Source organism: Cornus florida, unplaced genomic scaffold (genome assembly GCF_030987335.1).
Source record: "Cornus florida cultivar Cherokee Brave unplaced genomic scaffold, ASM3098733v1 CherokeeBrave_3.0.0_Hap2_Chr03, whole genome shotgun sequence".
Lineage (NCBI taxonomy): Eukaryota > Viridiplantae > Streptophyta > Magnoliopsida > Cornales > Cornaceae > Cornus > Cornus florida.
The window spans coordinates 85740347-85812435 of NW_026775573.1; the positions used below are offsets into that span (position 1 = coordinate 85740347).

The window sequence follows — 72089 nt, forward strand, 5'->3', positions numbered from 1 at the left end:
CTACTTCAGTTGAATCGGTTCTAAAATTCTTGAACCGGTTCATATGTGCTAGTATCCAAAAACATAGAACTATTTAGCTTCCCAAGATCTTTTCACGTAATCATATGATCAGACTCCACAAAAAAAATGCAACAATCTCCCACTTGGAGGCTGGAGCACTTGTAAACCCATTCCATCTTCTTCTCATGCATGTCCCATACATGTTGGTGCGCTTCTCTCTGTCTTTAAGCTAAAAGACCGATTGAAGCTACCCATAACTTCAGTTTATCCACAGTCACTGTCTTGGTCAACATATCAGCCGGATTCTTGGTACCAAATATTTTCTCAAGTGTCAACACCCCATCTTATAACAAAGATCTGATGAAGTGATACCGAAGTCCTATATGCATGGTCCTTGAATAAAATGCTGAATTCTTTACTAGATGTATCGCACTCTGATTATCACTGTGCAAAATATTCTTCACCCGTTCGAATCTCAACTCTGTCAACAAACCTTGTAACCAAATCATCTCCTTGCTAACCTCTGTTATTGCCACATACTCTGCCTTTGTAGTAGATAACGTTACAATCCTCTGTATTTACGAAACCCAACTAACTGTAGTTTTACCCATCGTGAACACATACCCGGTAGTACTTCTTTTGTGGTCTACTTTACCAACAAAGTCTGAATCTACATAACCATGTAACTTCACCTCGCCCCTTTTGAATCATAGGCATCTGTCTGTGGTACCTCGTAGATATCTCAATATCTACTTCATTGCTTCCCAGTGTAGCTTGCCCAGATCCTTCGTAAATCTGCTTACTGCTGCCACTGCATATGCAATGTCCGGTCTTATGCACACCATGGCATACATCAAACTTCTAATGGCTGAGGCATATGAAATTTTAGCCATGAAGTTTTTCTCATCCTTTGTCTTCAGACACTGATCTTGAGATAATCAGAAGTGATTAGCTAAGGGAGTATTCACTGCCTTAGCATTATTCATGTTTAACCTCTTTAGAACCCGTTCAACGTACTTAGCCTGAGACAACTGCAAAGTACTTTTCTGTTTGTCTCTGTTAATCCCCAACACAAGAATTTGCATTGCTACACTGTGACACCCCTCAATTCCAAAGCCACGGGTTGATCAAGTTCGAGCCCAAAATTGAGGGATATCAAACAATTAATAATAGACAAGCACAGAATACAAGAGGGAATAAGAATAAATAATAAAGCTGAATAGAAAACTAAATAATAATCCTCCAATAAATAATAATCCATTAAAATAATTTATTAATTAAATCCAACTCCTTTGATACCAGTAATCGTCTAGATTACAATTCGAGAATCCATCGTGTGGACCCTTAATAAAACTCAGTTGAAATAATTGAATTAAATCCAAATCCAAAGACTAAAACATAACGTAGAAATCCTACATAAACTCGGAAGAGTGAATAGACTGTCTCTGCTCAGCACAAACAATCTCTAAGTCTAGAACTGATGAACACCTGAAAAATAATAATGGGTCAAGTCCATGAACAAGTCCTTTCTACGACAACCCAAACAGAGACCGGAGAAAACTACACATCTATAGCTAACTCATGCAATAGCTACATAGTCCTTAAGTATATAAATATACACACTAACGACTCTCATTAAATTAAGACAACCTCAACCGTTTAGTGGGTATCTCATACAAATTGCACACAAAGGTGGTCACGAGTCCTCTTTCTACCAAGGCACACACATCCCTAATCCAACTACGCTTCTCACTCGGCAATATACGTCTCAATCCTAACCACTAATCCTGAGATTTCAAGCTCATATCGTTGCCTATCCATGATAATAAAATAAACTATCCGCTATAGTCTTTCAATGGCATGTCATCCAACTGGTTCCGTAGCCTGACACGAAATTGATAGGACTTAATTTATTAGTTAATCCATCCACATAATCCAAAATAAAACCATATCTTAACAATGACATCCATAGAACCAAATCTTGACATGGTTCTCAAGTAAATCCCAAACATTTATAAATATAACATGTCTCAAGATTATAAAATACAGATATGCAATTGATTATAATCATATCATATCATAACAACATATATCAATAATAATATATTATCAACTCATAGGAATTGCTTATAATTTATTTAAACTTCCTATATCATGTACCTCACATAAACAGAATCTTAAGTATGCTGATAATTTATTTTTATAGTCAAGTAAGTATTCTCCAAATACATCTCATGCTAAACATTTAATCCCAATTGTTAAAAATATTAAAAGATTAAATCCATCTATTCTTTAAATAATTCAAATAGCATACATCGTTGTGTTCAAGCCTATTTAAAATTCAATTAAATTCATCCCTAGTCCCTATTTAATGTTCGGGATCCTTCATAATCAATTAGGGTCAATTTAAACACTTTTATGAAAATTCCCCAAAGGGTACTCGAGCTTTATCCCTATATGCTCGAGCTTTTGGTGTGCTCGAGCATAATCCCAAGTATGCTCGAGCAGCATATTGCTAGAGCAGGACATTGCTCAAGCAGAACATGGCTCAAGCACCGTAACAGTGTACTCGAGCACTACTGCTCGAAACAACCCAAAAAACCTATTTTTAAGCCTCATTCTTCATTGTTAAGGGTTCTAAAACATGCTACTAAGTCCCATTAACACACAAACATGAAAATACATCATTACAACATGTAGAAATCCATTAAAAATCAGATCTAAGTCATGAATTTATCAATTCATTAAACAAGAAACAACCATGAACATAACTCATAAAACCTATGTTCTAGATCAATTTAAACATGGATTCCAATTTTTATAATCCTTTAAACATCCCTAAAGTTATACTAGAGATATATAGATCACAAATTTAAGGGAGAAGTATAGAACATAGAACTTGCCTTAAACTTTCGAATTTTAAGTTAAACTCCTTCTTCCTTATTCTTCTTCTCTAATGTTCCTTCTTCTTCTTCTTCTTCATTCTCTCTCTAGCTTTCCCTCTCTAGATCTACTCTCTAGCTATATATATATATATAGATAAAATATACTACCTAGTCTTCCTACGTAATATATATATATATATATATATATATAAATACACACACACACACACACACACTCCTTATATGTAGATATATAAAATTACTAATCCCCATAGTCACCATCCAACCCATTTAAGATCCCACTCAAATAGTCTAAGACTCATTGAATTGGTCCATGGGCTATAACCCAAATCTTTTAAAATAAAAATAAATTAAAATAAAGCCATTTAACTAACATACTTAAACATATAAAACAATTCAATCACACCAACATATCACATGGAAGCAATTAAAATGTACCTACAATTAGCTAACATAACTTAATTTAATTAATTAAAATAAAACAATTAAATAAAACGATTAATTAATTAAAACACATAAACAATTAGCCAAATAATTAAATAATCAATTTAAAACGCAATAAAATAAATAAATAAATTCTGAGACTATCCTTTTAAAATTAGGGGTATTACATGCACCAAGATCCTTCATCTCGAATTCACTAGACAAATGATTTTTTAATTTGCTGATTTCTTCAAAATCAGAACCTTCCACTAACATGTCATCAACATAAAGTAGAAGGATAAACTTGACTTTAACCTCTTGAAGTAGCAGCAATGGTTAGCATTGCACTTGTTGTAGCCATGTCACTTCATAAAACTATCAAACTTCTTGCAACACTGCCTCGGGGCTTGCTTCAAACCATACAAGCTTTTCTTTAACTTGCACATCAGTTTCTTTTTCCTTTTGACTGAAAAACCCTCCAGTTGTTGCATGTAAATCTCCTTCTCTAGGTCACCATGGAGGAAAACAGTTTTGACATCTAATTGCTCAGGGTGTAACCCCTTTGCTGCAACTATGCTAAGAACTGAGCGAATGGTACTCAGTTTCAAAACCGGGAAAAACATGTTTGTGTAGTCAATGCCTTGCTTTTGCTGAAAGCCTTTGACTACCAATCTTGCCTTGTATCTTTTGGAACCATCGTGTACCTCTTTTACCCTATACACCCATTTGTTGTGAAGAGCTTTCTTCCCCATGGGCAACTTGGCTAGTTCCCATGTTTTGTTAGAGATAAGGGATTTCATCTCATTTTCCATTGCAAGCTCCCACTTGCTAACATCTTCAACCTGACATGCTTCATCATAGAATTCAGGCTCACCACCATTTGTGAGTAACATATAATCTATAAATCGCCGATTCGGTAAATAAGGACGCGTGGACTTTCTGAGTGCAGGCTCAGGAGTTAGAATCTGTGGTGAATTATGCTCTGTGAGTTCTGGTCAAGAACCGTCATCTATCTGCAATCATCATCCAACTCAACAAACTCAGGCTTACTCTATACAGGACTAGTTAACTGTGCTACATCTCTATCCTTGTACATCACCTTCTCATTGAAAACTACATCTCTACTTCTGATGATTTTTTTGTTTTGATTATCCCAGAGTTGACAACCAAACTCATCTCCACCATACCCAACGAAGATGCATTTTAGTGACTTCGGGTCTAACTTTCCCTTAGCATGGTCACTAATATGTGTATATACAATACAACCAAAAACTTTCAACCATGAAAGATTTACCTCTTTGCCACTGTAGACACTAAAATTTTAGTAGGCTTTGGTTTTGACAAATGGACCCATTAAATATGAGCCTAATGCTTAATTAAGTTTTTTAATTGGCCCAAGCTTAGTCCATTTACATTATTTAATTAGCCCAGCCTAGATGGTTACATAAACAGATAATTATTCCTAATAATATATTTGGAATAATTATTTTTAAGGATAATTATCATAATATAATTGGCCCGGCCCAGTTATAATTTTATCCTTATCAGAAGATGACACGTGTCATCATCCTATCAACCCAAGAAGCCTATAAATAGAGGCCTGGAGGAAGAAGGAGGGGACACAAATTTTGAGTCCAGAAATCCAGAGACTCAAAAATCTAGAAGGTCCAGAAATTGAGGAAATCAGAAATCTAGAGGGACAGAAATACAGAGGGCAAACCTGAAGGCAAAAAGCACCAAGCACATCCAAAGTCGTGCCGTTCTTCACCAAATTCAACAAATCCTCTTTGAAGATGAAGAACAACAAGCACATCAAATCATGCCGTTCTCCATTCAAATTCCACAGTGATCAACAACAAGCACAGCTAAAGACGTGTCGTTCTTCATCCAAATTCCATGGTGATTCAAGATTAAGCTCATGCAGCCCTTGGATCCAACCAACCAAACAGGAAATCAAATCATAGGACCTTATTCTTTGGAATATTATTACAGAGGATTGTACTCCATCTTTATAAATTAATAAAAATCTATTTGCTCCTAATTTTGTTTTTATTGTAGACAATAAAATTTGTGTGTACAAATTTCTGGCACGCCTAGTGGGATATCCTCTGCCTCTCTTCTCTTTCTCCTACATCAAATTCATCGTCAGATTCTATAACTTCCAATAAGATTCAGACGAAGAGCAAGAATACCACCAAAGACATCGTGGTCATGACGGACAACATCAATACCATCACAAAAGGTGGTAAGAAGGTTGCAACTTCATCAAGTGGTACAAATACCTCTGCAAGTTCAATGATGTGGAGCATAGCCAAATCATCCGTTCCGGCCAAAAGACAGCGCAATGCGATGAGAGTCAATTCTGCCAAATCTATCAAAGTAACAATTCAAACTCATACCACCTTCACCTCGCTGGGGGCAAAGAGGAAGGTTACTACAACCTTAAAGGCTGTTCCAGTCACAAGTTCAAGTTCCACCTCATTGGGGGCAATGAGTAAGGTTCCTACAACCTCAAAGGTTACTCCAGTCACAAGTTCAAGTTCAAGGCTGGTCCACTCAAGGCCAAAGATTTTTTTTGACTCCATCACTATGCCAGTCATGATAACGAGTACTACCTCGTACTAAGAGCAATTGACGACTATGGCCCATGCAATTGAAAGATTATAACACTTTCTCAAGAAGCAAGATCTGAAAATTGCCTCGCTGACAGAAAAGTTAAAATTGCGTGATGAAAATGCTGAGTCAAGCAAAGGCCGAATTTCTCATTCTAATTCCATGCCAGGGAACACTCCAATTGATGATCAAAATGACGTGTCCGCCAATCCAACAATTGATGCTGCCTCTGTCACCTCACTTTCTGTCTAACAACTTCAAAACATGATAGAGAATTGCATAAGAGAACAATATAGTGGCGTTCCTCAAAGTGATCGCATGTACTCAAAGCCTTACACAGAAAGAATTGACATATTAAAAATGCTGGTTAGGTATCAAGCTCCAAAGCTTCAACAATTTGATGGAAAAGGCAATCCTAAGCAACATGTCGCACACTTTGTAGAAACTTGCGGCAATACTAGTACAAACGGAGATCTCCTTGTCAAGCAATTCGTTTGTTCCCTCAAAGGGAATGCATTTGGTTGGTACACAGACCTCAAAGCTAGAGGTATTGACAGTTGGGAGCAGATAGAACGAGAATTTCTTAATCGTTTCTACAGCATTCGTCGTAGTGTAAGTATGCTGGAGCTTACAAACACAAAATAGATGAAGGGTGAACCCGTGGTTAAATACATCAGCCGTTGGCGAGCTCTAAGTCTTGACTGTAAGGATCCTTTGTCTGAAATTTTTGCAGTTGAAATATGTATACAAGGCATGCACTGAGAGCTTCTTTACATCCTACAAGAGATTAAGCCTCGCACATTTGAAGAGCTTGTTACTCGAGCCCACGACATGGAGCTTAGCATTGAAAATCATGGTGCTAGAGAAGATGTTCCTGATATATCCGACAACCTTCAAAAAGATGAGAGAAGTGAGTCCGAAGAAGAAAACAATATACTTCCTAACTCGGATGACGAAATAGCTTCATCTTTCATTATAAGTATCATCTCGAAAGACTTACATCAATAAACGCCCCATGCTACAACAACGACTTCAACCGAAAATGCAAAATCACAGGGGGCATTAAGTCAAGGAAACCAAGAAATCCTCAAAGTGACGACGAGATAGTTCGCGCCCTCCAGTATAAGCTTGGATTGTCGTTTAATTCATGCAAAGTTGAAGAAAATTATTAAAGTTAAAGTGCTCCTAAATACGAGCCTAAACTGTCGATGACACTCCTTGAAACGAGTTTAAACTGTCTATCTGAAAAAAAAAAAAAGAAGAAGAAGGGATGAAACTCCTTAACACGAGTTTAAACTGTCTATCTGGAAAAAAAAATCAAGAACTCTTTGATACGAGTCTAAACTGTCTCCCAAACAAAAAATGGCATTCCTTGACACGAGTTTAAACTGTCTACTTGAAAAAAAAAATCAAGAACTCCTTGATACGAGTTTAAACTATCTCCTAAAATAATAATAATAATAATAATAATAATAATAACACTCTTTGACATGAGTTTAAACTGTCTACCTGAAGAAAAAAAAATCAAGCACTCCTTGACACGAGCTTAAACTGTCTACCTGGAAAAAAATTAAGAACTCTTTGATATGAGTATAAACTGTCTGGAAGAAGAAAAAAATTGAACTACGTGATGACTTGATCCCTATTTAGGGTACACAGGCATCTTGGAGGCCTATTCCAAGTTCAGTCCACCATAGAAAAAAAAAAAAAAAAAAAAAAAAAAAAAAAACTCCTCAAAGTTGCAAAATGGCAAAGTCACTTGTCATGCGATATCAAAAAGTGCTTGTCGCACCTGTCAACTTGGCAGGCCACTAAAGTACAGTTGCAAGGAAGAAATTTGGCCCGTCGCCAAAGTGTAGCTGTAAAGAAGAATTTTGGTCTGTCGTCATAGTTGTAGCTATAAAAGAAATTTTAATCCAGCAAAGTGTAGCTGCGAAGAAATAAATTGGTTCGTCGCCAGACTGTAGTTGCCTAGAAAATTTCTGCTCATCGCCGTGGTTTTATTGAAAGAGAAATTTTGTTTGCCGCCAAGGCGTCGCTAAAGAATCCGGTTCATCACCAAGGTGTTGTTGCAACAAAATTTTGACTCACCACTGAGGTGTTGTTGAGGAAAAAAATAATTTTGCTCGCCGCCGAGGTATTACTGAAAGAGTTAGAGGAACATGAAAAAAAGGGGTAAAAAAAAAAAAAGAGGAACGAAAAAAAAAAAGAGGGAAAAAAGGAAAGAAAAAAAAAAAAAAAGGAAAAAATTGCGTGGAAAAAAAAGAGAGAAAAAAAAAATTTTGCGTGAAAAAAAAAGAGAAAAAAAAAAAAAAAAAAAAAAAAAAGGAGGAGAAGAAAAAAAAAGAGAGAAGAAAAAAATTACGTGAAAAAAAGAAGAAAAAAATTGCGTGAAAAAAAAAAAAAAAAAAAAAGAAAAAGGAAAAAGAAAAATGGAGAAGAAAAAAAAAAGAGAAAAAGGAGAAAAAAAATTGCGTGACCAAAAAAAAAAAAAGGAAGGAGGAAAAAAAAACAAAGAGAAATATCATACTGATTATTCAAGCAGAGACCGCAATCTAACAAGTCTTCAGAGACTTTAGAATTGATGGCAAAACCTATAACATTGGTGGTATATATAGGCAACAAACTATCTCCTATTTGTACTGGGATTCGTATAATTCAGTTCAAATAGGAAAGTAAAGTTTTAATCCAAAGTTGGATAGAAAAACAAAAGAGGAAATCTTACATTCTAAAGTTGGATAGGAAAGGGAACAAAAAAAGAAGAAGAAGAAGAAGAAGAAGAAGAAAGTTGGATACTTCAAGTCCCATTTGAAAAAGGAAACAAGTCCTGTCAAACTTGGGACTCGAAGTGGGGGCAATTTGTAGACATTAAAATTTTAATGGGCTTTGGTTTTGACAGATAGACCTATAAAATATGAGCCTAATGCTTAATTAAGTTATTTAATTAGCACAAACTTGGTCCACTTAAATTAATTAATTAGCCCAGCCTAGATGGTTAAATAAATAGATAATTATTCCTAATAATATATTTAGAATAATTATTTTTAAGGATAATTATCATAATATAACCGGCCCGGCCCAGTTATAATTTTATCCTTATTAGGAGATGACACGTGTCATCATCCTATAAACCCAAGAAGTCTATAAATAGAGGCCTGGAGGAAGAAGGAGGGGACACAAATTCAGAGTCCAGAAATCCAGAGACTCAAAAATTCAGAAGGTCCAGAAATTGAGGAAATCAGAAATCCAGAGGGACAAAAATCCAGAGGGCGAACTTGAAGGCGAAGAACACCAAGCACATCCTGTAACGACCCTGGATTTTTCAACCCAGTGCCTATTGTGATGACCCGAACCGGATCCAAAAATGCGAAAGCAGAAGAAGAAAAATGGCCTCAAGAGACGTACATCATCCCTAAGGCACCAAGATGACTCTCCATGAAGTCATGGAACTCAAAGAAAACAAGTGCGGAAGCAACGGTTCACAAACGGACATGAATGAACCAAAGCGAAAAATGGTCATTTCTTAAATGATATTGTGACGACCCTGGTTTTTAGGCCAGCGTGTCCTGTGATGAACCGTAAGGATGATCCGATAACAGATCCGAATGCAAAAGCGAAAACAGAAAATAAGACTCTAAGAAGTCAAAGTGACCTTCCATGAGGTCGTGGAACTCAACAAGAACTGATGCGGAAGCAAAAGATCGAAAATATGACAAATAAGCCCCCAGGAGCAAAATAGTCATTTCTGAAAACTATAGATTCGGGTGTCACCGAGCACACTGCTAGAAGGACAACGAAAAACTAATCAAGATGACTCAAGAATCGCATGATTTGGAGTCCGAACGAAGGAGAAACGGCATAACGAAGAAAAACGAACACTTAAAGCAAAAAGGGTAAACAGGTAATTATCCATGAAGAACTGAGTGCAACCGAATACATCGTTGGAAAGACAGCGAAAAATTAGTCAAGTTCAAAAAAAAATTCACTTGAATCGGAGTCCAGACGAAGGAGAAAAGCCCAAAAGAAGAATTGACGTCGCGGCGGCCCGACGAGGGGCCATGGCGCACACGGCGCCCATGCGCGAGCCCACCGGTGTGCATGCCGGCGCCCAAAGACATGGCTGGTGGCAGCCCTTGGCTGCTCCTACATTTTTTTTGATCTGCCCAGAACAGAGGCTTGAAACGGAGGTCAAGACGAGTTTTTCTGGAAAAATACAAAGAAGAAACCCCCCCTAAATTCGAGTTTTCTACCCAACATTGAGGACGGAATCGAAAAAAACTCACTGTGAAATCCCCAAAATGCCCCTAGATCAGAACTGAACAAGAGGGTCATAAAGCTGCTAAATGAAAACTGGAAGCTGAAACTTCACGAGGGATTTCCGGTACCAAGACGACATTTTCTGGAAAAACACGAAGAAGAATCCCCCCCCTAAAATCATGCTGGGTGCATAGGAGTTTGTGCGTATATTCTATGGCACTTGGAGGTATGTAGATCATTCCCTTGTCGACATGGGAGGATTACGTTGTTATTTGATACAACCTACGTATCGTATGATTATTGTGTTTCTTAAAATATAGGAACCCTGTCTACCACTTGGTATATTGGAGTTAAGTGGAGCCCTTATAGTGAGGTTACGCCTACTTGGGAATAGAAGGATGTTTTTCGCTCACAGTTTTCAAGCATAATGGAAGAATAATGGAAGGAAGTAAGGGCGAATTCCGAGGACAGAATTCCTTTTGTTAAGGGGGAAGAATGTAATACCCCTAATTTTAAAAGGATAGTCTCGGTATTTATTTATTTATTTTTATTGTATTTTTTTAATTGTTTAATTGATTATTTGACTAATTGTTTATATGTTTAATTGAATTAAGTGTTACTTGATTAATTGGCTACTTATTTATGTGTTATTTGTATTTTGTCTAGGTGTTATTTGTATTATTTGTTTAATTAGATTGTGTGTTTAAATGATGTATTTGATTAATTGTAAATTAAATGATTAAATGTTTTATTTTATTTTATTTTATGGTTATGGTTAGTGGTAATGGGTTAACTAATTGGGTCCCATGGACTACTTGGATAGGAGGTTGGATGGGTATGGATAATTACCCAAGGATAGTTCTATATGTATATATATAGATATATATGTATATACATATATGTAAAAAGGAAAGTAATTTATTAATATTATACTAACTTTAGTATTAATAAATAATCTGATGTATATATTTTATATATTTATATAATAAGGATACGCAACATGTTTTAAGTTACCTTTTTAATATTATGGTAACTTTAGTATAAATAAATAATCTGAGGTATATATTTTATTTATTTAATGAGGATATAAATAGATTATATACGTAACATGTTTTAAGTTACCTTTTAATATTATGGTAACTTTAGTCTATGTCCAAGTGAGACTCAGGGAGCATCCTAAGCTACCTTAGAGTCTAAGCAACAAGAATCATGATATACATACGTGTATGAAACGAATCATGGTTAGGATAGTCCAAAGAACACGACAAGAAGAATGCTTGAGCATAGATTAACATGAATTGCATTTTCAATACAATTGAACTAGGTCTAGAGTAATCCATACAACATGACAAAAGCATATTTGAATACAAGTTAACAAGAATCACATTATCCATGCAATTAAATAACAAAAGAGCATGTTATACAATGCAACAAGGTTTAAGTTCTCAAAGCCATCAACTTAGAATCTAAAGCATAAAATAACAGTAGTGGTTCATGCCACCTAACGTCTATGTTACAAATGAATCAATAAGATCAATCCTAAGCTTTATTAGAACGTTAAAACACGATTTTCAATATCGATGCAATTTAACCAACATTGGAACTTCCAATACAACGCATAAAGCATAATTTCGCAAAGTTAACATCCTATAACATAAAATGGAACGACAAATAAGAAACAACAAGTTATAACATCATCTAGTTATCAACTTGAAAATGAAATGCGAAATCAAACAAAGTGGATACTCGGACGTCACGCCGGATCAGACCGACAACATAGTTACTTTAGGGTTACTAGCCCATGGGTAACCTCCCTATGTGCGCACTAGACCATATATAGGGACTATCCCCCGTACTAGAACCACGTCCTAGCCATAGTCAAACAACGACGTCCCCAAGTTTCCAAAATCAACAAGTTGTGCAATAATGCATATATCAACAGGAATATGCAAGATAATCAACTATCTACTAAGCACAACCAAATTTGGAAACCTATACAATACATGCTCTAAATCCACAACTAATATGATATAATGAATGTCGAATCTTCAGTGTGCGATTCGTTACACGCTATGCATGAAAGATGTTAAACACGAAGTGTGCAAATCATTATACAAGGCAACAATATATTCAATAAGGAAAACATATTATCACGAATACAAACATAGCAACTATGTTATCCAATGTTCAAAACATAACCAAATGAATATACAACAAGTCTAAGTCCATGATTTGAATATAGAAACCACTTCTAAAACACAACTAGATGATGGAGCAAATTGAAAGAATTTAAATAGATAAACATAATTAAATTCTCTAGATTCTGATTCAATTCCAAATAACCTCAATTTAATACATGTTAAAGGACATGGTATGGTCATCACCTATATCCATTCTAAAACTCAATTAGGTTGTTGGAACAACAAAGTAGAACTTTAATTAAATCACGCTAATTTAATTACCAAGGTTCTAAAACAACTTCTAATAGTCCCAAATTAATATATGCTAGTAAACAAATCATGGCCAATACAAATATCAAGTTAAAACCTTAATTAAGCTAATGGGACCACAAAATAGATTTTAATTAATTCTTTTAATTAAAATCTCTAGATTTTTAAACTTAACCAAATGCTCTCAATTTAACATATCTTAGAGAATATGCCAAGGACTAATGTAATATCACATTACAAGTTTATTTCATTCAATTTAAGACCATGTGACTTAACCTTTCACTAAAGTTAAATATAAATTAAAAGTTACAATTCTCATGCAATTAATCCCAATTTAATATATGTGAACAACTATACCTAAGCTTAATTTTCTAGCATGCCATAATACAATCCCAAGTTGTATATCACCATGAGGATTAAATCTTAAACATGGAATTTAATTAAATAAAAGGTTTCAAAACCTAACCGAATATTCTAAATCAAATATATGTGAAACTATATGGCATGTAAATCAAGAATTTAAACCTAGAACATCTCCTACCTCAATTTGAGATGAAAATCCCAAAGGTCCACCAAAATAAAAGTACTCCGAATTCGACGATACCGAGAGGTTTTGTCGGGGACAACACCGTGAACATAACCCCCATCAAAGCCCCATCAAAATCATAACTTGACCTCAAAACCAAACTCAAGAAATGGTCAAAACTGAATTCTAATAAGGGGGAAAGGTAGAGCACGGCGAGGGGAACAACAAACGTTAAGGCCGAAGACTTTCCATCAAGGAAAAGTGAACCAAAAGAGGAGAGAGAAGATGGCAGCACCCCTTGGGCTGCCATAGGAGCCCCAGGTCGTACATGAAGAGGGGAGAAGATCAAAATTGAAATATCTCACCCCTCTTTTATAGAAATCTCAAAAGGTGCCCCGAACGGGCCCAGCCGGGTCCGAAAAAGTAAAATTTGAGCAGACGCGCTCAAATGGCAAAACTTTGTGAACGAAAAATATTCAAAATGATAAAATATGCACAGCAAAAGAAATGGTGTCAAAAACCGAGTCCGAGCAGAAAGTTATGGCTAAAACAAGTTTGGCGAAAACCGGGCCAAAAACCCTGAAACTGGAAAACATCGACCAGGAGGAAATTCCAAGAGTACACAACTCGACGAAATGTGAAAATGAATCCCGTACGAGAATCTAGGCTCAAAACAAGACATTTTCCAATAACTTTCATTAATTGCACAATGGCCCCTCCAAAAAGTGAAAACTGCACTTATGGCCCAGAATGAAAATATCTTCCAAAAATATTTTCTTAAAAACCCCTGAAATAAAATATCTTCAAAAGATATTTACGAAAAACAACCCAAGAAAAGAAAATAATTTCAAAGAACTTTGCATCCATGCGCCCTATGGACACCAAGAGCAACCAGAATACTTTCTTGCAAAAGTAAAGATACGTATTTCATGAAAACCACTCAAGATGAAGTCAAAAACCAACTCCGAGCATGAGAAGTGAGGTTGTGCCAACAATGTGACAAATGGGGAAAAAACAGAATAGGGAAAAAGACGAAATAGGGAAAAGGACGAAAGACGCATAGTGTCCGAAAAGTGAAAATGCAGAAATGACTCGGTCCTCAAAGGAACTTGTCAATCCACGGAAAAGAGTCTCAGGAACCAATTCCAAGCACTTGAGATGATACTAAGCGACACGAAATAGAGGTCAGAAAAGAAAATTAAACTATTCATTCGTAAAATTTCAGGAAAAAGGAAAGGAAGGCAAATGACCGAGTCGTTACAGATATGGACGCTATCAAGCACTCCATTGGAAAGACAATGAAAAATTAATGAACTTAGACTCAAAAATCACCTGATTCGGAGTCCGGACAGAACAGATACGAATTAAAACAAAGTGGCCTTCGCCGTTTAAAGGTTACCACGAACCTATTTCACTAAAACTGGAATAACTCTCACTATAGGTGGAGTTCTGATAAGTGGTTGGTACGAATGGAAAGCTAACTTCGAGCTCTTGAACTTAGAATCAAGAATAACCAGATTTGGATTAAAACAAAATAAGATATGACCTTCTGAATTCAGAACAAGAACACTATCCAAGGAAAGCTGGAAGGAGAAAGCTCCAGGGAGGATCGGTCGACCGACGGCAAGGTACAACCGACCGAAGGACAATCATCAGCTGACCGAACCCCAAGGATCAGCCGGCCGAAACACCCCTTTGGCTACTGGAATGGGTCTCGAGCATTGTCAGCCGATCGATGATGCTCCATTAGCCGACCGACGCCTCTGCTGCTGCTATGGAAAGCTGCTACAATGATGAAATTGGTGTTTGGGCCATTTCTAAGGTTCTACATGCATTCTACATGATCCGTACAAGTTTTAAAACACTTTCTAGGCCCGTTCAAACCTCTAAAACAAGCCAAAAAAAGGAGGAACTCAAATGACATCCCACGAAGGAATTTTTCATAAAAATGGCCCAAAAATAGGTCAAAAGTTGAAACTTAAGAGTTTTGTGAAATGTGAACATGCAAGCGAATGTAAAAAGACATTTAAGACACGTCCCAATGGTCCATGGCTTCAAAATGACGAAAATACAAAATATGACCTCTCAACGACCAAAAATGCCTAAAAATGCTATAAATAAAACCACAATGCAATATCTAGAATGAAATGGGGTTTGGCCCTTGGCCACACCTCATGCATGATCATAGAATCCCTATGGAAAAGAAAGAATGGAATTCCTACACTCGATGCAAAAGTTATGAAGTAAAGACTTAGCATTTTTCAACATTTTCATAATAACTTTGAAAGTAAAAGTGCATAAAATACAAGTTACATGTTATTGGCCTCCGACCTTATCTTATACATATTGAATACAATAACAAGGAGTGTACTTATGTACACTTTACATATTTAGAATCAAAGAATACAAGTTCTATACAAAAAGCTATAAAAGTGGCATTTTCATGCTAACACTTGCATGAAATGGAAACTGAAAAGGTAGAAGACATTCCAACGAACAGCAAGCATCACGAACCAAGTCTTCGTACCTGATCAAATCCCCCAGTAACATCGGGGTGAGTAAACAAGTTTACTCATAGAAACTGAGCATGCATTGACTCGATTTCTTTCAGAGATTTTTAGGACTAACATGATATAGTTCAAACGGGATCATGCTACCTAACGTCTATGTCAAAGTGAGACTCAGGGATCATCCTAAGCTACCATGGAGTATAAGCAACAAGAATCATGATACATACAAGGTTGGGAAAATCTAAGGAATATGACAAGTTTATAGTTATAATGAATCACATTATCCATGCAATCTAACCACATAAAAACATGTTATACAAGGCAACGAAATACAAATTCTTAAAGCTATCAGCTTGAAATCTAAAGCACGAAAACAACAGAAGTGGGTCATGCCACCTAACGTTTATGTTCTAATTGAATCTATAGGATCATTCCTAAACTACATTAGAACATCAAAACACAAATCACAATTTCAATGCAATCTAACCAACATTAGAACTTCTAATACAACGCGTAAAGCATGGTTTCTCAAAGTAAACATCCTGAAACTTAAAATGAGAAACAAATCAGAAACAACAAGTCATAACATCATCTAGTTATCAACTTGAAATGAAAAGCAAAATCAAACAAAGTGGATATTTGGACGTCACACCGGATCAGACCGACAACTTAGTTACTTTAACAAGTTGTGCAACAACGTATATATCAGCATGTATATACAAGATATTAACTATCTACCATGCACAACCAAATTCGGAAACACATACAATACATGCACTAAGTCTACAACTACTATGGCATGACAAATGTAGAATCTTCAGTGTGTGATTCGTTACACGCTATAACAATATATTTCAATATTGAAAACAGCTACTCATGAATTTAATGCAAATCCAAAATCATGATTTAAACATACAACCAACGTCAAATACATGATTAAACCTTTAATACAAAAGAAACAAAAATTAATTATGCAAACTAATTGATTTCCCTAAGTTTTAATTCTCAACCAAATGATCCATAATTTACACATGTTATACAATATAACTTGATCATTACACATCTTAATTCAAAAACTAATTTAAGCCATTGGAATCATAAAAATGGAATTTAATTAAACCTAAATAATCAATTCCCCAAATTCCAAAACAACGTCAAATGGTCCCAATTTAACATATGCTAGTATACAAGTCCTAGTCATCAAAAATATTAAGTTAAAAACTTAATTAGGCCAATGGAGCCATTAAATAGATTTTAATTAATTCTTTTAACTAAAATCTCTAGATTTTTAAACTCATCCGAATGCTTTCCAATTTACATATGTTAGGAAACATGCTAAGGCCTATTGTAATATCACATTACAAGTTGATTTCATGTAAGTTACATCTATGTAAATTTAACTTTCACCAAAGATAAATATTAAATAAAAGTTGTAATTCTCATTCAAATGATTCCAATTTAATATATGTTATCAACTATACCAAGGCCTAAATTACTAGCATGCCACACTTTAATTCCAAGTTGTATATCATCATGAGGATTAAATCTCAAACAAAGAAATTAATTAAATGAAAGGTTTCAAAACCAAATCAAATATTCTAGATTAAATCTATGTGAGATTACATGGCAAGCACATCAAGAATATCAAGTCGGAAATCTGATGAGATAAATCGTGCACTTGGAGCAATTTAATTAACCTAATTAATTAAATATTACTAGATTTCAAAACTTCTTCGATTACTCTCAAATTAATCTATGTTGAAGAGTATGCTAGGGCCTAATATAATATGCTATCATATATTGATTTAAAGCTAGAATAGGCCACGTGATTTAATATTTTATTCAAGATAAATATTAAATAAAATCTTCACTTCTTGTCCAAATAATCTAGATTTAATATATGTCAATCTACATATCAAGGGGTAATATTCTATCATGCCACATGATTAAACAAAGCTATGGATAACCGGGAAAATTAAATCCTTCACAAGAAAAATAAATAATAAAATCTCTAGATTTTGAATCAAAGCATGTAATCAAATTGTATAAGTATCACAAGTATGTAATATAGCAAGAATTTTAATTATAACACTCCCTACCTCAATTTGAGATGAAAACCTCAAATCCCCACTGAAAAAAAAGTGTTCCGAATTCGCCAAAACCGAAGGGTTTTGTCGGGGACAACACGATCTACATGAATCTGAAAGAAGCCCCATGAAAATCAAAACTTGACTTCAACCCCAAACTCAAGAAATAGTAAGAAATGAATTCTAATAAGGGAGAATGATAGAACACGTCGAGGGGAACAATAAATGTAAAGGCCGAATGATTTCTACCAAGGAAATCAAGTGGAGGAGAAGGAGAAATGGTGGCAGCCAAGAAGCTCCCATGGCAGCCGGCTAAGAGCTGGAGAAGATGAGTGAAAAAGTGATTTTTCACTTCAGGGCATCCTATTTATAGTAAGTCTCAAAAAGTGCCCCGAAAGGGCCCCGCCGGGTCCGGAAAAGTGGATTTTGAGTAAACGCGCTCAAATGGAAAAACTCCATGAATGAAAAAGATTCAAAATGAAAAAATATGAGCAATGGAAGAAATGGTGTCAAAAACAGAGCCCCAAACAGAAAGTTATGCCTCGAACAAGTTTAGCGGCAACCGGGTCCAGAAACTCTGAAACTGGAGAAAAATGACCAGAAAGAAATTCCAAGAGTCCATGACTTGATTAAATGTGAAAATGAATCCCGTAAGAGGATCCAGGCTCCAGACGAGACATTTTGCAATAACTTTCGTTAATTGCACAATGGCCCCTACAAAAAGGGTTAACTGCGAAACTGCCCCAGAACGAAAATATCTTCAAAAAGATATTTTTTTAGATACCCCTGAAATAAAATATCTTCAAAAGATATTTACGAAAAATACCCCAAGAAAAGAAAAAGATTCTGAAGATTTGTGCATCCATGCCCCTACGGACACGGGGAGCAACCAGAGTACTTTCTTGCAAAAGTGAAGATACGTATTTCGAGGAAACCACTGAAGATGAAGACACGTGAATTCAAAAACTAACTCTGAGCATGAAAAGTGAGGTTTTTCCAAACAAATGACAAACGGGGAAAAGACATAATAGGAAAAAAGACGAAACAGGGAAAAGGACGAAAGGCGCATAGTGTCGAAAAACGAAAAATGCGAAAATGACTCGGTCCTCAAAGGAAGTTGTCAATCCATGGAAAAGAGTCTCAAAAACCAATTCTGAGCACTCGAGATGACACTAAGCGATAAGAAACAGAGCTCAGAAAAGAAAATTAAACGGAAAAAATTTATCCGTAAAATTTCAAGAAAAAGGAAAGGAAGGCAAATGACCGGGTCGTTATAACCTACCCTTCTTAAAGGAATTTCATCCCCGAAATTCAGAACATACCGGAAGAAAACAAAACAGGGACCAAACACGAGGTCAAACCAAAGGACAACTTATAAAGAACTGAAAAACAAGTACAGAAGTCTCAAGATCAACTGAAGGAATGCGAATCCACGAATCGAGACAACACCTCATACGAATCGGCACGTTAACTCAACATCAACTACCGAGAGAATCCCAAGACAACGAAACGTTGAAACATGATAGAAGAAGAGAGTGACAAGGCAGTACAAACAGTAACCAAAACTCGCCCACACTTACTCGTCAGCAAGGTAGCATGACAGTATAAGGCACTAGTTCATAACATACCACAAACCAGGTCAACTCTGAGAAACCTATTGATACGGATGACATCAATGTCAGAAATGATCATTACCAAAAGTACTGCGGGAACCAGGCATCTGCGAGAGTTGGGGTAGCTAATCCCAAAACTCTGACAACAATGACACTGGCACAATTACGCTTAAGGCCTTAGATCTAGAAGCCATGAAGGAAAAGGAAATGAAACGGTGCCTCCCTGGCCCACGTCTCACTCCACCAGACAAGGAAATGAAATGAATCGCAGTCCTCTATACTCACATGAGCCTTACTCGCATCAATTGATAGAACAGACAAGAAGGTTCCCGAAACACCCAACTAAGAAAACAGACAAGCAGGTTCCCGACATAGGTCCTTACAAAATGAATTTCTCCTATCCAAAGAGGAAACTCGTGAAACAAGAATGCATCCAAGGGATACGACAGATCTTAAGAGACACTGTCAAAACCAAAAATAAAAGGAGACAGCTATAGTGTAACATAGCAACGGACTATCTACCCACACAAGTAGTAAGGTCACATATAGCATGTCAGTGCATACAGGAGAAGGACGTAACGCATGATGAGATACTGCATATAATCATGTTAAGATGGGCAAGTGTATGCAATTTACTCAGACTGATGAGCATATACTATATGCTAAGATAACAAATAGGTACCATGTAAGGCAATGAGCATATATCATATGTTAAGACAGTCATAGTAAGCTTCTAAACAAGTTGCCACATAAGCAAACAGACATGTTATCAACTTGAAACATGTTATTAGGAAGCATGTATACACATAAAGCATGCTTAATAGATAAACACCTGAATAGGTAAACATGTTATCAAATAAGATATGGTACAAAACAGGACATGTTATCAAATAAGACATGTTATCAAATAAGGCATGTTATCAAGAAGCATTTAAACACGTAGAGCATGGAAACACAAGCATGATATGCACCCAAAACCCGTTGTCCAAGGTATTCGAACCCGGACGCTCTGATACCACCTGTAACGACCCTGGATTTTTTAACCCAGTGCCTACTATGATGACCCGAACCGGATCCAGAAATGCGGAAGTAGAAGAAGAAAAATGGCCTTAAGAGATGTACATCATCCCTAAGGCACCAAGATGACTCTCCATGAAGTCATGGAACTCAAAGAAAACAAGTGCGGAAGCAACGGTTCACAAACGGACACGAATGAACCAAAGGGCAAAATGGTCATTTCCAAAATGATATGGATGCTATCGAGTACACCATTGGAAATAAAATAAAAAATTAATAAACTTAGACTCAAAAATCACCTGATTCGGAGTTCGGACGGAAAAGATACGAATTAAAACAAAGTGGCCTTCGCCGTTTAAAGGTTACCACGAACCTATTTCACTAAAACTAGAATAACTCTCACTATAGATTGAGTTCTGATGAGTGGTTGGTATGAATGGAAATTTAACTTCAAGCTCTTGAACTTAGAATCAAGAATAACCAGATTTGGATTAAAAACGAACAAGATATGACCTTCTGAAATCAAAACAAGAAAACTGTCCAAGGAAAACTGGAAGGAGAAAGCTCCAGGGAGGATCGGTTGACCGACGGCAAGGATTAGCCGACCGAAGGACAATCATCAGCTGACTAAACCCCAAGGATCAGCCGGCCGAAACACCCCTTTGGCTACTGGAATGGGTCTCAAGCATTGTCTACCGACCGATGATGCTCCATCAATCGACCGACACCTCTGCTGTTGCTATGGAAAGCTGCTGCACTGATGGAATTGGTGCTTGGGCCATTTCTAAGGTTCTACATGCATTCTACATGATCCATACAAGTTTCAAAACACTTTCTAGGCCCTTTCAAACCTCTAAAACAAGCCGAAACAAGGAGGAACTCAAATGACATCCCACGGAGGAATTTTTCACAAAAATTCATAAAAAAATGGCCCAAAAATAGGTCAAAAGTTGAAACTTAAGGGTTTTGTGAAATGTGGACATGCAAGTGAATGTAAAAAGACATTTAAGACACGTCCCAATGGTCCACGGCTTCAAAATGACGAAATTACAAAATATGACCTCTCAACGGCCAAAAATGCCTAAAAATGCTATAAATAAAACCATAATGCAATATCTAGAATGAAATGGTGTTTGGCCCTTGGCCACACCTCATGTATGATCATAGAATCCCTATGGAAAAGAAAGAATGGAATTCCTACACCCGATGCAAAAGTTATAAAGTAAAGACTTAACATTTTTCAACATTTTTATAATGACTTTGAAAGTAAAAGTGCATAGAATACAAGTTACATGTTATTGGCCTCCGGCCTCATCTTATACATGTTGAATACATTAAAAAGGAGTGTACTTATGTACACTTTACATATTTAGAATCAAAGAATACAAGTTCTATACAAAAGGCTATAAAAGTGGCATTTTCATGCTAACACTTGCATGAAATGGAAACTGAAAAGGTAGAAGACATTCCAACGAACAGCAAGCATCACGAACCAAGTCTTCGTACCTGATCAAATCCCCCAGTAATAACTTCAGGGTGAGTAAACAAGTTTACTCGTAGAGAATGAGCATGCATCAACTCGATTTTTTTCAGAGATTTTTAGGACTAACATAATATAGTTCAAACGGGATCATGCTACCTAACGTCTATGTTAAAGTGAGACTCAGGGATCCTCCTAAGCTACCATGGAGTATAAGCTACACGAATTATGATACATCTACGTATATGAAGCGAATCAAGGTTGGGAAAATCTAAGGAATACGACAAGTTTATAGTTATCATGAATCACATTATCCATGCAATCTCCCCATATAAAAGCATGTTATACAAGGCAACGAAATACAAATTCTTAAAGCTATCAGCTTGAAATCTAAAGCACGAAAACAACAGAAGTGGGTTATGCCACCTAACATCTATGTTCCAATTGAATCTATAGGATCATTCCTAAACTACATTAGAACATCATAACATAAATCACAATTTCAATGCAATCTAACCAACATTAGAACTTCTAATACAACGCGTAAAGCATGGTTTCTCAAAGTAAACATCCTGAAACTTAAAACGAGAAACAAATAAGAAATAACAAGTCATAACATCATCTAGTTATCAACTTGAAATGAAAAGCGAAATCAAACAAAGTGGATACTTGGACGTCACGCTAGATCAGACCGACAACGTAGTTACTTTAGGGTTAGTAGCCCATGGGTAACCTCCCTATGTGCGCAGTAGACTATATAGAGGGACAATCCCCCGTACTAGAACCGAGTCCTAGCCGTAGCAAAACAATGACATCCCCAAGTTTCCAAAATCAACAAGTTGTGCAACAATAAATATATCATCATGTATATACAAGATATCAACTATCTACCATGCACAAGCAAATTTGGCAACACATACAATACATGCACTAAGTCTGCAACTACTATGACATGACAAATGTCAAATCTTCTGTGTGCGATTCGTTACACGTTATAACAATATATTTCAATATTGAAAATAGATACTCATGAATTTAATTCAAATCCAAAATCATGATTTAAACATACAACCAACGTCAAATACATGATTAACCCTTTAATACAAAAGAAACGAAAATTAATTAAGTAAACTAATTAATTTCCCTAAGTTTCAATTCTCAACCAAATGATCCATAATTAACACATGTTATACACTATAACTTGATCATTACACATCTCAATTCAAAAACTAATTTAAGCCATTGGAATCATAAAAATGGAATTTAATTAAACCAAAATAATCAATTCCCTAAATTGCAAAACAACGTCAAATGGTCCCAATTTAACACATGCTAGTATACAAGTCCAAGTCATTACAAATATTAAGTTAAAAACTTAATTTGGCCAATGGAGCCATTAAATAGATTTTAATTAATTCTTTTAATTAAAATCTCTAGATTTTTAAACTCATCCGAATGCTTTCCAATTTACATATGTTAGGAAACATGCTAAGGCCTATTGTAATATCACATTACAAGTTGATTTCATGTAAGTTACATCTATGTAAATTTAACTTTCACCAAAGTTAAATATTAAATAAAAGTTGCAATTCTCATTCAAATGATTCCTATTTAATATATGTTAACAAGTATACCAAGGCCTAAATTACTAGTATGCCACACTTTAATTGCAAGTTGTATATCATCATGAGGATTAAATCTCAAACAAATAAATTAATTAAATGAAAGGTTTCAAAACCTAGTCAAATATTCTAGATTAAATATATGTGAGACTACATGGCATGCACATCAAGAATATCAAGTCGGAAATCCGATGAGATGAATTGTGTACTTGGAGCAATTAATTAATCTAATTAAGATTTCAAAACTTTTTCGATTACTCTCAAATTAATCTATGTTGAAGAGCATGTTAGGGCCTAATATAATATGCTATCACATGTTGATTTAAAGCTAGAATAGGCCACGTGATTTACTATTTTATTCAAGATAAATATTAAATAAAATCTTCACTTCTTGTCCAAATAATCTAGATTTAATATATGTCAATCTACATATCAAGGGGTAATATTCTATCATGCTATATGATTAAACAATGCTATGGATAACCGGGAAAATTAAATCATTCACAAGAAAAATAAATAATAAAATCTCTAGATTTTGAATCCAAGCATGTAATCAAGTTGTATAAGCATCATAAGCATGTAATATAGCAAGAATTTTAATTATAACACCCCCTACCTCAATTTGAGATGAAAACCTCAAATCCCCACTGAAAAAAAAGTGTTCCGAATTCGCCGAAACCGAAGGGTTTTGTCGGGGACAACACGATCTACATGAATCCGAAGGAAGCCCCATGAAAATCACAACTTGACTTCAACCCCAAACTCAAGAAATGGTCAGAAATGAATTCTAATAAGGGGGAATGATAGAACACGTCGAGGGGAACAATAAATGTAAAGGCCGAAGGATTTCTACCAAGGAAATCAAGTGGAGGAGAAGGAGAAAGGGTGGCAACGAAGGAGCTCCCATGGTTGCCGGCCAAGAGCTGGAGAAGATGAGTGAAAAAGTGATTTTTCACTTTAGGGCATCCTATTTATAGTAAGTCTTAGAAAGTGCCCCGCCGGGTCCGGAAGTGGATTTTGAGCAAATGCGCTTAAATGGCAAAACTCCGTGAACAAAAAAGATTCAAAATGAAAAAATATGAACAATGGAAGAAACAGCGTCTAAAATCGAGCCCCGAACAGAAAGTTATGCCCCAAACAAGTTCAGCAGCAACTAGGGCTAGAAATTCTGAAACTGGAGAAAAATGACCAGAAAGAAATTCCAAGAGTCCATGACTTAATGAAATGTGAAAATGAATCCCGTACAAGGATCCAGGCTCCAGACGAGAAATTTTACAATAACTTTCGTTAATTGCATAGTGGCCCCTACAAAAAGGTTTAACTGCGAAACTGCCCTAGAATGAAAATATCTTCCAAAAGATATTTTCTTAGATACCCCTGAAATAAAATATCTTCAAAATATATTTACGAAAAATACCCCAAGAAAAGAAAATGATTCTGAAGATTTGTGCATCCATGCCCCTGCGGACACCGGGAGCAACCAGAGAGTACTTTCTTGCAAAAGTGAAGATACGTATTTCGAGGAAACCACTGAAGATGAAGGCACGTGAATTCAAAAACTAATTCCGAGTATGAAAAGTGAGGTTTTGCCAAACAAGTGACAAACAGGGAAAAGACAGAATAGGGAAAAAGACGAAATAGGGAAAAGAACGAAAGGCGCATAGTGCCGAAAAACAAAAAATGCGAAAATGACTCGGTCCTCAAAAGAAGTTGTCAATCCATGGAAAAAAGTCTCGAAAACCAATTCTGAGCACTCGAGATAACACTAAGCGACAAGAAACAGAGCTCAGAAAAGAAAATTAAACGGAAAAAATTTATCCGTAAAATTTCAAGAATAAGGGAAGGAAGGCAAATGACTGGGTTGTTACACATCCATAGTCGTGCTGTTCTTCCTCAAATTCAACAAATCCTCTTTGAAGACAAAGAACAACAATCACATCAAATCGTGCTGTTCTTCATCCAAATTCTACGGTGATCAACAACAAGCACAGCCAAAGACGTGCCGTTCTTCATCCAAATTCCACGGTGATTCAAGATCAAGCTCGTACAGCCTTTGGATCCAACCAACAAAAAAAGAGATCGAATCAAAGGACCTTATTCTTTGGATTATTATTACAGAGGATTGTACTCCATCTTTATAAATTAATAAAAATCTATTTGCTCCCAATTTTATTTTTATTGCAGATAACAAAATTTGTGTGTACAGCCACTCCATACTTCTTCTAGTATTCGATGCTCCAAAGGCACCGATGGTCCATGATTAATTAAGTAGGATATTGTATTGACTGATTTTGCCCAAAATTGTTGTGATAAGTGCTCAAATGTTGCACATTTTAGCATATAAACTAGGGTAGTATTTCAAGTCAATAAGATTTAAATAGGCTAAAAAAAAACCCATTAGCTCCATTTTGGAGTCAAGAAGAAAATCCAAAAAAAAAAAAAAAATCAGAAAAAGTCCACTACAGTAATCTCGATCGATCGAAGAATCAGCCACGATCGATCGAAGGTTCTCGATCCATCGAAGCCACATCAGCATGACAGCTCAGCAAAAGATAAGGCCAACAGAAGATATTTTCTTGCCATATCATCTTCGATCCATCGAAGTCTCCTTCAATCGATCGAAGCCCCTGCTGACAATGAGCTGTTTTATTCCCGGGCACGCCCAAACTCCACCTAACTTTGTAGCTACGGGATTAGACCAATCAAAGGCCTATTTTCTGACTTATTGCCTACTCAAAGAGGCTTATATTTAAATCAAATTGGACCATTTTGTAAAGGTTCCCAACTTTTAGCTAAAATTGTTCATAGCTTAGACATAATTTTCTCTCCCTAGATTAGGGTTTTTGGAGAGCAAAGTAAGAGGAAGAAGATGGAACTAAGATTGAAGAAAGCCCTTGAGGGTTGGACAACAACAACCATGAGTGGCTAGATCATCCTCTTGGGGCTAGAGATAGCCCTAGGCTTGCCTTCTAAACTTTAGTATTTTGTTATTTTTAGGGGATTCTTATTGAAAATAATGTTTTGACCTATGATTATATATAGATCTTGAGTTTTTACATGATTTGTATGGATCAATTCTTCTAATTAATCTTTTATTTTATTCATATGTCTATGTATGATGGAATGGATGATTATGTCTTTACATTAGATTCTACAAATTTAATGCATGTCTATGTGTGTTAGAATTTTGAATTTAGTGATGGTCAATGCATGGGGCTTATTGTTTACTCTTGTGATTTGTTTGATGGATTATACTTATGCTTGATGGGTTGTTCTACTTCATTAGCTTAATTAGTTTAATTTCCTTGTCATTAGTATAACTCTAGTGTAGTTGTCTTTAAATTCCTAGAAAGGTTGATAATCCATACTTGTGTTTAATAATCCATTCTTATGATTGCAAGTAGTAAATTTTTCTAGATTTTTGTGTGCATAGGTTTATTGGCTTGATGAGTTGTGCTACATACTAGCTTAGGTAGAAATGTATGCTTATTTTGTCATCCATGCTTATTGTTTCAATTGTTGACGCGCGCGCGCGCGCACACACACACACACATATTGTTTTACAACATTGAATCCCCCTAAATTGACAAATGCTAGATGTTTAGAAAGGTGAAGCTTAGTGGTAAACTCTATGCCCTAAGACCTTTTTCTCATTCTCTACACCCTAATATTTTTTAGTTTGTTTACTTTGCATGTTTTTAATTGAATTGTAGCTTAATTCAACCAACCACACCTCTCTTTGATCATTCAACCTATTAACCTGAATTTGTACCTTGAAAATCCCTTGAGACGATCCCTATTCACTCATACTACATAGTATAGTGTTTAGTAGTTTTTATAAATTTTTAAATGTGGTGGCCACTTCACACACTCACACTTTTTACACTAGTTTGAGGTATTGGTCCCGTCCACACCATTTGGATAGACCCGAATGTATGTGCATGCTTCTGGCTCTCTTTGTCAATGTTCGGTTTATCCATTCTGCCACCCCATTCTACTGTGGGGTTCCTTGCACAGTCCTCTCTAATCTGATCCCATTATCAAAATAGAATTTCTTGAATCCAGTGTCTTCATACTCACCACTATTGTCTAACCTCAACCTCTTCATCTTCAAACCTGTCTCATTCTCCACCATGGCCTTCCACTTCTTGAACACATCAAATACCTCAGATTTGTGCTTCAAAAAATAAACCCATACCTTCCTCGTGTGGTCACAATGAAAGTCACGAAGTAGGATTTTTTGCCAATGGATGAGACAGTGGCTGCCCAGATATCTGTGTGAACTAGCTCAAGTTTCTCCTTTCTGAGATCTCTGCCACTCTTCTTGAAACTGACCATCTTCTGCTTGCCCATCACACAACTCTCACAGAAGTCGATATCGATTGCTCGTATGCCTGGTAGTTTCCTATTTGAGTACAGAATCTTGAGCCCCCTTTCACTCATGTGACCTAGTCTCTGGTGACAAAGGTTGTGATCTTCTCTATTTTCTGCAACTACTATAGACCCATTGGTAGTTGTGTAGAGAGTACCAGATTTCTTACCACGTGCAATGGTCATAGCGTATCTGGAAACTTTCCTCGAGTCTCCATTAAAGGTTGTAACAAAACCTTTATCTGACAATTTGTAATACCCCTAATTTTAAAAGGATAGTCTCGGTATTTAAATTAATTTTTTAAGTGTTGTTTAGGTGCATTTTAAATTCATTATTTGATTATTTGGCTGGTTGTTTAACTGTTTAATTGTTTAATTGACTTATTTGTTTTAATTTAAATTGTGTGCTTATGTGATAATTGAAGTAATTGTTTATTTGATTTATTAAATAAGTGTGTTTGCTGATGTACACACAAATTTTGTTGTCCTGTAAATAGAAACAAAATTGGGAGCAATTAAATATTTTATTAATTTATAAAGATGGAGTACAATCCTTTGTAATACTCTTTACAAAAAGAATGGTCCTCTGATTCGATCTCCTTTTTGTTGTTGGTTGGATCCAAGGGCTGCACGTGCTTATTCTTGAATCACCGTGGAATTTGATGAAAAACGGCACGTCGTTGGATGTGCTTATTGTTGATCACCGTGGAATTTGATGAAGAACGGCACATCGTTGGATGTGCTTGATATTTTTCGCTTTTGGTTTGGATTCCAAATTTGTGTCTCTGACTTCTGAGTCTCTGGATTTCTGAACTTCTGAATTCTGAATTTGTGTCCTTTGTTTCTAGACTTTTGAATTCTGAATTTGTGTCTGAATTTCTGAACTTTTGAATTCTGAATTTGTATCCTTTGTTGAATTTGAGGGAGAACGGCACATCTTTCGATGTACTTGTTGTTCTTTGTCTTCAGAGAGGAGAGAATTTGTTGAATTTGATGAAGAACGGCACGTCGTTGGATGTGCTTGGTATTCTTCGCCTTCAGGTTTGCCCTCGGGATTTTCTGGCCCACTGGATTTCTGATTCTCTCAATTTCTAGACCTTTTGGATTTCTGAGTCTCTGGATTTTTGGACTCTGGATTTTTGAGTCTCTGGATTTCTGGACTCTCAATTTGTCCCCCTTTTTCTCTTCCTCCAGGCCTCTATTTATAGGCTTCTTGAATTAATAGGATGATGACACGTGTCCTCTCCTGATAAGGAAAAAGTCATAACTGGGCCGGGCTGGTTATATTATGATCCTTAAAAATAATTATTCCAAATATATTTTATTAGGAATAATTATCTTTTTTATTTAACCATCTAGGCTGGGCTAATTAAATAATTTAAGTGGACCAAACCTAGACCAATTAACTAACTTAATTAAACATTAGGCCTATATTTAATGGGTCAATTTGTCAAAACAAAAGTCCATTAAAATTTTAGTGTCTACAAATTATCCCAACTTCGAGTCCCATGTTTGACAGGACTTGCCTCCTTTTTCAAGTGGGACTTGAAGTCTTCAATTTATTAGACAACTTTAATTTCCTTTTCGAATTATGATACGTTGGATTTTCTTTTCCAACAAATCATAATTTCCATTAATTTTTTCTTCTTTCCTTGTTGAACTGGACCTGCTTATCCTGTTGCAAATATGAGGTGATTTATTGGCTATATATTCAACCGGTTTGACATCAATTTAGAAGCCGATTCTTGGAAGCCGTCTCTCCTACTGCCACAAGCTGAAGCTGGCCTGGTAACTTTAACCTTCTTCATTCCCATGTTGGTCTGTACACTTAATACATCACCATATTTGTCTTGTATGGCCATTTTTATTTTATTTTTTATTTTTTATTTATTTATTTTTACTCTAAAGTTTAAACATGACTCTAATACATCTGAACCTGTAGGCGGTAACCGTAAGTGCAATGTGCACTAAATGCTCTTTTTGTCTTCTTCTTTCTTCTCCTTTTTATTTTTTATTTTTATTTTATTTTTTGACTCATCAAGTGTGTCTACAGGACCAAAATTCTTAAATCATAATCACCATACATTCATACAAGATTATAGGTCACCATTATAGGTCACCAATCATCATGTATGAATATATATCTCTACAGGACCAAAATTCTTGGGGAACGAAATCCCATGCGCATCACACTCTGACCGCTGACCACCCCCACAACATAGATATCGGTTGGGTATGCTCTGTACAAATATTTTTTTTTAATAGATGGTCTTTTTTATTTTTATTTTTTTAGGATGTTTCAAAGAATTCTTGTGATAGAAGTGACAAAAATTTTGCAACCGAAGCAGAGATTTTTGGTGAAGCATACTCTGGCGAAAAGCTTTCGCAACTCCTATTCAGTCCGGCGAACTCCACCACTGATCGATGATGACAAATCAGCGAGCTCCAATGATCACACAACTGGCCCACGACATGCATGCAACTCTGGTGAACAGACGGCAAGCTTTGTTCAGTCTTTTCCGGTGATCTTGGTCTAACCCAGCGGCGAGCAGAAATACTCTTTTTCCCTTTTTTTTTTTTCTTTTCCACGCATTTTTTTTTCTTTCCCCTTTGTTTCCTTCTTTTTTTTTTTATTCTCTTAAAATTTTTTTTTTCCTTTTTTTTTTTTCTCTTTTTTTTTTCACGAAATTTTTTTTTGTTTCTTTTTTGTTTCATGCGCTTTTTTTATTTATTTTTATTTATTTATTTATTTATTTATTTTTCACGAACTTTTTTTCAATGCCCTTTTTTTTTTTGTTCATACGCCTCTTTTTTCTTTTGTTTTGTTTTTTTCACTCACACTTTTTTTTTTTCCTCCACGTTTGCTGGAGGAAACAATTTTTTTTTTTTTTTTTTCCTTCTCCACACTTGCTGGAGAAATAATTAATTAATTAATTAATTTTATTATTATTATTTTTCCTTCTTCGCACTTGCTGGAGGAAACAAATTTTTTTTTTTTCTCTCTTCTAGTTTTGGTTTTTTTTTTTTTTTTTTTTTTTTTTTTCACACTTGCTGGAGGAAACATATATATATATATTTTCACGCTGGCTGGAGGAAACAATTTTTTTTTTTTTTTTTTTAAGTTCCTTTTGGACCCATTGTTCCTTTGGAATGCACCTAGTCCGCAAGGACCCTTTGTTCCTTTGGAACGCATCTAGTTCGTTTGTTCCTTCAGAACACAACTAGTCCGTAAGGACCCATTGTTCCTTCAGAACGCAACTAGTCCGTAAGAACCATTGTTCCTTCGGAACCAAAATCTTCCATGCATGCCAATTCGCACTTTTTTTTTTTTTTTTTTTTTTTTTTTAGCAATGGGTACTAGGCAATCATGGTGTTTTTTAAGAGTTTCAAGCCCTATACTATCACCGTTTTGGAGCGCGAACAAACTCTGAGAGGTCATGCCACCAGCACAGACAGTGTCGTCAGCAGCCACGAATTAGCCCAGAGAGCAACAATAGATGCAGATGGAGAGAGGTTTTACCACTAACTCAGACAACATTGTTGACACCCGTCGCCAGAGCATCTTCATCAGCCATGGATCATCCAGCAGCCATTGATAGAGCGAGACCAGACTCCGAGAGGTCATGCGACTAGCACAGACAACGTTGTCAACACCCGCTGCTAGAGCATCTTCATCAGTCATGGATCATCCAATAGCCATTGATAGAGCGAGATCAGACTCCAGAAGGTCATGCGACCAGCACAGACAGTGTCGTTAGCAATCACGAATCAATTCAGAGAGCAGCGACAGATGTAGATGTAGTCTATTAGCCTTCATTAGCCACAGATCAGACATCAACCATTCATACCACCAACATTGTTAGCCATCGCCAGAACGTCTTCATCAGCCATGGATCATCCAGCAGTCATTGATAGAGTAAGACCATACTCCGAGAGGTCATACCACCAGCATCATTAGCCAGTATCAGTTTTGATGATGATTTCAAGCCGAAGCTCCATCAAAAGATCTGACTCAGTGTACAAGTTTACTTATGCACCAGACACCAGTAGCCACTTGACATGAAGTTACAGAGTTACACAAGTGTGCTTGTGCATATCTGTCTCGAAGATAGAGCTCTGTTGTAGATGTTGTAAGGATGTGATAAACAAAGCTTGCATGCCTATGCCTCCGTGTGGTGATTTGTTTTTACTTTAGCAATATCTTGGCGACGCCGTGAATTTTGTTTGACGCAATACCTCAATAGAAAACCAAATTCTCTTTCAGCAACACCTCGGCGAAAAGCAAATATTATTTTAGCATTACCTCGACGGAAAGCCAAAATTTTCTTTCAGCAACACCTCGGTGGCGAGCAGATTTTTTCCTTTCAACGACACTTCAGTGTTGAGTATTACTACAACACCTTAGTGATGAACCGAATTCTTTAGCGATGCCTTTGCAGTAAGCAAAATTTCTCTTTCAGCAATACCTCGGTGGTGAGCAGAATTTTTCTAGGCAGCTACAGTCTGGCAACGAACCAATTTATTTCTTCGCAACTACACTTTGCCAGATCAAAATTTCCTTTGTAGCTACAATTATGGTGAGGGACCAAAATTCTTCTTTGTAGCTACATTTTGGCGGTGGGCCAAATTTCTTTGTTGCAGTTATAATTTGGCGGCAGACCAAAATTTTCTTTGCAACTACACTTTGGTGGCATGCTAGGTTGACAGGTGCAACGAGCACTTTTGATATCATGTGATGAGTACACTTTGCCCCCTTTTTTTTTTTAGGTTGACTGAACTTGGAATAAACTTCCAAGATGCCTACATACCCTAAACAGGGATCAAGTCATCATGCAGTTCACAAATTTTTTTATTTTTATTTTTATTTTTATTTTATTTATTTATTTTTCTCAGGCGGACAATTTATACTCGTGCCAAGGAGTGTTGTTTCTTCAGATAGACAGTTTATACTCATATCAAGGAGTGTCAATTTTTTTTTCCAGGTAGACAGTTTAAGGTCGTGTCAAGGAGTGTCATTTTTTTTTGTTTGAGAGTGAGGACACCAAAATGACCCGGGTTTGGTGTGATCCACATTGCATAGGATGGGTCGGGTGAGGACAAATGGGATGGAGCAAGTTCGCGCCGGATGGGCCCAGGTCTATAAAGTCATTTTAGAAGCCCATGTTAAAATGAGGGAGTCGAGTCCAGCCAAAAGAGAACAAGATAGGTCCAGCTCAGTGGTGGTTATAACCGTCTATAAATAAAGGGGATTGAGATGGAAAAGGGGTGAAAAATCATTGGGAGTGTAAAGTTTCTCTCTTTATAATTAAGGAGAAATTCTTTGTACTTTCAATTGGCGCCGTCTGTGGGAAGAACATGAAGGATTGATTGATATCATTCCAGATCGGATTGATTCAATGCATTCTGCGAGGAAGACGATTAATCTGCGAAAGCTAAATCAGCATTGGTAATAATACGATCTGTCTTGACGAGTCCAGGTTCCGGTTGATTTCGGAAAATTGGCGTCCGATCCAAGCAGATCAGATCCGTGCTTGATCCAGCGAACCACACGGTTGCGATATGTTGTGATTACTGAATCCGGCCAGTAGTGGACTGCATTCGGCAACTGTAAGTTCAGATTTGGTGTGCGCGCGTTAGCGGAACTCCGATTTGGTCAAGAAGCCTGCAGTTGATGACTTTGCTCCGATCTGGAATGATGATCGGAGAGGCGAACTCGAATTATTTGGAGAACGGCCAGCAGTCAAAGCTCGATGAGCTAATGAACATGATCGATGCTTTGAGGAAAGAAAATGCAGAGCTACGAGCTGGAATGGAGCATCGTGAGGCTCCTGCAATTTCGAGGCCGCCTCCTGAAGGAGAGGGAGCTTTACCATCCGAAGCTAATCGTCAAGGTGATCCAGAAGATGTCAATCGTGGTGGTCCACGTCGTGATGAAGGTATAATCGGTAATCTGCCTCCGAATGTCGGCCGAGAAGAGGATCGGGAAAGGATCTGTTCGTCTGGAACCGCATCACAAACAGATTATGAGGGAGGAAGCACCGGCATATGAACATAGGATTACGTCACCATGGCGGAGTGAATTTGCGGAGGATAGGTCGTTCGATCCGCCATACCGACCTTCATTAGCGACAGTTGATTACCGTAGCTCAGAAAGGAGATCTGCCGATCGAGGATTTCCGTCACGGTTTTCAAGAGAAAACGAAGCATTGCGTTCCTCAGCAAGGACGGTCGCATCGCCGTTCACTGATGAAATTATGAACGCGCCGAATCCGAAGAAGTTTTCCATGCCGATCTTCATTCTGTTTGACGGAACAACCAATCCGGTCTATCACATATACCATATTCAGTTGAAAATGGCTTTGAATACTAATAATGATCCTTTGATGTGCAAGTGTTTCCCTACGAGCTTGGTTGGACCAACTCTCAATTGGTTCAAGAATTTGGCTCAAGGCTCAATCGCCAGTTTCCAGGACTTATGCGATAAGTTCATAAGCCAGTATTACGGGAATAAGCGTCCGGCTAAGGATGTATCGAGCCTTTTCACAATGAAGCAGCATGAGGATGAGCGGCTCCAAGCTTTTCTCACCCGGTTCAACCTCGTTAAAAGCATGGTAATGGAGTGTCACCTATCAACAACAATCCAAGCATTTAAACTCGCAATGAACCGGGGGACGCCGTTCCACACCAGCTTGGTGGTTAATACGCCAAAGACAATGGACGAGCTGAACGAGAGAGCTGACAATTTTGTTCGCCTTGAGGAGGAAGAAGCAGCTAATTCAAGGAAGACGTCAATTATTTCGACAGAGGAGAAATCCAAAGCCAAGATCGGGCAAAAACAAGCTCAACCGCAACGTCACCCCTCATGGAAGGCGGAGAAGAGGCCTAAGGAGGAGGAATCAGTCACTACACTCAGAGTCACCTTAGCAAGGCTATACCAGGAGAACAAAGATAAGTTTCGTCCTACTCTGCCAATCAGGCAACCTCTTGAACAGAGGGATCAGACTAAACATTGTGCTTTCTATAGTGATTTTGGGCATCAGACTAACGAATGTAGGAACCTAAGGAGGCAGGTAGAGATGCTAATCGCAAAGGGGGAATTTGCAAGCTATGTTCAAGGTTCGGCGCAAGAGCATAACCGCCCGGCTGAACAAATCAAGCGGAACCAGAGGCCGAACCAACACAACTCTCAGCTCGTCCGGATTATAAACGCAATTCATGGCCGGCCTGAACAAACGACGGAGTCAGAAGAGTTGCTCAGAACGAGGTTATGCCAGGCCCAGTTGAAAAGAAGAATTGGTAGTGTGCATGCTTTGCACCTGCAGAATGCGTCCACATCGATAAAGTTTGATAAACCAGACCTGCTACACGTTCAGATTCCTCATGAAGATCCACTAGTCGTCAGTCTGACGATTGCAGAATGCCTGGTTCGGAGAGTCCTGATTGATCCAGGAAGTAGTGCGAATGTCATGCCCAGGGTGACGTTCGACCGACTGGAAATCGAACCCGAAAAACTCAAACCCACAGGAAATCCGTTGCACGGATTTGATGGGAAGCGAGTGGAACCCATTGGAATGGTGGAATTGACAGTACAAGCCGCTGAGCGGGTTTTGACTGAAAGTTTTGTGGTAATGGAAATTCATCCATTATACAACCTTTTGATGGGCAGAGGATGGATTCATAGAATTCAGGGCGTTCCGTCAACCTTACATCAAGTGATGCGATGTTTGGGTCTGGATGGGACCAAGGTGATAGATATACACGGGGACCAGGTTGCGGCTAAAGAATGTTATTCAGTAACTTTGAAATCTGCTGGAAAAGGAAAAAATCCCATCCGTTCAGCCAGTCCAAAATAGCAATTACAAAACCCTCCTCTCAGCAAGGATGGGGGGGAGGAGCCACCAGTTCTGACCACAGAACCCTTTCACGAAGTGAAGATTGATCATGAGAAACCAAACCGAACAACAAGGGTGGGAACCAGACTCACTGAAGAAGAAAGACTAGAGTTGACTAATTTCTTGATTCAGAATGCGGATGTATTCGCATGGAGCCATTCAGATATGCCAGGGATAAATCCTGCTGTATCTTGCCATTCCCTCAATGTGGATCCGAATACAAAGCCAATGAAGCAGAAGCAAAGAAGATTTGCTCCAGAACGAAATCAGATTATAGCTGAGGAGGTTGATTGGCTACTTTAAGCCGGATTCATCAGAGAAGTTTAGTACTCGGCCTGGCTCTCTAACGTTGTTGTAGTGCAGAAGAAGAATGGGAAATGGAGAGTATGCATCGACTTCACTAACCTGAATAAAGCCTGCCCAAAGGATAGTTTCCCATTGCCCAGGATTGATCAAATGGTAGATGCCACCACAGGATATGAGCGGTTAACCTTCCTGGATGCTTATTCCGGTTATAATCAAATTCCTATGGACCTAGTTGATGAAGAGAAAACTTCATTTGTTACTGAACGAGGGACTTATTGCTACAAAGTCATGCCATTCGGATTAAAAAACGCTGGAGCCACTTATCAGAGGCTGATCAGCAAGATTTTTAAGGGCCAAATGGGCAGCACTATCGAGGCTTATATTGACGATATGGTAGTCAAGAGTAAGAAGAAGAGCGATCATTTAGCGCACCTGCAAAATGTGTTCGATGTGTTGCACCAGTATGGAATGAAGCTTAATCCGGCCAAATGCTCATTCGGTGTAAGCTCCGGTCAATTCCTGGGACATGTGGTCAATCATAGGGGAATTGAGGTCAGCCCAGCGCAGGCAGAAGCCTTGATCAGAGATGCAGAGCCAAAGACAGTTAAAGAGGTGCAGGCACTCACAGGCCGGATAGCCGCACTGAGCTGATTTATTTTCAAGCTTTTGGACCGCTGTAAACCTTTCTTTGATACAATTCGAGGGCACGGAAGACAAACCTGGGGGGATGAGCAACGGCAGGCACTAACCAGCCTGAAGGAGTACATGCGTAATCCTCCGGTTCTGTCTACTCCAGAACCGAATGAGAAACTCTTTCTATATCTCAAGGTGTCCAGTATAGCAACCAATGCCGTTCTGATCCGTTGCAAAGAGGGCAAGCAGTTCCCGGTGTTTTATGTTAGCAAGACAATGTCTGAACCGGAGAGAAGGTACTCTAGGGCCGAACGAATGATTTTGTCGCTGGTCAACACAAAAAAGGAAGCTTAGACATTATTTTGAATCTCATCCAATCGTTGTTTTAACCACTTTCCCTTTGAGAATGATCCTGCACAAACCGGACCTGTCGGGGAGAATGACCAAGTGGGCCATTGAATTGAGTTCATTTGATATCGCGTACGAGCCCAAGACGGCAATCAAGGGTCAAGTGGTGGCGGATTTCCTACTTAACTGTGATGCTGAAGATGCGGTGGAAGATTATAATTGTTTCTGGTGGAAGCTCTTCGTGGACGGCTCCTAGAATCAAATGGGGGCTGGGATTGGAATTCAATTGCAAACACCGGAAGGAACTATGCTGAGCCAAGCGATAAGACTAGAGTTCAACGCGACCAACAATAAGGCAGAATACGAGGCGTTGATAGCTGGGCTGAAGTTGGATAAAGAACTGAAGATCAAGAATCTGATTGCTTATAGTGATTCATAACTAGTCATTCGTAAAGTCAATGGGGACTATGGGGCCAAGGATGAGACTATGGAAGCATACTGAACTGCGGTTCTGCGTGAGGCGAAAGCCTTTGATCAGATCAGGTTTATCCAATTGTCGAGAGAGTATAACGAAGATGCCGACTGCTTGGCTTGTAGTGCATCCAGTTCTGGAGATACTTTAGCTAGGGTCATCCCGGTCGACATATTGATCCAACCTTCCATTTTTGAAGGGCTGCCTAATCCAAGCACTCGACATGTTAATGTTATACCATATGAGCCGAGCTGGATTGATCCAATCATGGCTTACATACGTAATGGTACACTCCCCGAGCGTAAGGATGAGGCAAGAAAAATTAGGTCCAGCGCAGCAAAGTATGCCATTGTGCACGATCAGTTGTATAGACGTTCCTTCTCAGGTCCATATTTGAAGTGTGCTACCCCTGCAGAAGCTAGACAGATTATGCGAACCATTCACGAGGGAGTATGCAGAAATCATTCCGGAGGAAGATCTTTAGCACACAAAGCAATGACACAGGGGTACTTCTGGCCAAACATGGCACGAGATGCAGAAGAATTCTCTAGAAGATGCGATAAATGCCAGAGGTTCGGGTCATTGATACATCAACCACCTGAAGACCTGCACGTAATGGCCACCCCATAGCCTTTCACGCAGTGGGGGATGGACGTGGTTGGCCCTTTGCTGACTGCAAGATCACAGAATAAGTACGTTTTGCTAGCTATTGATTACTTCACCAAATGGGTAGAAGTAGAGCCGTACCCTAGTGTCACCCAAACTCAAGTAAGACACTTCATCTGGAATAATATTATCTGTCGTTTTGGCGTACCAAGGTCAATCGTGATGGACAATGGAACTAACCTCGATAGCAAGCAAGTGAGAGAGCTACTGGAGGAATATGGAATCAATCAGAAGTTAGCAGCAGTCAGTCATCCCCAGGCTAATGGTCAAGCCGAGATCACAAACAGGATAATCTTTGCTTGTATTAAGAAAAAGCTGGAGAATGAAAAAGGCAAATGGTTAGATGAGCTACCGAACGTCTTGTGGGCTTACAGAACAACCCCAAGACGACCAACTGGAGAGAGCCCATTCGCTATGGCCTATGGCACCGAGGCGGTGATACCAGTCGAGCATTTGGTTCTAACTGTAAGGAGCTTGGCGTGGGATCAAGAGCAGAATGATAGAATGCTGAGGTTCAATCTTGATTTGTTGGAAGAAAAAAGGGATGCGGCTGCAGTGAGGCTTGCCTCTTATCAACAGACGCTTGTGAATAGCCATAACAAGAAGGTGAGGCACAGGGGTTTCGCTCTTGGCGATCTGGTTCTGAAAAGGAAGGTGGGAATAGTCAAAAAGATGTTCTCCCCATGGGAAGGTCCATACAGAATAGCAGAGGTCATAGGGAAGGGGGCATATGTCCTAGAAACTATGACAGGAAGGGTGGTCAATAAGCCACGGAATGCTACGTCTCTGAAAAGGTACTACCAGTAAAAGTAGAGTTTAATTTCAAGCAATATGTACGCCCTAAATTGCATGCTTGCAAGTGTACGAAATTTCTATGCTTTATAAAAAGTCTCTTCTTTGTTAAAAATTTAGACTCTTCCCGTTCAGCAAGTTAGTGGCAGCTGGCACTTCAAGCCGAATGCCAAACACTTGCTCAAAAAAAAAAAAAAAAAAAAAGGAAAGCCAAATGGCAAGAGGCGTTCAAGCCGAGCGCCAGGCATTCAGCAAGTTAGTGGCAGCTGGCACTTCAAGCCGAACGCCAAACACTTGTGAAAATACACTGCAAAGCTGAAAATAGAAAACTCAAAGGAGGAAAGTGATGCTGAGCAAAAGCATTATCATTCATAACCAAAAAGGCCTCAAGGTACGTAGTACCATACATGCATATTTAAAAAAAAGAAAAAAAAAAAAAAAAAACTGCTAGTGGGTGTCAGTTCTGATCTTCTCCAGGCTGTAACTTGTCATTCTCGCCACCATCTTCCTCTGGACCATCGAGAGCTTCTCCATTCTCATCTGCCCTATCATCCTTAGAAGGGGAGTCGAGATGAATCACCCCCTCAGCAGGCATAGGTCTGTCGGCAGCAACAGAGGAAGAGGGCACGATGGTAGAAAGGGGAAGAATGTTCAGGGGATGAAAGGGTGGGACAATTCCTGAAGATGCGACCTCTATGCATTCAATAAAAATGTTCTCAGCTGGGTCGCATGGTGGATTTTGATAATTGTTTGGGGGGTGGATGTCAAGAGAAGCATCTAGTTCATCAGGACCAGCACAAGAGCTTGATTCACCTTCAGGGGGAGAACGGTTAACAAAACCGTCTCTGTACCCTTCAGCATACCGGATGGCACTGGTCCTGGTAAAGCGAGCAAGGAGAGCTCTCATACCCTCTTCGACTCTGCCGATCATGTTCATCAGGGAAGACCGTTCGTTTAGAAGTTTTTCTTGGGAATTCGCATGCGACAACCGTTCAGCAATGAAAGAGCGCTGAAGGTCTCCCTTTCCGGCTTTGAGAGAGTCCTTTTCTGTCAGAGCCACACTCTTCTCAGTTTTTAAGATGTCAACCTCATCATGAAGAGAATCCCGTTCGGTCTTCAGGGAATCCCGTTCAACTCTGAGGGAATCCCTCTCGTTGGCCAGACCGTCTCTCTCTGCCTTTAGGTCAGCAACTCCCTTCTCTGAGTCCCTAAGCTTAGACTCCAGCTCAGCAACTCTAGCCTCAAGAAGAGTCTGCTTCAACTGACCTTTTAAGGCCCACAGAGAGAGACTTAAGTTTTTTGTTCAGAGTTTCAATTATTTTTTGAAAGGTGAACATCCCGAATAGAGTCTGCATGAAGAAAAAGAAATTCAGGTCAGAATAATTACTAAGGAATCATAACAGAAAAGGAACACATTTTCAGTAGAAGAAGAGTCACCTCTATAGCAGCGGTCGGGAACCGTTGGAACATCTCACCAAAGGATAGCTTGTTCTGGATTTCAAGGTCTTTTGGGGTCCAGAAACCCTTGTAGAAAGCAAATGAGGTGAGGGGGTCCTTGTATATTGAGTCAGTGGGGCCAATGGTTGATCCATCTTCACGGCTGAGCAAAGGTCGCTATGAAAGAACAGATGGAATTGGACCAGAGGTTCTGGCCAACTTGCCTTCAGGAATGAAGAACCGGGCAGGGGGCGATGGTTCAGTAACCCTGAAAGAAGCCGTCTTGATCCTTCGGGTCAGTGGGATGTCACTCTGATCATGACCGCCCTCAAGCATTGGCCTTTTTCCTAAACTCTTTTCCGACAGAACAGCATTAGCTGGCCCCCCATTGTCCTCAGAATTTCCAGCGTCCTGAGTGCTCTCTGAGGAAGTGTCGGATGAGATGTTTGATGGCATGATAACAGGGGCAGCAGGACGGACTACAGCAGTATGGCCCATAACAGGGTTCTCAGCATGGGTGAGCTCAGAGGGCGCATCAGCAGAACGGTTTGAGACTTGAATCACAGCTGGGACAACCGCGACTTGCTCTGGGGTAGAGACAGTAAGGAGAGATGATGTGGAAGCAGGTGTGGATGATGAAATGGTGGCAGGAGCGTTAGGAGGGGTGGGAGCAGGACGCCTCCTCCTGCTGAACGATGGGATCTGAATGTTCTCCATTATAGACCCTAAAAGAGAGATGTCAGAGAGATTATCAGATGTAAGCAAATCAGTAGCTGAAGGGACATCGTTCAACACACTTTCTTGCAAGGTATCTAGCCTAGCCCTGCAGACGCTATAAACTAGTTCATCATGGGGAATTTGAAGGCATCTACAAAGAAAAGTGCAAAAACGGGGAAGACAACTTTCACAGTGGCATGCGGTAGGATGTGTTTTCAGCTTTTTGTACCCAGAGACAGAACATGCTCCAAAGGAAGAAGGGATAGGGAAGGAATGGCCGAGCGGAGTCCGCCAATTCCCACCAACCACAATTAAATTCTGCCTCCAACCTTTTTCAAATGAGCTTTTATCAGTACAGATCGACCGTTTGTCAATAGGAAAGAAGTGATAGTACAAGTCGTTTTGTGAAATCTTGTTAATCCAGTAGCAGAGGAGAAGGTCAATAATGTCAAGATTGAGACCCCTATCACGATTCAAGAGTAGGAGGACTGAAATTACCCTAAGAAAGTTTAGGTTAACTTGTAGAGGGCAGAGCCCCAATTTGTTGAAAGTATAACAAAAGAACGGGTGTACGGGGAACCTAATGACGGCAGAGAATAAAACTTCCCCAGGAAGAAGACCCTCGCCAGATCTCTCGTCTAAGTTTGTTGGGTAAACTCTGAGAGAAACGTCGTGAGGAATATAATTCTTGGATCGAATGGCGTTCAAGTTAGGGGAAGCCATAAAAAAGGGGAAGAGTCCTAGGCAGTAAAGTCGTTTCTTAAGGAGAGGTTTTAAAAAAAAAAAAACTAACCTTGAAAGTTTGTGGTGATCTCAGTGACGTCACAATAGCTAAAAATCGAAAAAGAAGGACTTGCTGGAAGAACTTGCCGGAGAAATTAAAAAGGATCGCCGAAATGTGCAGGAAAGCAATAGAGAGTAGAAGCGAGAGGTAAGAGGAAGGGTGAAGGTTGAGAGACCAAAATTTATAAAGAGGAGAAGTAAAAGCGACATGAAACTCCAAAGGTCAAGGCAAAAAGTGGCGCTGCAGATCTCGAAACTTGGGTTCTTGTGCCAGCCGTTCGATTCCTCGAGTCATTGCTCCAAGCCGTCAGACCAAGATCGTGTTGTGATACCCCCGGATTTTCGGATGCGGGTTGGCCAGGCCCACGCCCGACTATCCGAGGAAATCAAAACAATTAATAATCGAACACAGAATATAATTAAGATAAACATGAGTAAATAAAATTCGCTAGAAAGAAACTAAATGAAAATCCTTTATTGAAAACTTCAGAATAAATCTTATAAATAAGAACTAGTCTGTTACATCCAACTTCTCCAATTATAATACAACTTGGGAATCCATCTGGTGGACCCCTAATCAAAAGCCAATACTAGAAAGCGAACAACTAAAAAGAAGTCCACTGTTAAACCATGAAGAACCTCTTACATCGTCGGTAGAATGAGTAGACGTCTCTGCTCAGCACGAACAAGCTTTAAGACCTGGAACCGTCCGTTACCTGAAAAATAATAGTGGGTCAGGCCCACGAACAAGTTCTATCCTAACTACAATCCAAACAGAGACCCGATACGCAGATATATCCTAGATGTCTCAACCATATCTATATAGTCCGTAAATAGATATATACATATAACCACACTACAGGAATCTCACTAACTATGCTGAGGGTCTCAACCTGAATAGAAGGTAACATGCAATACGCACCTGAGTGGGCATGACTACCTAAGCCTAACAGGGTATACCTCAACCAACATAGCTAGCTACGCATCCTACTGCATATACGCTCCCTAACCGTCGACTATGAGACTCAAGCTCAGATCGCGGTACCATAATTATATATATAAAGTCCGATCCTATCTAACCATAAGAAATCCAGCTAGTCGTTCAGCTTGTTCAGCCGCACAGACTAACATACATTAAGTGTATATACAACCCATCCAAATACAATGTTGAGCCGGTCAACTATTCGTTGCCAAAACACAACATATAAGTGGGATTTAAATATTTTAATTAAATCCCTATCATTCCCATTAACAGAAAATATAAACAACCATCCAATATATCGTTCAACTATTTTAGTTGACATGACATGAAACCATGTAGGATTTAACTATTTTAGTTAATCCATTCCGTATGTATGAATGGGTTGGAATTAGCGTTTTGATCTAATCCGTCCCTCTGTATGTCACCGTCCCATACCGGTACATACCATGCATATGATCCGTAAATGATGCAACAATATAAGCAGTACATCAAATAAAGTCCACATTATCCATATAGTTGATAAACACATAATTTAAACAAGTTATCAACTACAAATCCAGAATCCATTCATGTAATCAAACAAGACAAAGTTTACTAATTCGTCAAGTTAAATTCCAGCATTCATCCCTGTAATTGACAGAAAATATATATTTAATTCTTCAATTAATTCTAGGCCAACATCTAATTAGATTGACAGAACCTAAGTACTAGTTCAGCAATTTAAGTCCAAACCCTAATCCAAGTAATTGCAGTGAAATGCTTAATGTTACCGCAATTAAGATTACAAGCTTAAGTCCATGCATTCCAGAAAAGTATTTAGTATTTCAACAATTAACATCTAGGATATACCTAGATCAAACTTGTTAATTAAATGATCCTAGCATGGCACCCCAACAAGATTTATAAATATATACATATTCCGTTAAAATGCTAAACTAAAAAGAAAACAATTAAACTTCTTTCATTCGTTAACAACCTGCACTGCTGTATACCTTCCCACGCTTAAACCCCTGAGTATAAAGACCTTAATTTATTAAACATGGCTCTAGTATAGCATAATATAATGCTTGGAATCCATGTTCCAACTCTTTTTAATTTCCAGACGCAGTTTGCACAATTAAGTCCTTTCGGTCCGCTAAGTCCGTAAACTGCCTGCGTCTTGCCTTAGATTTTCCTACAGTTTAAAACCTTAGCATATAAATAAATTAATACATCCTAGGGCTTTAATATTTCTTGAATTAATATATAAATCCATCTCCCTAACCCAAACACAGCTCAGAAAAACCACTATCGAACCAAACAACACACAAACAGCCCTAGAACACAAAATAGGATCACAGAGCCTTCTCCAAATAAATGGAGCAGGCTCTAACCTACCTAGAGCCGCCTCTTTTAGAGGTAGAGCCTGCTCTACTTCCTCTAGAGCAGGCTCTACTCATGGGGGAGCCGTCTCCTCCCTCCGTGGAGCTGTCCCTTTCCCCTTCTGCGAGCTTCAGTCCGTTCCTGCTTTGTTTCAGTCCGTCCTCTTCACCTCTGGTCTATTCCTAACACTTTGTTAGTCTTTAAAACTGATCTTAGGAGTTTAATTAACACCCAGTAGCATCCCATCAGTTTGCTATAACAGTAGGAATTAAAACAACAACAAAAACAACAATCGTCTTAACACGCTTTTACGATCAAACACTGAATACAATCTTGCAACTACAGTTCCATTCCAACCCCTCTGCTCCTCTTCAAAACTGAACCTAAGGTCTTATAACATCCCATTAACATGCCCATGACTTGTTCATAATAGTTCAATTCAATTACAGTGTTTAAAACCTTAACCAATTAAACATGCTTCCACTCTAAACTGCAAACCAGAGGTACCAGAACTTTAACAGAATAATTCCACACATATAGACATCTGATTTAGCATATAACAAACATGTATAATTTAATTATTGATCAATGAAAACCCTAGAGACAGTCTAAGGATACACAGAACACAGGCAACGGGAGAAAGAAAGGAAAGAACTTGCCTTTACAGTTTTGGATTCAAAACTCTGTTGCTGTCGTTTTAAGTTTTTTCGGCGATCCCATTCACTGTTAAATCTCCTATTGCTCCATCTTCCCTTCTCCTACGTCCATCCTGTAAGCCACGGCCAAACCCTCACCAAAGTAGCTTTGTTTGTTTCTCACGACCCCTCTCAGTTCCTCTCTGTTGTTCTCTCAATACTCTGAACGTAAATAAGGTCTGTGATTGCTAAAACCCTAAGGTGACATACTGCTCTATATATATATAGACTTAATTGAAACCCTATTCCCTGTAGGATTAAAAACAGAGCCCTAATCTAAATACTAGTCGGCCCATAAACAGAGCCTACGTTTAAAATCTATGTCGGCTACACTTAGGTGACGTCTAAAAACTCACTTAACTTAATTACAATAATTTAAACCCAATAATGAAATTTACGCAACCAATACCGATAATCACCAATAAATCCATTCAGTCAAATAATAATATCATTAATGCATATAATTCAAATAATTACAAATAGGTCTAACAATTCAAATAATAAAATAAAAATCCAATTAATTTAAATATCACAATTACCAATTAAACCAAGGAAAAATAAAACAACTAACAAATCAATTTAATGTATAACTATTTAAATTCACCCAATACTTAATTTAATTCAGAAAAGCCTAACCACATAAATACCAAAAACAAATAAAATAAATAATGAAAACAGTAAAAGGAATATTAAAATTTCAATTATAACCCTTTTAAAACTAGGGGTCTTACATTCTTTCCCCCTAACAAAAGGAATTCCGTCCTCGGAATTCACGAAACTCTGAATTATTTTTATTAAAATTCATTTCCATTCTCGTGTAGGCTTCGCTCTATCAGTACGAATAGATTGAGTCATAACTTGGTAACTAACCCATGCCTTCCTAAGTATAGTTATTTATACTTTGGCAAATAAACCATGCCCCCTTGTTGTATATTGTGATAACCGTTGCAAATCAACCATGCCGACAATTCAACCATGTCTGTGGCAAATCACCCATGCCACCTTAAGTATATTTAGTTATACTTGATAAATCAACCATACCGACCATTCAACCATGCCTTTGGAACCATATACCGATTTTTAAACTTAACAAAGAACTAAACCTCACCTAATCCGAGCATGCATATCAAACGTATTAATTTAAAACAACCAATCTAGATAGACAAATGAACATGTCTTACATCATCCGGTTCACATGACCCGACAGTCGAAGTCTTGTTGTACCGTATAATTATCCGAGTACATTAAGAAGAAGTGCCGATTTTAAATTGCAATTCATTCCGACAACCCTAACAGAACTCAACAATGAGTCGCAAGATATGAATATAAGATCGGTTGTTGAGAGCGTCTACCTCCCTATTCCTTTCCCCCGAACAGAACTTAATACAAAGTGTGAATCACCAACTTGATGCATCTAAGTCGTCTTGTATTCCCCTCTATTTAGATGAACTGATGACCCACCAGTTCGCAATAAACCAGAATTTAGCTGACTTAATAAAGAAATGAACCAACATCCTAACCAACTCCGAATCCAAATCCATGAAAAGGGTCTATCAGTTGAACATAGAAAATGTCTACAAGGGTCTAGGAATCTCGAATGGTCCATCTCGATCATATTAGAAATGATGTCAAAATCACTACATCTCTCTCCTTGCCAATTCCCCAAACCTCGGCTTCATACCGTGAAACGTTTTGTTTTCACCAGGATAAATAAAGAACTAAGAGGTGTGAACCTCAGTCCTTACATCCTTCCTTCCCGTTTGTCTACAGAAAGTACCAACTGGTCTGGTACCACCAGCTTCTGTCTGCACCCATTGCTTACCTCGAAGCATCATCAAGAGCTAACCCTGCAACTATATTGTTGCATCACCAGTAAGTGAGGTGATAGAGGTAGCATCAATTGTTGGACTGGCGTACACGTCATTTTGATTATCAATTGGAGTGTTCTCTGGCATGGAATTATAATGAGGAATTAGGCCTTTGCTTGACTCAGCATTATCGTCATGCAATTTTAACTTTTCTGTCAGCAAGGCAATTTTCAGATCTTGCTCCTTGAGAGAGTGTTGTAATCTTTCAATTGTATGGGCCATAGTTGTTAATTGCTCTTCGTACAAGAAACTACTCGTCATCATGACTAGCACAGTGATGGAGTCAGAAAAAATCTTTGGCCTTGGATGGACCAGCTTTGTACTTGAACTTGTGACTGGAGCAACCTTTGAGGTTGTAGGAACCTTCCTTCTTGCCCCCAGCGGGGTGGAACTTGAACTTGTGCCTGGAGCAACCTTTGAGGTTGTAGGAACCTTCCTCCTTGCCCCTAGCGGGGTGGAACTTGAACTTGTGACTGAAGCAACCTTTGAGGTTGTAGAAACCTTCCTTTTTGCCCCCAGTAAGGTGAAGGCGGTATGAGTTTGAGTTGTTACTTTGACAGATTTGGCATAATTGACTCTCATCGCATCGTGCTATTTTTTGGCAGGAATGGATGATTTGACCATGCTCCACATCATTGAACTTGTAGAGGTGTTTGTACCACTTAACGAAGTTGCAACCTTCTTGCTACCTTTTGTGATGGTATTGGTGTTGTCTATAATGACCGCAATGTCTTTGGTGGTATTCTTACTCTTCGTCTGAATCTTGTTAGAAATCATAGAATTTGACAATGAATTTGTTGAGGATTTGATGTAGGAAAAAGAGATGAGAGGCAGAGGATGTCCTACCGGGCGTGCCAGAAATTTGTACATACAAACTTTGTTGTCCTGCAAATAGAAACAAAATTGGAAGCAAATAAAATATTTTATTAATTTATAAAGATGGAGTACAATCCATTGTAATATTCTTTACAAAAAGAATGGTCCTCTGATTCGATCTCCTTTTTGTTGTTGGTTGGATCCAATGGCTGCACGAGCTTATTCTTGAATCACCGTGGAATTTGATGAAGAACGACACGTCGTTGGATGTGTTTGTTGTTGATCAACGTGGAATTTGATAAAGAACAGCACGTCATTGGATGTGCTTGATGTTCTTCGCTTTTGGGTTTGGATTCTGAATTTGTGTCTCTGACTTCTGAGTCTCTGGATTTCTGGACTTCTGAATTCTGAATTTTTGTCCTTTGTTTCTAGACTTTTGAATTCTGAATTTGTGTCTGAATTTCTGAACTTCTGAATTCTGAATTTGTGTCATTTGTTGAATTTGAGGAAGAATAGCACGTCTTTGGATGTGCTTGTTGTTCTTCATCTTCAGAGAAGAGAGAATGTGTTGAATTTGATAAAAAAAATGGCACGCCGTTGGATGTGCTCGGGATTCTTTGCCTTCAGGTTTGCCCTCGGGATTTCTGGCCCTTTGGATTTCTGATTCTCTCAATTTTTGGACCTTTTGGATTTCTGAGTCTCTGGATTTCTGGACTCTGGATTTTTGAGTCTCTGGATTTCTGGACTCTCAATTTGTCCTATTTTTTCCCTTCCTCCAGGCCTCTATTTATAGGCTTCTTGGATTAATAGGATGATTACACGTGTCCTCTCCTAATAAGGAAAAGTCATAACTGGGCCAGGCCGGTATATTATGATCCTTAAAAATAATTATTCCAAATATATTTTATTAGGAATAATTATCTTTTTTATTTAACCATCTGGGCTAGGCTAATTAAATAATTTAAGTGGACCAAGCCTGGACCAATTAAATAATTTAATTAACCATTAGGCCCATATTTAATGGTTCAATTTGTCAAAACAAAAGTCCATTAAAATTTTAGTGTATACAGCTGACATTAAATTATTTTTAGATTAAATGTGTTTAGTTTTATTTTTATTTTATTTTTTTAAAAAGATTTTGACATGGATAGTAGTAATGGATTGTGTGAATAGAGGTTGAGTATGGGTATGGATAATTACCCATATTTGGTTGGTTGTATATATACTTGATATATACGTTTCAGAGGATAGAGTATTATTATTATAAATTATTAATTTTTAATGTTAATAATAGTAATACTATGTTAGGAGATTAAATCTATATATAATTATAAATTATTTGTATATATTTGGTTATCATGTATAGGACATTATATGTTTATGTAATTATATTTTATTTTTCTTTTCTTTTCTTTTGTGTTAGCCGACTTAATATCGGGTTGGGATTAGGGTTTGTATAAACCTATATATATATGTAAGGTTGTGTCTGCCAAGGGTTTTAGAACCTTATTCACGTAACAGTGGAGGCAAAGAGAAAGAACAGAGAGGTTTGTGAGAGAACTGAGAGAACGAATTAGGGTTTTGGCCAAGAGCAAAGGCTGAGCCAAGGAGAGGTTATTGAAGCTTGCTCGTGGGTTGAACCAAGGGCAACAGAGGAGTGGAGAATAGTCAAGGTTTGCCGAAAAATCTAGGAAGACGACGTTGATATTTTAATCCGAAATCTCAAAGGCAAGTTCTATCTCTTACTCATTCCCTTAGACTTGTGTTCTGTGCATGCCTAGATAATCTCCAGGATTTAATCGAACATTAAAACTGATCTTGTATGCATATTAATTTTGAGTTTTAAACTGTATTATGTGATGTTAATTAAAATTGATTTATCGCATCAATAGTTTCATATTATGTATTCTAAATTGTTGTTAATGATGCATATTGTGTTTTTATGAGTTTCTGGAATAAATTCGAGACTTAGATTGAACTCCTAGGAACCCTAACAAAGAGTTACATAGGTGTTTTAATGTCACCGGAGGTGAAGAAGATGAAGAGGTTCAGGTTACGGCTCTTTAGGATAGAGAGTGCTAGCTCTCCAAAGGAGGGAGCAGGCTCTACGAGAGAGAGAGTCGACTCTCCACGAGGGAAAGCCGGCTCCATAAGGAGTAAAGTTGGCTCTCCATGGGGGAGAGCCGGCTCCACAAGAGGTAGAGCCGGCTCCCTCTTTAGAGGAGCTGGCTCCCTTATTGAAATACACTAATAGGTGTATTTTTGGTATTTTTAGAAACTTTAGGGGTTAAAATGGAATTATGGACTTTCATGGGGGTTTTTAAATGATTTAAATTAACATGTTAAAATCCCAGAATTGTTAGTATATGCTAATATGCTAAAATATTGGACATCATGAAATTTAAATACTTATTTGCATGTTGTTAATGGATATAGAAGATTTAATTACTTGGTGTTGTTCTAGCAGATTAAATGGATTATTATGAATTTTTTTTGAATATTTTAATATAATGTTCTCAGTTAGACATCTGATTTTCATTATATCATGTTTTGGATTTTAATTGATAAACTACTTTATTCTATTTTATTAATTATTAGATTATTTTGTGGATTATATGTACTGGTATGGGACGGTGGCATATTAGGAATGGATTAGCTCAAAACACTAAATCTTACTTATTCTTGAATAAGGGAATCGATTAACTATAAAATTTAAGTACTGCTCATATTTGTGTTAGGTCTATGAACAGTTGAATGACATACCTTGGTTTTGGATGGACTTATATATATATGATTATGGTATCGTGATATGAGCTTGAGTCTTAGAATCATGGTTAGGGTGTGTGTAATGACCCGGTCATTTACCTTCCTTTCCTTTTTCTGAAATTTCACGGATAAATTTTTTCCGTTTAATTTTCTTTTCTGAATTTTGTTTCTCATCACTGAGTGTCGTCTCGAGTGCTTAGAAATGGTTTCTGAGACTTTCGTTCGAATTGACAACTTCCTTTAAGGATCGAGTCATTTCCACATTTTCACTTTTTTGACACTATTCATCTTTTTTCTTATCTCGTTTGTCAAATTGTTGGCACAACCTCACTTCTCGTGTTCGGATTTGATTCCAGTTTTGTATGCATCTATGAAATTTAAACTCCATGCCATGTGTATTTTTACTTTCCTAGAAATGCATGTCATTTGTGTACTTTTCTTCCTTAGGGGTGTGGATGCACACTTTCCATGGAATTCTTCTTTCTTTTGCGGTCACTTGTGTAATTACTGAAAGTAATTATTTTTTGTCTTAGGGACCATTTTGTAATTTAATTTGGAAGATATTTTCAAAAAGGACTTTTTTGCAATTTCCGGAAAGTGTGACAAGTGTCACACTCTCATTGGCCCACTTGTTAACATTTGTGTGGGGACACTTTGATGCCTTGGCTCATGACATATGGAGGGTGGAGATTGAACCACTTGTTGGCCTAGGATTGGTGCACTTGTTGGCTTAGATGGTTGACAAGTGTAGGCTCGAGATTAAGCCTAGGAAGGAGCCTTGGATTTATGACAAGTGTAGGCTCACAATTAAGTCTTGCAATTATCTTTGGACCACTTTGGGATTATGGTTTTGAGGAAGGGTTTTTGTGCAATTGATCATAGATCGTATGTTGACCATGGTGTAAGATCACATAGTGAGTAGATGATTTCTATTTCCTCCACTCACACATTTTTACATTATATCATTTTTCTTCCTCATTAGAACCCTAGCCTTCATGGATGGAGCTTGAAGCCTTAGGCCTTGACCTTGATTTTTGAGGGCCTTCCATTAATTTCCAAGCTAAACCTTGGGAATACTTTTTGTTCCTCTCACTCTCCTCTTCATAACCCTAGATGGGTTTACCATTTTGTGCTTGCTAGTCTTGGATTCAAGAGGAACAATCCTCTTGTGACGTAAGGGGTGTTATAATTTACTTTCCAACTGATTTTACTTGCTTTTGTATGAAATACAAGTTGTATGCATGTTTATATCAATTTGTGAAATTAATGATGAATCATAGTTTGCATACAACTCACTTTAAACTTGATAAATGGCATGGCCTTGACTTGATCTTTGTTATATATTTATTTGGAGCCATTTGAATTAGTTTTCAAATCTAGAGATTTAATGAATTTAAATTGATTTAAATTCTACTTAAGTGTACCTTGCTTATATTCTATTTTAAACTTGATATATGGTATGACCATGACTTAGCGCTTGATATATATTAATTTGAAATTATTTGAACAACCTTTGAAATCTAGAGATTTAATTAATTTTAAATTAATTAAATTATACATGTTTATATCTTGCTCATTTTTATAAACTGATGTGATATTTGTAATCACCATGGAATGGACATTCACATATATCATTTTGAGAATTTTTGGAAAATTTTGATTTCTAGAGAAATTAATTAATTAGGTTAATTAATTTCTACTTAGTGTTCTAATTATTTGGACATCTATTTCATGGGGCTTTTGCCTATTTAACATGTATCATGACTTGTTGCAACTTAGCTTCATTAATGTAGTTAATTAACTTACACCCTTGCATTGGAATGATTTAATTATTCTAGTGTTGTTAAACAAATGATTGAATCATTAATCTTATACTAGTTGTATACTTACATTAATGGATTCCACATGCTATATATATATATATATATGCCTTGGTTGTAGTCTATGTAGATGCATAACATGATTTCTTGACACTTCACATGCCATTGTAGTTGAGAATCGAGGGCATGACTTGTGTGTTCCAAAATCTTGGTTGTGCATGGAATGTGGTTTAATGCATTACTTGTATCTTGATACACTATTGGTTGCACAACTTATTGATTTTGGAACTTGGGATATCAATCAAGAATTGACATAGCTAGGATTTGGTTCTAGTACGGGGGATTGTCCCTCTAAACTATAGTGCGCACTAGGGGAAGGTACCCGTGGGTTAGTAGCCCTAAAGTGATCCCAAGAGTACGGTTTTAATCCTAGTGATATCCGAGTTTCTACATTGGCTGATTTCACTTTTTAAATTTCAAGTTACTATTCCTTGAAGATTTAAACTTGTCGTACATGTGAAATGCTCCAATCTTATTTCATTGCATAGATATTATGCATTATCCTTGATATCATGTATTCTTCTTGTAGTGTTAATTGGAATGTTCCAATCATGTTAATTGCATTGATAATGAAATCCTTGTTAACTTGTATCCAAGTATACTTCTTGTCGTGCTAATTGGTATGTCCCGAACATGTAAATTGCATTGATAATGTGATCCTTGTATTCTAGTATTCTCTTGTCGTGTTGTATGGAATATTCCAACCTTGTTCATTGCATAGATTTTATGCTTCATCTTTGATTTCACTCCTTAAAATTCAAGTGTTGCATTCCTTGAAGATTTAAGAACCTTTTTGTGTTATATGAAATGTTCCAACTCGTTTAAATTGCATAGATATTATGCATTATCCTTGATTTCACATCTTGTCTTTGTCGTGTTAATTGAATTGCTTCAATCTTGTTAATTTTCTTAGTTACCTCGTATCATGTTACTTTATGCTATCGTGACTTAGGAATGATCCTATATGTGTAACTTGACTTAGATTCTAGGTGTCATGGACCACATGTGATGAGTTATATCAACATGCAAAACCTTTAAACCCTTAGATTTCAAGTGTTATCTCTTGAAGATCTAAGAACCTTGTCGTGTTAAATGGAGTTCTTCCTACCTTGTTTGAATGCATAGACATCATGCTCACTTCGTGTATATAGACTTCATTCAGCATACTTGAAACTATACACTTGCTTCTTGTATCTAGATTTCATCTAGTATACTCGTGTCTTATATACTTGCTTTGTGTATTTCTGATCTCGTTTAGTATACCTGTGTTTAGTATACTTACCTCGCATGTTTTGATCTTCGTTTAGTACATTTGTAACCAGTATGCATGTATGTCATGTATCTCATTTCAATTACATGAGTAGCTTTGGATGTTCCCTGAGTCTAACCTTTGACATAGACATTAGGTGGCATGACCACTTTTGAATTGTTTCAAGTTCATGTAAAAATCTCTAAAGAAATCGAGTCGATGCATAGTCATTCTCTGCGAGTAAACTTGTTTACTCACCCTGAAGTTACTGGGGGGCTATTTCAGGTATGAAGACTTGGTGCGTGATGTTCATCATTGCTTGGATGGTAGTTGACTTGAAGGCTTTAATTTTTGTAAAGGTTGGCTTGAAATGCCACTTGTAGCCTCAGTTGTCAAAATCTGTATATTTGATTCCATTTATATAGTGTGTACATGAGTACACTCCTTACAATGTATTTGACATGTATGAGATGAGGCCGGAGGCCAAAGACATGTATTTTGTATCCTATATAATTTATGATTTCATGAAATATTATGAAAATATTAAAAAATATCAAGTTATTGTTTCACCATGTTTGCATCGGGTGTGGGAATTCCATTTTTATTCTTTCATAGGGTCTCATTAATCATGTAGAAAGTGTGGCCAAGGGCCAAATGGTAATTTCCAATCATTTGTTAATTTTGGTTTTCAAGTTCATTTTTGCCTTTTAGGCCGTCGGGGAGTCGGATTTTGACTCGACCATTTCTGGGAGCTGCGGACCATTCTCACACGCTCAAAATCACTATTTAGGTTTGCGTGCACGATCGTTTTCATGAAAAACCCTTTCGTTTGCGTTTTGAGCCCCCTACGAACTCATTTCACCTTTTTATTGAAGAATCTTGCTTAAGGGCATTTTGGGGATTTCCTTTGGGAAATAAATTCTGTTCTCAACTCCGTCACATAGAAAATGTGGCTTTAGGAGGAGTTTCTTCTTCGTGTTTTTCCGAAAAATGTCATCTTGACCACGAGAACCGCATTGCAAACTCATTTTTCTACTAAAAACACTATTTCTGCATTTTTTGAGATTCCAGACCACCCCACTGCCTCATTTGGCGGGCCCCCTTAGTGTTCTGGTGGGCACCCGCGAGAATTTGCCGTGTTTGGTGGGCCCCCTCAGGTTTTTGGCTGGCCCCCGCGGGAACAGTTCCTGCTTCAAATATTTTCCTTCGGAGGGCCATAACTCACTCGTTTTAACTCCGAATTGGTCTGTTCTTGAGTCTAAATTGACTGCGTCGAAATGAGATTTCCAATGATACCAATTAGAGCTTTAAATTTCTTTTTTAGCTTGAGATATTCAAGTTTTAGTGAGGTAGTGTCAATTTTTGGTTCGAACCGGGATAAGGTTTCCCTTCCTTCGACTTCGGACTTGATATCTTTACCGTCCGGACTCCGAATCAGGTGATTCTTGAGTCAAACTTCATTCATTTTCATTGTCTATCCAATGGTGCACACAAGGGTACTCATTTCAGTTTTGAATTACCATTTTACCCTTTTAGCCTTAAGTGCTCGTTTTTTTTCGTCTTGTCGTTTCTCCTTCGTCCGGACTCCGAATCATGAGATTCTTGAGTCCATCTTGATTAGTTTTTCATTTTCCTTCTAGCAGTGTGCTCGGTGATACCCGAATCTATATTCTTAAAAATGACTATTTTACCCCTGGGGGCTTAATTGTTATCTTTTCGATCTCTTGCTTCCGTACTTATCCCCTTGGGTTCTGTGACCTCATGGAAGGTCATCTTAGGGTCTTAGAGGTGTGTTATGCCTTGGGAGACCGTTGTCTTGTTTCTAGCTTCCGTATCTTGGATCTAGTTCGGGTCATCACAGGACACTGGGTTGAAAAAAATCCAGGGTGGTTACAGTGTGTATATATCTTAGGATGGATAATTGGACATAGTTGACATCTGGGTACCCTGGTAGGTCTAGGTATACATGTCCACTTTATGTGCGATTTGCATGTTACCTTCTATTCAGGTTAAGACGGACCTATGGTCTAGTAAGCGTCCTATAATATGTATTTATACATATATGGACTATTTAGCTATTGTTGAGTTATCTAGGATGTATCTGCGTATGGAGTCTCTGTTTGGATTGTAGTAGGGTAGAACTTGTTCGTGGGCCTGACCCACTATTATTTTTCAGGTATCTGATGGTTCTAGTCTTAGAGCTTGTTCGTACTGAGCAGAGACAAACACTCACTCTTCTGACTATGTAGGACTATCATTTATGCTTTAGTTTTGGATTTCCTTTTTAGTTCAGTTTATTTTCAGTTGGGATATTATTAGGGGTCCACTAGATGGATTCTCGAGTTGTAATAATATTGGAGGTTTTGGAAGTATTGGATTATTTAATTAATTTTTTTTTTAAGGATTATTATTTAGATTCCTTTCAGCTTATTTATTATTTAAATTGTTCTTGTATTCTGTGACGGCCCAAGTTTTGTAAACCCGGTGCGTCAGTGATGACCAAAAGATGACCCCATAACGGATCCGAAATGTGGAAGCGAAAGGTGAAACAACGGTCTCTAGAGATATAATGCGTCTCTAAGACACCAATGTGACCCTTAATGTGGTCATGGAACCCAAAGGAAAACAAATGTTGAAGTGTCGTTTCAAAAATTGACAAAAAAGAACCTAGGGGCAAAATGGTCATTTTGTAAAAAAGCGGATTCAAGTGCTATCGAGCACACCAATGGGAAGATAATGAAAAACTAATCATGATGGACTCAAGAATTTTATTATTCGAATTCCGGACGAAGGAGAAACGACAAAATAAAGAAAAACGAGCAATAAAGCTAAAAAGGGTAAACTGGTAATTATCCAGAAATATTTGGGTGCAACCGAGCACACCGTTGGATAGACAATGAAAAATTAATCAATTTTTTTTTAAAAAAAAATTCACTTGATTTGGAGTCCGGATGAGGGAGAAAGGTCAAAAACAAAATCGACGTCGCGGCGGCCCGACGAAGGCCGTGACAGCTACAGTGCCGTTAACCCACTACTGCTGCAACTGAGAGTAAAAACGAGCATCTAATCGGACTTTTCTGGAAAAACTCAAAGAAGAAACCCCCCTTAAAATCAAGTTTCCCACCTCGATCATGGAAGGAAACAAAAAAAAATGTATTGTAAAATGCCCAGAATGCCCCCAACAAAATCTGGTCAAGGGGGGTAAGAATTTCTCCGAGCTGCTGCCCAAAGAAAGGAAATAGGGCTTCGGGAGGTTTTTAAATTGTCTAAATTGAAAATACAATCTTAAAATACACCCACAAGACCCCCGGAAGTTTTGGATCGGTCGTCACACTTTTCAAAAAAAAAGTCGATGAATAGTAACAAGTACATTTGCACTAAAAATCTGCAAAACCTGGCAGCAAGGATTTTTCGGACAAATATGGATTTTTGAGGGCCAAGATGGCATTTTCTGGGAAAACACAAAGAAGAAACACCCCTCAAAATTGAGTTTTCTACGTGGCTCTTGAGAACAAATGAAAAAAAAACGCATTGTGAAATACCCGAAATGCCCGTGGAACAGAATAGGGTAAAACTCTCTAAAAATGCTACTTAGAGTTTTTGTTTCATCAAGGATGGCGTTATTTGCCAAAGTGAGTATGCAAGTGCATGCAATATGATAAAATAGATGTACTAACATGGCCTAAAGCCTCTTTACATTCCATTAACAAGTTTTAGCATACAAAGCCTCCATAGTTGATAAAAATACATTTTCAAGCAAAATATGGCACCAATTGAATACAAGTCCAAATATAAACTTGCTTGGCCCTTGGCCTCATGTCCTACATGTCAAATGCATTAAAAGGAATGTACTTATGTACACTTTACATACGTAGAATCAAAGAATACAAGTTTGATACATAAAGCTACCAAACGATCCAAGGCAATGAAATCTTCAAGTCTTGAGTCCTGTACCTGAAATATACCCCAGTAACGTAGGGGTGAGTAACATAAAGTTACTCGTAGGAGATGAGCATGCATCGACCTAGCGTTTTTGTGACGACCCTGGTTTTTAGGCCTGCGTGTCCTGTGATGAACCGAAGGTTGACCCGATAACGGATCCGATAAGCGAAAGCGAACACAGAAAATAAGACTCTAAGAAGTCAAAGTGACCTTCCATGAGGTCGTGGAACTCAATGAGAACTGATGCGGAAGCAAAAGGTCAAAAATATGACAAATAAGCCCCTAGGCGCAAAATAGTCATTTTTGAAAAATGTGGATTCGGGGGCCACTGAGCACACCGCTGGAAAGACAGCAAAAAATTAACAAATCTAGACTCAAGAATCACTTAATTCAGAGTCCGGATGAAGAAGATATAAAACTCCAAAGTTTCATAAAAACCAACTTTCGGGGTTTCAAAACAGTGCGACAAGGGTAATTGACAAGGGGTAAAATGGTCTTTTTAGACAAAATTGGATGCAAATGAGCATACCGATAGATAGACTAGGAAAAATTAATGAATCTAGACTCAAGAATCACTTGATTCGGAGTTCGGATGAAGAAGATATGAAATGTCAAAGTTTCAAAAAAACTAACATTTGAGTTTAAAATCAGTGTGGCAAGGGTACTTTACAAAGGGTAAAATAGTCTTTTCAGATAGAATTAGATGCAACCGTGAATACCGTTGGATAGACAAGCAAAAACTAATAAACTTAGACTAAAAAATTACTTGATTTGGAGTCAGGACGAAGAAGATATAAAGCCTCAAAGTTTCAAAAAATTAGACTTATTTTCCGGGTAAGAAATCTGGGCAGGAATAGTGTTTTAACAGCAAGCACCAATTAAATTTTTTTCCAGAACCGAGGCTAAAAACGGACCCTTAAACGAGTTTTTCTGGAAATATACGAAGAAGAAACCCCCTTAAAATCACGTTTTCTACTCGACTATGCAGAAAAAACCAAAAAAAATGCGATGTAAAGTCCCTAAAATGTCCCTTGAACAGCCTAGGTCAAGATGGACCCAAAAAGCTGCTACAAGCATTTTTTTCCAGAAACAGCCAGAACAGAGAGTAAAAACCGGCTAGTAGATGAATTTTCCTGGAAAAACACAAAGAAAAAACCCCCCTCAAAATTGAGTTTTCTACGTGACTCGCAAGAGAATTAAAAAAAAACGCAATGTAGAATGCCTGAAATGCCCCTCCATGAAATCTGGTCATGGAGGTCCAAAAAGCTGCTAAAAAAAAACAGAAAGCTGAACTTTACGATCAATTTCCGGCACTAAGACAACATTTTATGGAAAAACACGAAAAAGAAACCCCCCCTAAAATCACATTTTCTATTCAACCATGTTGAAAGAAGAAAATAAAACTGAATTAAAAAGTCTAGAATACCCCTAGATCAGAATATGTAACAAAAACGCAAAATGAATACATAACAAGTTCAAGTCCATGATTTGAATATAGAAACAACCTCTAAAATACCAATAGATCCATGGAACCATTTGATAGAATTTAATTAAACAAGGTGATTAAATTCTCTAGATTTCAAATAACCTCAAATTAATAAATGTTAAGCAACATACCATGGTCTTTACATATATCAAATCAAAAGTGCAAGACAAGCAAGATATCATCAAATAGAATTTAATTAATTTAAATCAATTAAATCTCTAGATTTCAAAAGTTGTCCAAATGATCTCAAATTAATTTATATCACGCACTAAGTGATGGTTATACCATATATCAAGTCTAAGATGGATTACAAACAAAACACAATTTACTAGAATTTAAACCAAATTAAATCCATTTAATCTCTAGAATTGAAAACTCATCTAAATCAACCCAAATTAATATATATCAAAGATCAACTCATGGCCATGCCATTTACCAAGTCTAAAATGAGTTATAAGCAAACTACCATTAATCATAATTTCTCAAATTAAGCATATAAGTTGTATAAGCATCAAAAACTTGCAAGACAACAAACATATAACCCTATAACATTCCCTACCTCACTAGAGAAGTGTCTCTCTAGAATCCAAGGCAAAATCAACACAAAATGACAAACACCTCTAGGGTTATGAAGAGGAAGATGAGGGGAACAAAGTGTATTCCCAAGTTCAAGCTTGGAAATCAATGGAAGGCTTTCAAAATCAAGGTCAAAGCTTAAGGTTTTAGGCTCCATCCATGGAGGCTAGGGTTTTCTTTACAAAAGAGGAAGGAAATGAAAAATGATGAAGATGAAATGTGAGTGGAGGGGATAGAGATCCTCCACTCACTATGTGTTCTTACACTACCTCTCACACACACACTAATGCAAGATCAAATTGTGAGCCTACACTTGTCACAAATCCAAGGCTCCATCCTAGGTTAAATCTCAAGCCTACACTTGTCGACCATCCAAGCCAACAAGTGCACCAATCCTAGGCCAACAAGTGGTTAAATCACCACCCTCCACATGTCCTTATCCAAGGCCTCAAAGTGTTTCCACACACATGTTAACAAGTGGACCAATGAGAGTGTGACACTTCTCACACTTTCTAAAAATTGCAAAAAAAAAATCCTTTTTGAAAATATCTTCCAAATTAAATTGCAAAATGGTCTCTAAGACGAAAAATAATTACTTTATAGTAATTACACAAAAACCCCTAAAGTTTAGAAAATTACAAAATAGTCATGCATCTATACCCTTTACAAGAAAAGTAAGCACTTAGCATGCTTTTCTACAAAAGTGAAAATACACATAGTATGGGATTTAAATATCGTGGATGCATGCAAAACCGGAATCGAATCCGAACACAAAAAGTGAGGTTATGCCAACAAAGTGACAACCGAGAAAAAGACGAAAGTGAATAGTGTCACAAAAGTGAAAATGTGAAAATGACTCGGTCCTCAAAGAAAGTTGTCAATCCACCGAAAAGAGTCTCAGAAACCATTCCCGAGTACTCAAGATGACACTAAGTGCCGAGAAACTGAACTCAGAAAGGAAAACATCAACGGAAAAAAAATATCCGTGAAAATCTGAGAAAAGGAAAGGAAGGAAAATGACCGGGTCATTACAACCTTCCCACCTTAAAAGGATTTTGTCCCCGAAATTCAGCCCCAACCAACAAAAGGCGAAACCAGGAAAACCACAGAGTACATCTCCGAGTATCCCACACAACACGCTACACCAGCGACCTCAAAGTTGAAAGGAACCCCATAACCCAGTGTCATTTGCACCCACGTGCTCATAACAAGACAACCTCTCAAAGGGAAAATGACCACGCTGCCATACAACAAGTCAGAAGTCACACACAGAACCCAAGGTCAGACAAGGGAACGGAAGACAACAACTAAAAGCATCCCTCCTGACAACCATCAAACGGATCTGAAAACAACCACCAAAAGAACTCCAAGATATCTACGTATCAAATCAGGGTACAGAACAAACATAACGTGGCAGTACGAATAGTGACCAAAACCCACCCACAATGCACTCAAATATGTGGTAGCAATGACAGTACCTAGTGCCTGCCCACACTTACTCATCGGTAAGGTAGCATCGACGGCAATTAGTACTCGCCCACAACACACAATTTTGTACGGTAGCATGACAGTATAAGGCACTAGTTCATAACCTGCCCCCCACTAGGTCTACCCATGAAACCTCTCGATACCAATGACATCAATGTCAAAAATGATCATTACCAAAAGCACTACGGGGACTAACATTTTGTGAGAGTTAAGATATGGTCCAAAGATGTCCGGCCGGATCATCCTGGCCAATCCCAAAACTCTGACAACAATACTATAGGTACCGCTATGCTTAAGGCCCCAAATCCTCAATACTGCAAAACCAACATCTCCAATGTCTCAAAATACCCCTATTAACAACATTAATCAGGAATCCAAAACCTGACAAGCAAGTCAATGCCTACAGAAATCAAAACAAACCTCACAGTAAGACATTTTATCGAAAGTCCTTCATATCTCCCTGAAACAGATCAACTACAAGACTACATTGTAATCAAACATCAAATCCGCATCCCTATCATGGATAACTAAATCCTCCAAATACAAATCCACCAAGTGGCACATACATCAGAATGCCAACAACCAAGGTCACAAAATGAATCTCTCAAAACCGTACTTGGAAACACCAAGTTAAATCAAAATTCCTCAATTTTTGATCCACAACCAATCATCAGAACTATGATTCCTCAAAGCTACGCCTAGCCGTAACTTGGACGAGAAAACTCCACAGACAAGCCATATCTAACAACGATCTTTCAAAATTCTTCTAAGAGTCAACCACATCAAGGTCTCCAAAACTGAAACAAGTCTTCAAAAGACATCCCTAAACAGCGTCAAACTCACATAACGAGTCAACCACATCCCCAATCAAATGGACACAAGTCCCCTTAAAATGATCTCACACCAATCCACTCACTCTGAGCACCACAACTCGTCAATAACCACGGCAAAAACTCCCCAAGGGAAGATATGAAAGAAAGGGAACCACCAGTCCTAAGAAGGACAACACTACGACTCCATCTCTGAAATGAAAGACAGCAAGGTTAAAGACTTCACCCCCTACATGGAAGTAAGTTGACCAAAATCCATCAAATCCTTACCAAGGACTCAAGACAACGATAATGATCCTCACGAACCAACCAACCCCAAAGCTGTGCACACTGCAACGAAGAGAAGAGACTCACTCCTTGTGAAGTCCCTAACACGAACCAACACAAAATCCTCGTGGAAACCCGCATACACACTACGTGCGACCAAGGGAAACGAATGGGGAAAACCAAACCTGGAAGTTATGCATATAACAAGGAAATGCAACTATCAAGAAATAAATCTACTCACATAGATAAAAATTAAGGTTACATGCAGCATGTTTCCATGTAAACACAAAATCATGTCACTAAAGTACAGCAACAACATGGCATCTCTAAGCATATAAAGAAGGCATGCCAATGCCACACAACAAGAAGGCAAATGTGGATACACTTCCACCTACTCATGCATCACAATAACATAAATCATACTACTAACATGGTAGTAAACAAAACTGCAGAAGAACAAAAATGATGCAACAATGAACCCTATGGACACCATGTCCTAGAGTGTCTAGGTAAAAGGAAGGACAATTCCTAGCCATAAATTGACTCCAAAACCAATGCGACAACAACCTGTCTCAAAGCAAACGTGAGCCTTTACCACAATGGTAAGACTCCAACAATCCAATGCCGAATCTAGAGGTGACGCTATACATGACACTAACAATGTAATGCTCTCACCAACCCAAAACATCGATCAATCGACTCGATCCCAAAAGCATCATCACACAAAGAGAACTCAAATAAAATGGCTACTTTAGCCGTACAATCAGACAACCAATTCAATCTCCAAAATCGTCCTCAAAATGACCATCAATCATCGTCTCAGCACCGGACGCCCAAAACAAAACTCACATCATCACCAACCAAAAGGATAATGCCTGTCACAACAAAATCAACATTGATCCCATCCAAACTACACTTGTAGCTAGCCAGTACGGTAGCATGACAGTGCTATGCACCCGCCCACAACGTACCCGCCCACAAAAATTGCAATATCAGAGGAACCTTCCAAAACAATTAAGGATCCTAAGAGGTCCATGACCTCATCGTGGCCCAAAACCAATAATCCAGCACCATGGCAACGCCAAAGGACTCACCTCACGAGAGCCTAAACAAAAGGTGTCTCACCACCTACCTCAAACCAATGCTAGGTCGACAACAACCTATACTACCATAAAACCATGTGAACAATCACCAACAACCTCAAGGAAGAATGCCAAAATGAAACCAATTTCACCAACCATTGTACTAAGTGAAAACTCACCAAACGACTCAATCTCAACTCAAACATCCAATGACTAATCCCAAGTCCTGCCAAATATGCAACACAACAACGCATACACAATTCTAATCTAGCACACATCACATGTCATGCTCTTTACATTAGAATAAAATCATGCTTAAACAAACGGCATACTACATATACCACATAAGCACATAAGTATATAAACATGTTATCAAACCAAAACATGTTATCATGAAGTATATAAACATATAGAGCATGGCAACATAAGCATGATATGCACCCAAAACCCGTCGTCTAAGGTATTCAAACCTAGGAGCTCTGATACCACCTGTGACGACCCTGGATTTTTCAACCCAGTGTGTCCTGTGATGACCCAAAACGGATCCAAAATGCGAAAGCAAAAGATAGAACAATGGTCTCTAGAGATACAACACTCCTCTAAGACACCAATGTGACCCTCAATGAGGTCACGAAACCCAAAGGAAGAAAATGCGGCAGCAACGTTTCAAAAACGGAAAAGAATGAACCTAGGGGCAAAATGGTCATTCCACCCTGAAATAGGTGAGCCGTGCACACCATTGGAAAGACAACAAAAAATTAATAAAGATAGACTCAAGAATCACTTGATTCGGGGTCCGGACGGCAAAGATATCAAGTTCCGAAGTCGAAGGAAGGAATACCCTACCCCGGTTCGAACCAAAAACAGACACTACCTTACTAAAACTTGAATAACTTGAGCCACAAGAAGAATATGAAGCTCTAATTAGTACCATTGGAAAGCTTGTTTCGACACGATCAATTTAGACTCAAGAACGGACCAATTCAGAGTTAAAACGAAGAAGTTATGATGATTTGAAGTCGGAGGTGCAGTGCTGAACCAAGACACACACACCCGTGAACAGTACTTCAAGCGCTCAAACAAAGACTTCGAGCACTCAAAATTTGCCCTAAGAAATCTACCCAAAGTTCGAGCACTCGAACTCCCTATTTAGAGCGCTCGAACTCCTGTAGGCTGCGCTTGAAATGCTAACTTGAAATGCAATTTTGAGGACTTTTTGGGCTTTTTTGAGAAAAACACAAAGAAGAAACTACCCTCAAAATCATGTTTCCTAGCCAACCATACCAAAAGAAAACTTTATTTTTCAAGTAAAAACCCCAAAATGACCTTATGCTCAGTTTAGGCTCAAAACGGCAAAAAATGTAAGTTTGCACCAAACATACTTTTGACCCCAAATGCACTTCTAGGCTGAAATGAATATGCACGCAAACGTAATAAGTGATTTTGAGCGCGCGGGAATGGTCCGCGGCTCCCGGAAATGACCGATGCAAACATAGTGAGACAATAACTTAACATTTTTCAATATTTCATAATATATCATGAAGTCAAAACTACATAGAATACAAATACATGTCATTGGCCTCCGGCCTCATCTTATACATGTCAAATACATTGTAAGGAGTGCACTCATGTACACATTACATGTTTAAATTCAATTATACATTTTTTGACATGCAAGGCTACAAATGGCTTTTCAAGCCAACCTTTACAAGAAATGAAAATCTTCAAGTCCACCAATCATCCAAGCATGACGAGAATCGCAACCTTGATTCTTGTACCTGAAATATGCCCCAGTATCGTAGGGGTGAGTAACATAAAGCTACTCGTAGGAAATGAGCATGCATCGACCTACGTTTTACAAGTTTGCATGATTTAATTAGTGTGGTTCATTCCACCTAACGTCTATGTCAAAGGTGAGACTCAAGGAGCATCCTAGCTACCTAGGATCATTTCTAGCATCAATCACCTCATTTATGCAATTTAGCAACATAGGGTCATGCTTACACGCAACAACATAGGAGCATGCTTACACAAAGCACAACATATAGATTCTCAAGGTAATCAACTTGAAGTCTAAAATGCAACATCAACTAAATATAACAATTTAGCATAATTAGAATATCTAATACCATACATCAAGACATAGGTTCTCTAGGTTATCAACTAGAAATCTAAAAGTGTGAAATCAACTAAATATATCAATTTAGTATGGATGTACTTAACAACATCAAAATGATTCATTAAAATCATATACATGGATGTACTTAACAACATCAAAATCGCCAATAATTAAAACCACAAGTTACAATATAAACATAATTGTTAACTTGGAATTGAATGCGAAAACAAATAATGGAAGACTTGGACATTTACGCTCGGAATTCTGCCGAGACCTCAATGGTTATTCCGGGCACTAACCCACAGGGAAGACCACCCTAAGTGCGCACTATCTCAATGACTTATAGGACTCACGTCCCCGTACTAGGGCCAAACCCTAGCCATCTCAACTCAACAATGTTCTAAGATTCCAAAATTAAACCAAATAAGTTCACAACATATACATAACTTATATAATGCATGAAAACACCTTCCATGCACAAGTAGGTTAAAACCACACAATCCATGCCTTAGAGCTTCAATTTTAAAATGACATACATAATGTCAATTACAAAGTGTGCAATTCACTACACATGGCATCAATATATTCTATAAAGAAAACATGTTCTCATGAATATAATTATAACAATAAAGTTGTCCAATGCTCAAAACACAACCAAGTGAATACATAACAAGTTCAAGTCCATGATTTGAATATAGAAACAACCTCTAAAATACCAATAGATCCATGGAACCATTTGATAGAATTTAATTAAACAAGGTGATTAAATTCTCTAGATTTCAAATAACCTCAAATTAATATATGTTAAGCAACATACCATGATCTTTACATATATCAAATCAAAAGTGCAAGACAAGCAAGATATCATCAAATAGAATTTAATTAATTTAAATCAATTAAATCTCTAGATTTCAAAAGTTGTCCAAATGATCTCAAATTAATTTATATCAAGCACTAAGTGATGGTCATACCATATATCAAGTCTAAGATGGATTACAAGCAAAACACAATTTACTAGAATTTAAACCAAATTAAATCCATTTAATCTCTAGATTTGAAAACTCATCTAAATCAACCCAAATTAATATATATCAAAGATCAACTCATGGCCATGCCATTTACCAAGTCTAAAATGAGTTATAAGCAAACTACCATTAATCATAATTTCTCAAATTAAGCATATAAGTTGTATAAGCATCAAAAACATGCAAGACAACAAACATATAACGTTATAACATTCCCTACCTCACTAGAGAAGTGTCTCTCTAGAATCCAAGGCAAAATCAACACAAAATGGCAAACCCTTCTAGGGTTATGAAGAGGAAGATGAGGGGAACAAAGTGTATTCCTAAGTTCAAGCTTGGAAATCAATGGAAGGCTCTCAAAATCAAGGTCAAAGCTTAAGGCTTTAGGCTCCATCCATGGAGGCTAGGGTTTTCTTTACAAAAGAGGGAGGAAATGAAAAATGATGAAGATGAAATGTGAGTGGAGGGGATAGACTCACTATGTGCTCTTACACTACCTCTCACACACACACTAATGCAAGATCAAATTGTGTGCCTACACTTGTCATAAATCCAAGGCTCCATCCTAGGTTAAATCTCAAGCCTACACTTGTCAACCATCCAAGCCAACAAGTGCACCAATCCTAGGCCAATCACCACCCTCCACATGTCCTTATCCAAGGCCTCAAAGTGTTTCCACACACATATTAACAAGTGGACCAATGAGAGTGTGACACTTGTCACACTTTCTAAAAATTGCAAAAAAATCTTTTTTGAAAATATCTTCCAAATTAAATTGCAAAATGGTCCCTAAGACGAAAAATAATTACCTTACAATAATTACACAAAACCCCTAAAGTTTAGAAAATTACAAAATAGTCATGCATCTATACCCTTTACAAGAAAAGTAAGCACTTAGCATGCTTTTCTACAAAAGTGAAAATACATATAGTATATGATTTAAATATCGTGGATGCATGCAAAACCGGAATCGAATCCGAACACAAAAAGTGAGGTTATGCCAACAGAGTGACAACCGAGAAAAAGACGAAAGTGAGTAGTGTCACAAAAGTGAAAATGTGAAAATGACTCGGTCCTCAAAGGAAGTCGTCAATCCACCGAAAAGAGTCTCAGAAATCATTCCCGAGTACTCAAGATGACACTAAGTGCCGAGAAACTGAACTCAGAAAGGAAAAGATCAACGGAAAAAAAATATCCGTGAAAATCTGAGAAAAGAAAAGGAAGGAATAAGACCGGGTCATTACAAAAACACAATTTTCAATATCGATGCAATTTAACCAACATTGGAACTTCCAATACAACTCATAAAGCACAATTTCACAAAGTTAACATCATGTAACTTAAAATGGAACGACAAATAAGGAACAACAAGTTACAACATCATCTAGTTATCAACTTGAAAATGAAATGCGAAGTCAAACAAAGTGGATACTCGGACGTCACGCTAGATCAAACTGACAACATAGTTACTTTAGGGTTACTAGCCCATGGGTAACCTCCCTATGTGCGCACTAGACTATATAGAGAGACTATCCCCCGTACTAGAACCACGTCCTAGCCATAGTCAAACAACGACATCCCTAAGGTTCCAAAATCAACAAGTTGTGCAATAACGCATATAACAACAGGAATATGCAAGATAATCAACTATCTACCAAGCACAACCAAATTTGGAAACCTATACAATACATGCTCTAAATCCACAACTAATATGATATGATGAGTGTCAAATCTTCAGTGTGAGATTCGTTACACGCTATGCATGAAAAATGTTAAATACGAAATGTGCAAATCATTACACAAGGCAACAATATATTCATTAAGGAAAACATATTCTCATGAGTACAAACATAGCAACTATGTTATCCAATGTTCAAAACATAACCAAATGAATATACAACAAGTCTAAGTCCATGATTTGAATATAGAAACCACTTTTGAAACACAACTAGATCATGGAGCAAATTGATAGAATTTAAATAGATAAACACAATTAAATTCTCTAGATTCCGATTCAATTCCAATTAACCTCAATATAATACATATTAAAGGACATGGGAAGGTCATCACCTATATCCATTCTAAAACTCAATTAGGTTGTTAGAACAACAAAGTAGAACTTTAATTAAATCATGCTAATTTAAATCCCAAGGTTCTAAAACAACTTCAAATAGTCCCAAATTAATATATACTAGTAAACAAGTCATGGCCAATACAAACATCAAGTTAAAACCTTAATTAAGCTAATAGGACCACAAAATAGATTTTAATTAATTTTTTTAATTAAAATCTCTAGATTTTCAAACTTAACCAAATGCTCTCAAATTAACCTATGTTAGAAAACATGACAAGGACTAATGTAATATCACATTACAAGTTTATTTCATTCAATTTACGACTATGCGAACTAAACTTTCACTAAAGTTAAATATAAAACAAAAGTTGCAATTCTCATGCAATAAATCCCAATTTAATACATGTGAACAACCATACCAAAACTTAATTTTCTAACATGCCACAATACAATTCCAAGTTGTATATCACCATGAGGATTAAATCTTAAACATGGAATTGAATTAAATAAAGGGTTTCAAAACCTAACCGAATATTCTAAATCAAATATATGTGAAGCTATATGGCATGTAAGTCAAGAATATCAAGTTAGAATTTAAATAAAGTGAATAGTGCACTCGGGGCAAATTAATTAATAATTACTAATTTTCAAAACACCTCCAATCACTTAATTCAACTATGTTGGAGAGCATGCTAAGGCCTAATTTAATATGCTGACACATATTAATCTTAAGCTAGTTAAGGCCATGTGAATTAATCTTTCACTAAGATAAATATTAAATAAAATCTTTAATACTTATTCAAATGTTCCAATTTTAATACACGACAATGAGCATATCAAAGGGCAATATAAAATCATGCTACATGTTTAAAACAAGTCATAAGCAACTGGGAAAATCAAATCCAATACAAGAAATTTAAATAATAAAATCTCTAGATTTCATATTTAAGCATGCAATCAAGTTGTATAAGCATTAATAGCATGTTATATAAAAAGAATTAAACCTATAACACTTCCTACCTCAATTTGAGATGAAAACCTCAAAGGCCCACCGAAAAAAAAGTGTTCCGAATCCGCCGAAACCGAAGGGTTTTGTCGGGGACAACACAATCTATATGAATCCCCAAGAAACCCCATGAAAATCCAAACTTGGCCTCAAACCCAAACTCAAAACTTGGCCAAAAATGGTTTCTAATAAGGGGTAATGGTAGAGCACGACAAGGCGAACAACAAATGCTAAGGCCGAAGGATTTCTACCAAGGAAATCAAGTGGAGGAGAAGAAAGAGTGAAGGCAACCCCTTGGGCTCCCGTGGCTGCCAGCCAAGAGGAGGAAGAAGGTCTGAAAATCTGATTTTAAAATTTAGGGCAACCTATTTATAGAAATCTCAAAAAGTGCCCCGGAAGGGTCCCGCCGGGTCCGGAAAAGTGGATTTTGAGCAAACGCGCTCAAACGGCAAAACTCTGTGAACAAAAAAGATTTAAAATAAGAAAATATGAACAACAGAAGAAACAACGTCAAAAACTGAGTCCCGAGGAGAAAGTTATGCCCCAAACAAGTTCGGCGGCAATTGGGTCTAGAAACTCTGAACTGGAGAAAAATGACCAGAAGGAAATTCTATGAATTTAGGAGTCAACAAAAAGTGAAAATGAATCCCGTACGAGGATCCAAGTTCTAGATGAGACATTTTTGCAAAAACTTTCGTTAATTGCACAGTGGCCCCTACAAAAAGGGTTAACTGCGAAATTGCCCCAGAATGAAAATATCTTCCAAAAGATATTTTCTTAGATGCCCCTGAAATAAAATATCTTCAAAAGATATTTACAAAAAACACCCCAAGAAATGAAAAAGATTTTGAAGAATTGTGCATATATGCCCTTGTGGACACCGGGAACAACCAGAGTACTTTTTTGCAAAAGTAAAGATACGTATTTCGAGGAAACCACTCAGGATGAAGGCACGTGAAGTCAAAAACCAACTCCGAGCATGAGAAGTGAGGTTGTGCTAAAAACTAACAAATGGAGATAAGACGAAATAGGGAAAATGACAGAATAGGGAAAAGACGAAATAGCGCATAGTGTCTGAAAAAACGAAAAATGCGAAAATGACTCGGTCTTCAAAGGAAGTTGTCAATTCACATGAAAGAGTCTCATAAACCAATTCTGAGCACTCGAGATGACACTAATCGACACGAAACAGAGCTCAAAAAAGAAAATTAAACGAAAAAAATTCATTCGTAAAATTTCAGGAAAAAGGAAAGGAAGGCAAATGACCGGGTCGTTACAGTTTTACAGTTTTATCACCTTAGGGTGAAACATGTTAAAGGGGCTCATACCACTTAACGTCTATGTCAAGTGAGACTCAAGGATCATCCTAAGCTACCTTAAAACATTTCTAGCATAATCACATTGTTCATGCAATTCAAGCAACATGGAAACATGTTATACAAAGCAACGAGATATAGATTCTCAAAGTCTTCAACTTGAAATCCAAGATACGAAAACAACAAGAGTGGGTCATGCCACCTAATGTCTATGTTCAAAGTGAATCTATAGGATCATTCCTAAACTACATTTGAACATCAAAACACAAATTATGATATCGATGCAATTTAACCAACATTGGAACTTCCAATACAACGCTTAAAGCATGATTTCCCAAAGTTAACATCTTGCAACTTAAAATGGGAAATCAAACAAAGAACAACAAGTTACGATATCATCTAGTTATCAACTTGAAATGAAATACGAAATCAAACAAAGTGGATACTCGGACGTCACGCCGGATCAGACCGACAACATAGTTACTTTAGGGTTACTAGTGCATGGGTAACCTCCCCATGTGCACACTAGACTATATAGAGGGACAATCCCCCGTACTAGAACCAAGTCCTAGCCATAGCCAAATAACGACATCCCCAAGTTTCCAAAATCAACAAATTGTGCAACAACGTATATATATATCAACATGTATATACAAGATATCAACTATTTACCAAGCACAATCCAATTTTGGAAACTTATACAATACATGCTCAAAGTCTACAACTACTATGGCATGAAAGATGTCAAATACAAAGTGTGCAATTCTTTACACATAGCAACAATATATTCAATAAGGAAAAACATATTCTCATGAATATAAAAGTAACAACTATGTTATCCAATGCTCAAAAGTAATCAAGTGAACATACACCAAATCCAAATCCATGATTTAAATATAAAAATAACTTCCAAAATACAATTAAATCCATGGAGTAATAAAATAGAATTTAATTAAACATAAATAGTTAAATTCTCTAAATCCCAAGTTAATCCCAAATAACCTCAATTTAATATATTTTGAAGGACATGTCATGGTCATCACATATATATTATCAAATGACAAGTTAAGTGACTAAAACACTTAAAATAAAATTAATCAAGCTAATAATTAATTTCCTCTAGTTTTTTAAACAATTCCAAATGTCCCCAATTTAATCTATGTTAGAGAACATGCCAAGGCCTATCCAAATATCACGTTACATCATGATTTCATGTTTGCTATCACCATGTAAATTAAACTTTCACAAAAGATAAATATTAAATAAATTTTGTAATTCTTATCCAAATGCCCCAAATTTAATATATGTTAATTAACATACTAAAACTTAATTTCCTAAC

At 37.5% G+C, this 72089-nt stretch overlaps 1 protein-coding gene across 1 annotated transcript; it reads left to right on the forward strand.

Annotated features, from left to right (window-relative positions):
* The first annotated feature begins 34258 nt into the window (after positions 1-34258).
* Positions 34259-35728, forward strand: LOC132301779 (uncharacterized). Its single transcript, XM_059799005.1, has one exon. It carries the CDS (start codon positions 34259-34261, stop codon positions 35726-35728), a length of 1470 nt encoding a protein of 489 aa, XP_059654988.1.
* The last annotated feature ends 36361 nt before the right edge of the window (positions 35729-72089 follow it).

Coding starts and splice junctions, on each gene's coding strand:
- LOC132301779 (XM_059799005.1), top strand. CDS start 34,259: ATGTGCAAGTGTTTCCCTACGAGCTTGGTTGGACCAACTCTCAATTGG.